At 50.1% G+C, this 55,302-nt stretch overlaps 1 protein-coding gene and 1 long non-coding RNA gene across 4 annotated transcripts; both read left to right on the top strand.

The window, feature by feature from the left end:
* Positions 1 to 6,105: 6,105 nt before the first annotated feature.
* On the top strand, positions 6,106 to 32,785 carry B4GALT5 (beta-1,4-galactosyltransferase 5). Of its 3 annotated transcripts, none has more exons than XM_052684288.1 (9): positions 6,106 to 6,352; positions 22,788 to 22,922; positions 25,620 to 25,733; positions 26,289 to 26,413; positions 27,013 to 27,129; positions 27,901 to 28,088; positions 28,269 to 28,391; positions 28,918 to 29,019; positions 29,880 to 32,785. In XM_052684288.1, exons 1-9 carry the CDS (start codon positions 6,226 to 6,228, stop codon positions 30,025 to 30,027), a joined length of 1,179 nt encoding a protein of 392 aa, XP_052540248.1. In that variant the 5' UTR covers positions 6,106 to 6,225; the 3' UTR covers positions 30,028 to 32,785. The 3 variants fall into 3 exon arrangements, with proteins under 3 accessions (XP_052540248.1, XP_052540247.1, XP_052540249.1); XM_052684287.1 differs by lacking the exon at positions 6,106 to 6,352 and adding an exon at positions 10,341 to 10,551; XM_052684289.1 differs by lacking the exon at positions 6,106 to 6,352 and adding an exon at positions 13,724 to 13,812.
* Positions 32,786 to 47,975: 15,190 nt separating this feature from the next.
* On the top strand, positions 47,976 to 49,699 carry LOC128081077 (uncharacterized). The gene is made up of 3 exons (XR_008206972.1): positions 47,976 to 48,085; positions 48,701 to 49,241; positions 49,341 to 49,699. It is a non-coding gene; the product is annotated as an uncharacterized LOC128081077 (long non-coding RNA).
* Positions 49,700 to 55,302: the final 5,603 nt, after the last annotated feature.

The raw sequence follows: 55,302 nt of genomic DNA, 5'->3' as shown, positions 1-55,302 counted from the left end.
CTTCCAGAAGCTGTTGGTTCTGCAGCACGTTCAATGAATGATGGACAGAAAAGTCCTGTGCTTTTTCCTCCTGATGTTTGTTGTGTGTGGCAGAGCGTCTGAGGCTGCTGCAAGTAACTCCTCCCCAGGTAAGGCAGCTAGGCAGAAAAAGCACAACTCTGAGGAAATGCAAACATCCAGGCATCTTGCCTAAATGAATGGCTGTAGCTCCAAAAGAAGCCACTTTCAGATGCCCTAGTATCCCCTCACCTGGGGAAATATTAAATCAATATTATTGCACTCCTATAGGCAGATCCTGCTTATGTCCACAGCTGAGGCTTTAAAGTATTTGGTAATATCCGAAATGAACCACTCTGAAGGTTGAACTGTGTGCAGAAGCAAGGAGCTTTTCAGACCGCGCTGCCATGACTGATGCTGTGGAAATCCCCAAGGCCACTCAAGAGATACTCTGCCCTCGAAGCCTGTGAGGCAAGAAGGAAAAGGAATTTGAACGTGGCCTTGTGTGAAGGTCACTGCAGCGATAACCCTGGGTGCGTGCTGCAGAAGCAGTGCAGAGAAGACAGCAAGAGAGTTGCAGTGCTGTGCCTAGCAGGTTTGTGCCCTACTGTTGGTGGCAGGCTAGCTTTCTGACTCTGATCCTGGACTGCTGAAACACTTCATTTGCTTTCTGTGTTTGGCAATACCAGTAACTGGGAGCCCTTTCTTCATGCTGGGCTTCTGTGAGGCTGCAAGCAGCACTGGCCATAGAGCCTCATATTTGTGGGACCAGGGCTGTGGGTGCTTGTAGCTTGCAACCATGTATTCGGAGTCTGTTTTGCTGGTGCAAATAATCCCACACTTGAGCCAATTGACACTGGGTGTTACTTTCTGCTCCATGCCAGAGAATTTCTGGTTGCTAAATTTTCAGAAGGATCCAGCAAAGCTTACTCAGAGTGCCTGAGCTGGAAGGAAGTTACACATTTGTTGTTTTAGAAAATGAATGCAAATGTATTTTGCAAGGGATTCTCATTACCATCCATGGTGAAAGCAATTTAAACTCTTTCAGAGTGACATTTCCATGCAAAAAAATATTATATAGTATGTTGCCAAGCTCAAGCACAGCCAAATAAATCACAGGAGGCACCAGTTCTGGGCTCTGTGCTATTGTTCTCCAGATGAAGTATAAATCATGTGCAGCATCAGCAGCAGCAGCTGTTTTTAGCACTAGTAAAGGCCTCTTGAGCTTGACTTCACCTTTTATGCTCTCAGCCATGCTTGCTTCTGCAGAGACTCAAGGATGGGATATTTATAGAACAACAGCAGGAGTCCCCCTGCATACAGGAGCAAAATGAAGCATGAAAGAAAAACATTAGGATTTCTTCAGAATGAAACAAATATATCAAAGGTGCAAATGGTCTTCTTGGGAAAAAAAAACATGGCACAAATGGTGTTGGTGCCAAGGGCAGAGTAATTAAGGCTGGAGGAGATAACCTAGTGGGCGGTGCTAATTGTTCTGACAGATCACTCTGATGGAGCAGATGCTCCTTGACCATGAGTGTAAAACATGCCTCAGCCCCACCAAAGGCAGCATCTGTTCAGCAGCTCTGGAAATGCTGTGCTGAAACATGGGGTTGTGCATACCTACGACAGTGCCCCTGCACTTGGGGAGACACTAGATTCAGTAGAGCTGGGGAAGGTTCTAATTCACAACACTGATTTCTTCTGCAGTTGGAAATCCAATTAAGCTGTTGGCTTCCATGAGTTAATTCTGCATTATGTAATTATGAGCTAATAGAAAGCAATTTTCTCTGAAATGTTTTTTGTTCCTTGTTGTCCTGCCCCTTCTGGAAGACAGTCACATTTCTGCAGGTTGTGAAGTTCTAAAATCTTTTCCACTGGTGGGTTGAGTAGAGGCAGAATTCATCCCACTTTTTTTTTTGCCCACAGTGTTCATTTTCAAATCCAGCCCTGTGTCTGCATAGTCCAAGAGTTTCTTTTCCATACACAAGCTCCCAGGAGCAAGAGGCTGGGTCCTGCCTATTCCTAATCTGAGATGCAGATGTCTGTGCAGTTCCTCCTGGACCAGGAATAAAGCAGTGCACCTCCACAGCATCCATGAACAAGAGTGGCTTGAATGGAGACTCTCCTGGTATCCCAGTCCCAACCTCATGGTGCAATGAATATTCTGAATATTGTTCAGTTTCGAACTTGCAGACAGATTTGGTTGCTTGGCAGTATTTCAGCTCCGCTATAGTCACAGCTTTTTTTGCAAGGAATTCTGTCAAGAGGTATTTTAATATCTGGATGAGTTACACTTGTGGAAAGTTACACAATACTTTTGTGTTTTCTGCTGAAGTTTCCTTTTTTGGGAAATTTTGGAAAGCACCTCCTGGCGTATTCTGCAGCCAAAATATTTAGCTCAAAGGCATTTTACTTGTTTTTGGTAAGCTGGGCATATTGATGGGGTACAGATCATCAGCGTTCTGTGAAGGGCTGACTCAGAGGTAATAGCATTAGTTGAACTTTTGAAAAGTGCAATGACAAGTTGAACATTTTAACCCACTGTTCTGATGACAACAACCTTCCAAATTAACATGGAGCTCTGCAAAATCATTTCTATTGCTGTTGTCTCCTTTTGGGAGGTCCAACACATCTGTTGACTTTGCTTAGAATGGAAGAGTCCTATGGTTAGCACACGCATGAGTGAGTGCTACGATAAGAGCTCTAACAGCGTTATTAGAAAGTTCAGTGGGTGACATAATCCAAGAACTGGGGTAGAGCAATCCTGCTTGTCAGCAGCATCTTGCAGCATTCAGTGGAGTTCCTTCATTTTAATAAACAAATATCTACCTTCAGTTTCCTTTCTGTTACTGCCAACATACTGATGTCAGATAAAACATCAACACATGTGGGTGGCAGTGATCTGACACCTAGCCTAAAAAGCCAGGACCACTTAGGTGTGCTCTTATTACCAAATGAAGTACACTCCCTGTTGTATCTTTTGAAAAACCTGATGCATCAATAATTATGTCAATGATCTGGTGCCCAGCAGATGATAGGTTGCATGAGTATTTATTGTATACTCTGTGACTATGTGAGTATGTGTGTGGAGAAAATATTTACATTCTCAGTGTGCATGCATTCTCTCTGCCGTCCTCCTTCTCACAGCCAGAGATGACACTGATGTCACTGAGTGGATTTGCAGCAAGCCCTGTGTTGCATCTGGAGGAAGCATATTTCTTTTGCCCAGGGCTTGCAGATCTGAGAGCTGCTCAGCTTCCAGCCCATGCAGTATTTGGTCTGCCGGAGTGGCACAGCTCAGGCTCTGCTTCACTCACAAAATATCTGGCAGCAGAAACTCCTGGGAACATCTCAAGCAAATGCAGCACTACTGAGCAGCTGTGTGGCCAGCATGGTTAGGCACTGACTGTACTGACCTTAATAAGTGGAGACATTTTCCTGATCATAGGATTCAGGCTTTCTTCTGTGAAGCCTCCACCATTGGGCTGAAGGTGCAGAAGCTCCAGCAGCAGCAAGTGACAAATCCTCCCAAGTACCAGAGAACTGTGACACCCTTTCTGCAATCTATCCTTGTGCAGAAGCAGCAGAAGAAAATTATTGCCCTGAATCACTTTTTCTTTGCAACAGCTGTCAGCAGCTCATATTAATGGATGTGTTATCAGAGTGGAACAGCACTTTACTGAATATTTCAAACCACAAACTTGAGGCTCAGTGATTGCGTTCCCTATAGGAACATAATGTTGCCACCTCTGCCTGCACCCAGCACAACCTGATGGTGCTTTCTCTAGTTTGCTGATGGTAGAGCACAAGTGGTGCTGCAGGAGGTAGCAGTGGAACAGGAGTCACCTTGTGTCCCCATGCATCCCCATCCCACTACCATCAGCTGCTCCCATATAGACCCCTTCCAACATACAGCTCCTTCCTCTCTGCCTTTGTACTGGACCACCCAATGGAATAATCCAATCTTTAAAAAACCTCCTCCCATTTGGTTTGATTTTGTTGGCAGTGGGGAGAAGGCAGGGAGAATGGCCCTGGCTGGTGTTTGCAACCACTGGGCTAGCATTCAGCAGATAGGGTGAACAAGAGAGGAAGGGCTGGGACAGGAGGAGGGAAAAGAGCTGGGAAGAAGGAGAAATTGTGTGGATTGATAGGGCTGACCTGGGCCCAGGCAGACTGGGAGAAGGCGTGAAGGTCGGGCAGAGCTGCAGGGCTCTGACTTCTTCCCTTCCTGAGCCTCCAGCAGCTGTGCCTGGAGCCTGTCCCTGGTTGGCTCCTCCAGCAGTGTCATTGCTAGTTAAATACAATCACAAGGTTAGGTTATTGACTGTGACAACACCTCACCTTTGTCTATGTCTGCTTCAGACAAATTAAAAAAAAAGCCCAATAAATCTTCCTAGGTTTCCTTTCCTGAGGCATCCTTTTAAGAGCTGGATGAAAGCTGTTGAGAGCACAGCAGATCCAGCCAGCACTTAGCTATGTGGTCCTGCTGCAATACTGTGGGCTCCCAGCAACTAACAGGGCTCAGGACTTAATTTATTTCAGTGAAGGTGGTGATTCTGGAAAACAAGGAGTGCATGTTTCCTTGTTCCCAAAGTTCATATAGCTCCTGCAGCTTCTTCAAGGAAATCTCTGCTTGCCTTCTCAGGCTCCTGTCTCTGGGAGATCACCTGTCTTCAAGATTCTTCTGGGCCTTGTCACATTAAGAAAATTAATGCCTCATCTTTTAAAGAGAGATTTCCATATATTTTTTTTTTCTGCTAATCCAACTAATTTTTATTGTATCTTCTTTTTTTCATCTACTCCCTCCTCTGTGAATTCACGCATCTAACATGAAGGTACTTCTCTCTTATTTGTCTCATGTGGGAACTGTTTTCTTCCTTTGCCTTTTGTACATGTTATTGGAAGGGAGGTGAATCCTTCCCAGTAGGACATAGCCTCACCCACAGAAATCCCCAGTTCCAGCACCTGTCCCTATGCTGCCTGCACAGCCTACAGCCAGGCAATCATGGTCAGGCCTGAAAGTCAGAAGTTGAGATAAGCAGCCCCTATTTCCTGCCAGAAAGAAGCTCATGACCAGGATGTGGAGACAAACGTGGACACAGCTCCTACCCCTCAGCACAGTCTGCTCTGTTCTGTGGGCTGGGTTGGGCCCTGGCAGCTACTTCTCCTGGCTCCCCAGATGGGAATAGAACACTTCTTTCTCCTTTTCTTATTTCCAGGCATCTCTGTGTCTCTTTCCAATTCCTCCTACAAACAGTGGAGGAGCTGCTACAAATATATGCAAAAGTACTTAATTACTTTTGAACAAACCACTCTGCCAACTGCTGCTAACGCTGATTGCTGTGCTGACCATGCTGTCTTTGCCTGCTCTTCCCTTTCCCCCATCTGTGACCAGCCCCTGCCCAGGCTGCAGACTCTGGAGTTGCTGTGTCCCGTGGCACTGTCTGCACAGCACCTGGCACTTGTCCACTCCTGGGCTGGGTGCTCAGCCCTCACTCTCCTGCTGCTGGGTGCCCTGGCTCTATTACTGGGTATTACATGGCCATTGCTGGGTGTTCCAGGGGTATAGGTGTGCATCCAAAGCCAGTGCTGCATTCTGATACCATCAGCAGTATCCCAGGACCATGCCCAGGTGTTCGAAGGCAATCTCAGATTTTCTGGAGCCATTACTGTGCATTGCAGAACAATGCCTGCATATTCTGAGGCCATCCCCGTATCCCTGGACCATGTCTAGGCATCCTCAGTTGTCACATCATCAAGCTATCATCAGTTGTCCCATGGTCATCACTGGTGTTTGGGTGCCATCACTGGCGTTCTGTGTCCCAGAACCCCACTAGGGTGCCCCAAGACCCTGTCTGCCTCAAGGCCAGCTCTGGCATCGAGGCCACCGCTGATCGTCCGAGCATCTTGGTGTCGTGGGGCTCCTACCGACTGTCCTAGGGCCACCTCTGTTTCCCGGGGGAAGCTATTGGCGGGAACCGAGGGAGGGGCGGGCTGCGCACGTCGTCCCTTGCCGAGGAAACCTCCCAGCCGCGTACTCTGCAGAGGGGGCCGGAGTTCGCAGCCGGTCCTCGCTCCGCCCCGCCCCGCCCCGCCCCGCCCCGCGCGGCTGTGGCTCCTTCATGCGGCGGCGCTGGGCGCGGGCGGTGGCTTGGAGCGGCTGCGGTGCAGCCCTTCCCGCCGGGCCTCGGCGCATGTGAGCGGTAGGGCGGCGGCACATCGGCCATGCGGTGGCCCCGCGGCCCCCGCGGTGCCTGGCGGCTACTGCCTCGGCGCTCGCTGTTGGCCGTGCTCTTCCTTTTCTCGCTGTCCTCCTCCTTCCTCTATTTCGTCTATGTGGCGCCGGGCATCGGTAAGTGGTGGAGCCAAGGAGCTTCTCCGTTCGAAATGCTGAGTAATGCGGAACGGCTGCTGCAGCATTCCTCGAGGGCCAGAGCGGGGTGCGGTGCTCTTGGTACCCCACTTTGCGCTGCCCCGGGCTACGCGCCCCCGCTTGCCGCTGGCGTTGGAAAAAGCCCGGATCGGGGGAGGGGTTCCCCCCGGATCGCGTTGGATGTGTGCGTGGGAGCGGGCTCGTTCCTCCGCCGCGGGCACGCGCGGTCGTTCCCGTGACTCACGGGAGGTGCGGGCCGGGGCTGGTTGTCCTGGGCTGGCGGACGGAGCCCGATCCGAACGTGTGCTGATCTCGTTGGAGCTGGGAAGATAGCCCCAAGCCCACCGGTTGCCTCATACTTGGGAAGAGGCAATGTGTTAGACGTCTGAGTGTTCGCGATCAAAACTCTCCGTATTTTTTTTTTTTTTTTTTTTTTTTTTTTTGCAAAACAGAAAGATGAGAGTTATGTATTTTAGAAGGATGGGTACTCGTCGCTGTTTTTCTGTATACAATACTTGAAGGGTGGATGGAACGGCAGCCTACTGAGATGGCCAGCACCGCGCGCCGCTGCCTGCAGGACTGTGCCCGTTCGTGGGGGGCGGGGATACTGATGCCTAGGAAAGCAACTGTTGTGTTTGCACTGTGTATCGCGTTTCTGCGAGAAGCCAAGGCTCACGGTCAGCGTGGCCTTCAAGTCAGCGCTTAGTGACGATTCTTTTGAAAGGGTATTTATTTTAAAAGAAATAAAAATCCTGCAAATGGAATTTTCTCCTTGAAATGTCATTGATATTGCTCGTGCCGTCCTGAGTTCGGACATTACTGGGAGACTCATGCATGTTACTCAATGTGGCTTAAGTGATCGTTATTTAGAGAGCATGTCCCACTGGTGCCCCTGGGTTCTGGGAGCCTTTTGCAGGGCAGAGTGGGGTGCTGTTAGTATGTGAAGTATGTGAGCAGGGATGCTTGTTCTCAGGGTGACCTGACTGGGACTACTGTCCCAGGCCTGAGGCTTGGTGGCCCAGGGCTTTGCTGTCCTTATGCGCTGGCAGCTGTCATGTGGATTGGCTTTAGAGTGGTCAAATGGCTCTCATGCATCTGACTGAGGATGTTATTGTACAGGTGATGTCATGTGCCCCCCCCCCCCCAACCAAGTGCTGCTTGGTGTTTCTGTGGCTGTGCTGCCACAGATGCATCCCATGGTCCTGTGCAGGGCACACAGATATCTGTCCTGAGGGCTGTGGTGTTACATTGTCTCATCCACTTTGTACTGTTCTGGTTGAGCAGTGTTCCTGGAGATGCCATAGAATATAAAATTTGGTGTAAAACCAGCTGTCTTCTCAGAACTTTTCCCTGCTTGGACAACAGCTAGCACATTCACATTCCACCCTGTACTTTCACCATCTGAGATGCTAAGAGATGAAGTAGAGACTTGAAGGTCGTCCATGTGGATGTTAGTGCTGTTCTGTCACCTGACAGGGAGATAGATGAGTCAGAAGGTCTGGCTCTTGTTTGTTCTTTTCCCTGCATCCCCCTCCAACTTTCAGCCAAAAACAGTTTGTGGTAGCCCAGACCAGTGTTCCTGGGGCAGCTGTGCTTATCATCCTGCTGCTTTTGCAGGCAGTCTGATTTTTAGGCCAGTATGATAAAGAGAACTTGAAAGAAAAGCTATTTGTCCTCATAAGATGTGAACAGTGCTGCAGACCTCAATAAATTGAGCAAATGGTATGTGATGGGGGAAGTACCAGACGTGGTATAAGGCCTTAGCCCTGGGATGGCTGTCTGCAGAGAGCCCAGTGCAGGCTGAGATGTGATTAATCCCACTTCTTGGTCATACCTTAGTTTAAAAAAATAGCCCAAATAAATGGGACCTGAAGCTGAGGAAGCTGTGTATGGTTTTGAATCAGTCTTAAGGGTCTTTAATTTGTTCTAAGCTGATGAAAAAAGTGCTCCTACAGCAACCATTGGCTTGTGGAAGAGCAGAAAGAGCTGAGGGCAGTCTGTCCTAGGGCCAGGTGGGAACTAGTGGCTGTGATGGATGTGCAGAGTCTCTCTATGTGAGGACACAGTCACCTTGGTAGAGAGCAGAGGTGTCCGTAACATCTGGTGCAGGCTCTGGATGGGGATGAGTTGGGGGGAAAATGCTGTGGAGTTGCTGAGGTTTGTGTTGGAGTACTTGTGTTCCCAGTGCCAGGAGAAAACTGGGATAGTTGCACTTCTAGGTGCTGTCTCAGCATATTGGTGAGGAGCTTGATGGAGGGAGATGCTTGATGGCTGGAGAAGCAGTAAAAAGGCTCTTGGTGCTCTGTAGGTAAAGCCTGGCTCAGATGCCAGCAGGTGCCACTTCCCCATCGACATTACATGTTGCTGTCCTGTGCCCCAGGCTGAGTGGCAGTGGCCTACGCTTGACTACTTGAGTCTTTGCTGTGCATGATGGAAACATGAGGACGAATTTTGTTTGGAATCATTGAGGGCATGAGTGGGAGAGCTCAGCACCTGTGGGCAGGAGCTACACTTGGCACTTAGTGGGAGCCTAGAGCTTTTGGGACTACTGTTTGTGTGTCTCTGGCTAATTTTGTGCCTGGGGTGTTTCCTCACTTACGTCCCTAAGCAAGGCTTCACCTATGAAGTTGAAATTTTTTGTCACCACAGATTTTTCCAGAGCAATCCAATGTCAGCGTTCAGCATCTCTTCACAAATAACACAAAACAGAACAAAAAATAGAACACAAATAAAATGCTTGACTGTTTCCTTCTTCAAGCTGCACTGCAAGAACTCATGTCCTTGGTTCTGGGCCTACAATGTCCTCTTAGGAAGCCATTGGGCGCTGAGTGGCTTGCACAGAGGCAGCCAGGTCCCCTTTTGCCCCACACTGTTCCTTGGTGTTAACAAGCTTTAGTTTGTGGTGCAAATGGGATTATTATGTGGGTCTGTCTCATTGTGGCTGTTGCGAGCTCTGTGAAGCACCAGTTGTTCTGCTCTTGGCTGAGCTCAGGGCCAGGTAGGGCTGTTCCAGATGCAGTGGCCATGGGGCTGCTACTGTGCCTCTGTCCCGTGAGGACGGGGGCTGCTCCTCATGCTGCAGCCTGTCTGATGTGGAGGGCTGTAAGCTGCATGGGGCTGGGAGCAGGCTTTGATTTAGTTATGAGCAGTTGCACTGAAATAATCTTTGGAATAAGTAAGGCCTCCCTGAGATCTGACAGGGATCAGCCTGCTCGATAACTCTGCCTGCAGCCTAGAGACTGGGCTGGAAGGACGCAGGTGCAAGTGGTGGCTGCCACACAGGCGTTGCCTCTAAAAGCTGCTTCTCCTTAATCGAACTTGGGAGGCTTGTGCTCCTGGAATTCATTCAGAGGGCTGCTGGTGCTTCAAAGAGCTGTGGTAAGATTCTCAGGCTGTCATGGCTTTTCACATTACAGTTGACCCATATGAATCTACTAAAAGTGTCTTTCCTTGTTGGCTTTGTGCTTGTATAACAGGAACCAGGAAAGCAAGGAAATTCTATATTACTACTTCCAGGTGCAAGACTCTTCCAAGATGCTTGTACTTCTCTTTCATCTTGATAACTCTCACATCACCAGTAGGAACTTCTTAAACCATGCCCTTAATACCCTTTGCAGGTAATCACCAGATACCTGGAAAGAGAAAGGTCTGAGGCCTAGTACACGGGTGGCTGCTTCTAATTTTTCCTTCTTCAGAAGTTGGGGCCTCTATTTTAATTTATTAAAATCTTCTTGAAATTGGATCTGTGCAAGTTTTTTCTTTCCCGAATCTGTTTTAGGAAAGTAATGCAGAGAATTTAAGTTGAGTGAAAGTTTGTTACCTTTGTAGGTAAGCTGTAATTGAGTTGGGCTTTACTTCCTCCAAGCTTATTGGGAATTGCTCCAGACCTTTGTACAGGGCACGAGTTTCAATAGCATGTGGCCTGGATTAAATCTGTGATGCGAGAGTAGTTCACATTTCAGTGGTTTGTTTCTGTGAGTGTATGGCAACGGAAAAGACCTGGTCAGCCCTGGGAGCAGAGGTGAAGGCAATTCAGCTGTGTGAGCAGAAGGGGTGGAGCCTGGCTGCACCTCTCTTAGACCTCGTTTCAGAGCTCACTGCCACTGGGGAAAGATTTCTTTCTGGAGATCGCTTGTTGGTGAGGCTTTCCCCTATCAACCTAGAATCTTTTGATACAGGTGAGCAATCTTCTTCCCTTCCTTTATAGCACCTTTTTATCATGCTGTCCTTCTGTCATCACATCTCTGTTGTAACGCCTTTCTCATTGTATTGATGTGTCCAATTGCTATAGTGAGCATGACTCGTGAAAGTCACAAAGCCTTCTAGGTTAATTCCTGTGAATTAATTGTGTCAGAACTTCAGTGATATGCAGTGGATGAACACTTAGAACAAAAGTGTTGCCAGCCTGGATTTCCAGGAAATCTGACCACTGTGGGCTTGGGAAGCCATCTAGTTTCAACAGGCTCCGAGTCACTTCAAGTAGCTTCAGGATGGAGAGGAGACCTCTCGTCCTGCTGTGTTGTACCTTGAGTTGCTGGCTCAGGTGTGCTCTTTAATTGCGTGAATTCTGCCAGCATCCCCTAGGATGTGTTCCCCTGGGGAATGGAGTTGAGGCTGTGGGGAGCTATTTGTCCCTTGCTTGTCAGAGCTGTCCATTTTGGTGCATTTTAATATCCACACAGTGTATGGGGTCTTTGCATGCACTGAACTCATGAGGGCCTCAAGGTGGACCCCATGGCATCAGCTCTGCAGAACCCTGCTGTAGTAGCACTGAGACTGCAAACCCAGGAGAAAAACTCCACAGGGCAAAAGAAACCTTTTCCTCACCAGCTTTGTTTTTAAAGTAGTAGTATTGCAATAGGATGTGTTTACTTTGACAAAAACTGTGCTAGTTTGTTTTTGTGAGGTTTATTTCCATTTTAGCTTTTCTTTGCGTTCAGGTTGTTCTGGCTGTATTTTTGTCTGGCAGCACTGTGAGCATCAGTATATTAGTGTGGTTAATGTGTGTTTTGAGGCTCTCACCTCTCCTTAAAAAGTAAAATCTTGGATATATGTTTTAACAGAGAATGTTAAATTGTGTTTGTTAAATCTAGCACTTTAGCAAGTGGCAGGGTGTATATGAGCTCTTGAGTCATGGCCTGAACCAGTGATTGATCGCCTGAGGCAAGGACTGGGTCAGCCCTGGGAGCGCAGGTGAAGGCAATTCAGCTGTGTGATCAACAGGCTCCACACCTCCTAGACCCCATTTAAGGGCTGACAACCTCTGGGGAAGGATCTTTTTTTCTGGAGATCCCTCCTTTTTAGAGTTTTCCACTGTGAGCCTAGATCCTTGGGTATGGTTAAGCATTTCGTCCTTGATTGTTTCTTTCTCACCATGATAATCTTTCCAACTATAATACCTGTGAAGTACCATCCTAACCGTGCTACTCTTCCAGCTGTACACAGGGTGTTTAGCATTGCTTCAGAGCCACTATTATTTTTAGAGGAAAGGTAGATCCGAAATCTGGAGGGTGCTGTTAAGTGCATGGCAGGAGGATTGGAGAATCCTCCTGGATTAGGAGGGTTAGGGTTAGGGTTAGGGTTAGGGTTATGTCTGGAGACATTCTATCTGCTGCTTGGCTGGGCCCAGGAAGGGTGGGAAATGCACTTGTGGGCTTGGGCACAAGGCAGGAGTGACAGGGAGAGTACAGAGCCCTGTGTTTACTTACAAAAAGAGTTTTCTGGGTCTTTCTGGTGTTGTTTAAACCTATACTGATCAAGTGAGCTGTGGCAGGTTTGTTGTGTTTGTAGTGATTGTGGACTCATTCATCCACTGCATAGTGATCACACTTTGTATGAAGTCAGAGCTGTAGTAATCTTTTGTGGCAGTCCTTGTAAATAGTACTGCAGCTGTATGATAGCCTGGTTTGAGCTCCAACATCAAACCTCAGATACAGAGAAACTGCAAGGGGGTTAGTAGCTGCTTTAACTGTGTTTTGGCTGGAAGCACTTGGCTGAGTGGGGATGCAGCCATGTGGTGCTGGTTTAGGGCTGAATCCCTGCCTGGCAAGGGGAGCGTGCTGCTGTGCTGATGCTGTGCAATGCCTGCAGAGCTGTACTCTCCTCTCTCTCTGTCTTCCTGACCTGAGATGTAAAGGCTGGAGTATTTCTGCATGGAGAGTGTCTCTGCACATTTGTTAACAGGAAAAAAGCAAACATGGTGGAAAAATCCTTTGTGCTGCTGTCATGTTGTGGTGTGGGCGTTGTTCTGCCAGGGCTTGTTTACGTATCTAGGGAGTTATGGCAAGCTTATTGATTGGTTTCTCTTGAAAACTATTAGCAAACAAATAGTCAGAAGGGTCTCTTCAATCCTGGCACAGCACCTGCCTGCCTCCTTTGCGTTGGAGAGGCTGAAGACTGGGCTGCACTGGAACTTTAAATGCTCTGATGTGCTGACAGTGTGCTCCTGCTGAAGGTCTAATGGGTTGCCGTGCAGACACAGTGTCTGCCCTCAGAATTGTGCAGTCCTTGGGTGTAGGGCCTTCTTTCACCAGTGGCTGTGAGTATGCTGCATCTTGCACAAGGATTTGGAATTAGCTACATGGTTGCTGATGTTGGCAAGGTGCCTCTGGGCTCTTAAACAACAGCAACCAAAAAATCAACAAAGCATACAGAATAGACCAGGAAAACAAATACTGCAGTGCAACAGGTAGGCAGGAATTAACTGATTCACTTGACTTCTGAAAGCAGGAAAGCATTGCAGTGCTCCTGCACATGGTGCCTGGGATATCACTGGGGCATTGGGCTTGAGCTGTGTGGTGTCATGCAAACAGCTGGGCATGTTACACCAGGACCCCTTGTCTTGTATCACTGCTGCTGACTTGATGCAGGTGGCAGGGCTCGCAGCTTAGTCAGTGCGAGTTGACAGCCCAGAAAACAAATGAGAAAAAGTATTGGCTGATGCATGAATCGCAGGCAAATAGAAGGGCCATATGCCAGAGCAGGTAAACCCCAAACCGAAGTGTCAGGTCACCTGAGCTATATCCAAGATTTGCTGTGTTTGCTTACTCCATCTGGGACTGCAGCAACCATCTGGAGGGGATTGTGCATGTGAGGTTCCTCTCCCAAACTCCCAGTCTTAAGGAGCTGGGGGAGGGTGTTTGGCTATGGCTCCAGCAGCATGTGTAAAGGCAGTGGCAGCCAACCTGACCAGAGCTCACTGCTGGGGTGGTGTGAAATGCTCCAACACATGCAGCTCTGTCTCTTGTTCTGCAGTCATGTTTTTCCCCTTCAGTGTTTTTCCAACTGGTATCTTGCTGCCAGCATTCATATTAATAATGCATGACTTTTTTTTTTTTTAAAGGTGCTTCCTTCCCAGCATCCCTTTCAGCTGCTGAGTCAGAGAAGATTGTTATAGCAGCAGCCTCTGAAGCAGTGAAATGCCCCTGCAGTGATCAACTGTATGTCATTTATCATGCATTGTTACTCTGCGGGCAGCTCTTTCTTGACTCTGGTTGAAGATACAAATGCCAAAAAGATGATTTCTATTGCACCAGCTGCACCACATGCTCAGGAACAGATTTTCTCTGCTGAGCCTTCCTGTGTAGCATTTGATTAAAGGAGATCTCATATTTGCTTCTGTTTTAGAAATCCTGTGAAGGTTGTGGGTGTTTTTTTTTTTTTTTTTTTTTTTTTTGCATTGCCTGAGAACATGCTTTAGGACTGTGCCTAAAGCCACTATTCTTTTCCTTTATTCATAAATTAAGCCTATATATATTTTTTTTAAATTCTTTGCATTCCTTCAGGATCCTTGCCTGAGCTTTTTAAGGTAATTGTGCAGACAGAAGGCCCATGATGTGTCTGCGTGGGTAAATTCACCATGGCTGTGGGAACATGCTGCTGCTGCATGCAGCCTGGGAGCCACAGATGCAGCAGGGATCTGATGGGCTCAGCAGGGGCTGCTGTTCTGGGGTCAGCCCTGCTGCTGAGTGTGTCCCACATCCCTGTCTGGTACCTGGGATAGGTGGTAGCTGTGCTGATTCCTGTGTTATTTACTTTCTGTTGGCTCAAATAAAAACTTGCTGTGTCCTCAGGAGCAGGTCTCCCCTAGCCCATGCTGTGGTGTTTTGTTTTCTTTTTCCTCCTGTGGTTGAGGTCAATGGTATCTCCTGCCAGGGCAGTGCTTTGATTGTTGTCCTGCAGTCACCTCTCAGGGCTGCTTCCCCTCATTACTTAGGGAGCCTTGCAAAAGAAGCTTATGGATTTCTGTGCCCTGAGTTCATGAGACAGTGCTGGAGCAGCAGGGGTGAACGTTGTGTCCAATGCTTGGTGCTGGTGGGGCTGTGCTCACCGATGGAATGTCACCCGCAGCTAATGAGACAAGCCCTGGGCTTCTTGGCTAATGAGATTTGGGTGGATTATGCTATGTGTTTAATGAAGGGCTAAGCTCATTCCTTATTTGAAATGAATCAAAGCCCTTGAATGTGCTGGTCCGGAGTCCAGCTACTGAGCAAGACCATCATGTGTCTATGGCCCCATGGCTTCTGTTTCAGAAACCCAGTAGCTTGGCAGGCACATATCAGACATCACTGACCAAATATGAAATCAGATAGGAAAAGTTCCCAGTGATAGGGATGCAGGGGCACGGAGATGATAATTGCTCAGTGTTGTGATGAACTTTAGGGAGGGTGTTTTCCTTTTCTCACTTTTAGTTTGAAACTATTTTCCCACATGTGAAGCTTCATGCTTGCAGGCTGCTGGCATGCAGGCTTCTACCTTCTACATGAGCAGCTGATATTTGTTGTGAGCTTGCTGTGTCCTTGTGGCAGATAACATTCTTCAGAGCTTTCACAGGCAGCCCCACCAAACCCAATTGCTCTGAACTGGGAGCTGAAAGTGTTGGAGTCCCCAAGGGCCTGTACTTGCCACCAGGTCCCTGGCAGTAGCACAGTGTTGGATGCAATGCTAGCATCAAGCCTACCATGCAGTATTTATTTCTGTGCAGGCCGGAAAGGATAGAATTATTGATACAAGTGGATAGAGGTGTGTTCAGTGCCTTTTTTTCCATCCTCTGTTAGATAGACTGTGCACTCAGGGTCTCTCCGAACCAGCAGGGGAAGCGGTTCTGGGTGAAAACCTTGCAAGAAAGGGACAGTTAATCTTTTTGTTGTTGTTCCAGGAGGTGTCAGTGCTCTTGGCAGCTTTGTACCTGTGTGTGCAGTCACTGCTGTAAATGTGTGTGCTGCCTTCACTGTGGGAAAAGGTATCCCAACTGTGTTAAGCAAACAATTTACAATACACTGGCTATTCAAATAATCTTCACTGTTATTAAGAAAAATATGTATGTATATTCCAGTAACCTCTCTCTGTCCTGCTGTTCTGCAGAAGTGAGGCAGCTGCAGGTGCATGGCTCCAGCTCTGTAAAGGTGACCATGAGTATGATCTGAGAGGTAGAAAGTAGGCAGCATGGAGGTGAGTTGATGGCTACTATGGAGGAAAGAGATACTGCTTCTGCTTTGAGGTGAATTGACTTGCACTGTTCTCAAATAGCAGATGCCTGTGCTTCTGGTTCTCTTCCAGTGCAAGCACACTGCATATCTTGTGGCTGTAGTTCCATGCAACCTACTTCAGGCTACTTTTGGTGTTTCAAGGCCCTCAGCAGGCTTGCTAGCTAGCTGACAAGTCTCTGCTGATCCCTTTTGGACAACTCTTGGTTTGCTCCCTCACAGCACGGAGGTTGGAAGTGCTGCAGAGGGAGAGCAGGAATATGGTGGGGAGGCTGCCTCAGTCTGTGTGTCTTGTTTGTTTTGCAGCCCTACTTCCTCTATTAACTAATGAGTGTTCCAGATCCCTGGTAAACAGGTGTGTGCGTTGCGGAAACACCTGTTGCTGCTGTGTGACCTTCTTCAAGTTTCTGTGGGGAAAGAGGGATGATAGTTTTGTGTCACTCCCAGTGCTCATCCTCTGTGGTCATTTGGTCTGTGGAGCTGTACTCTGCAATTTCTTGGCAACTAAAGAGTCCCCAGGTGATGAGGGGTGGTCCCAGTGTAGTGCAAGCAGGATGACACTTTGGGATTATGGGAAGCTCATCCACATTCCATCTACAAGAAGGGCTGTAAGGAGGATCCGGGAAACTACAGGCCTGTCAGCCTGACATCAGTGCCAGGGAAAGTCATGGAACAAATCCTCCTGGGAGAGATCACATGGCTCGTGTGTGACATCCACGGGATCAGGCCCAGCCAGCATGGGTTCATGAAAGGCAGGATGTGTTTGACCAACCTCATCTCTTTCTACGACTGGGTGACCAGCCTGGTAGATGAGGGAAAGGCTGTTGATGTAGTCTACCTAGACTTCAGCAAAGCCTTTGACAGGGTCTCTCACAGTATCCTTCTGCGGAAATTGGCTGCCCGTGGCTTGGACAGTTTTACCCGTTGGATAAGGAACTGGCTGGAGGGCCGTGCTCAACGGGTGATGGTCAATGGATTAAGTCCAGCTGGCAACCTGTTTCAAGTGGTGTCCCCCAGGGGTCGGTGCTGGGGCCCATCTTGTTTAATATCTTCATTGATGACTTAGATGAAGGCATTGAGTGCGCCCTGAGTAAGTTTGCAGATGACACCAAGCTGGGGGGTGGTGTTGATCTGCCTGAGGGCAGGGAAGCCCTGCAGAGGGATCTGGATAAGCTGGATTGCTGGGCCGAGGTGAATGGGATGAGGTTTAACAAGGCCAAGTGTCGGGTTCTGCACTTTGGCCACAACAACCCCATGCAGCGCTACAGGCTTGGGGATGAGTGGTTGGATGACTGTGAAGAGGAAAGGGACCTGGGGGTGTTGGTTGGTGCTCGGCTGAACATGAGCCGACAGTGTGCCCAGGTGGCCAAGAGGGCCAACGGCATCCTGGCCTGCATTAGAAACAGGGTGGCCAGCAGGAGCAGGGAGGTGAGCATCCCCTGTACTCAGCTCTGGTGAGGCCGCACCTCGAGTGCTGTGTTCAGTTTTGGGCTCCTCACTACAAGAAAGACACTGAGGCCCTGGAACGTGTCCAGAGAAGGGCAACGAAATGGTGAGGGGTCTGGAGCACAAGTTTTATGAGGAGCGGCTGAGGGAGCTGGGACTGTTTAGTGTGGAGAAGAGGAGGATCAGGGGAGACCTCACTGCACTTCACAACTTCCTGAAGGGGGTTGTGATGAAAAAGGGTCTGTCTCTTCTCCCAGGCAAATAGTAGGACCCAAGGAAATGGCCAGAAGTTGTACCAGAGGAGGTTTAGGTTGGACATGAGGAGAAACTTTTTCTCTCAGAGGGTGGTCAGGCACTGGAATGGCTGCCCAGGGAGGTGGTGGAGTCACCGTCCCTGGCAGTGTTCAAGAGGCGTCTGGATGAGGAGCTACGAGAGATGGTTTAGTAGCTTGTGGTACTAATAGGAATGGGAGGGTGGTTGGACTAGAAGATCTTGCAGGTCATTTCCAACCTTGCGATTCTATGATTCACAGTGTGTGCCCCAGGCTGAGCTTGTATCAGTTCTTTTTCCTGTTGGTATAGAACAGCAAAACCTGATGGATGGGAGTGTGGCAGCTGTAAGCTCCCTGTTCCCTCACAGGCTGAGATTTTACTTGTAGGCAATGTTCCCATTGCCCCTTGCTTGATTCTGAACCAGGTCCCCTTTATCCCTTGCTGAGCTCACTCACTGAACAGCTGTAGAGGAGCTGCTAGGTCACTGCTTGAACTGATGATTGAGCACCTAGTGAAGGGGTGTCGCTGGCACAAGGAAATTGTGCCTGTGCTCCCCATGGGCACAGAAGGGGTGGAGCTACCCTGGGCTTGTGTAAAGCCTAGCCACTGAAGAGAGGACATCTCTTGGACCTAGGCTACTTCTCACGAGGGAGCGCTGCACAGCCAGAGATCTCCTTCACCAATTGGATGAGTTCTGTAGTCTATATATGACTGTTGGTCTATTGCGAATACTTTGCCTTATATATCAAAAAACCTGTGAAGAAGCAATTTTGCTTCTTTATAAGCAGAACAACAGCATAGTTGCTGCTTAACTGAGATTAATATGTAACTTTGTTACAGAGCATTGCTCCCAACACTGAAGGTTAGTATAAACTTGGTTTATGATGCTGGGGCACTTAACTCATATTGCTTCTGGGCTAAGGTTTTGGGGTTTCTCAGGATGCTGTTGGAGCAGCACTGCTGCTGGCAAGTGTGATGTTCCTGGGTGTTAGGGCACTCTAGGGGGCAGTACAGGAGCGGGTGACAAAAGCTGTTCTTTATTAGGAGCATGTGACAGGGCTCACCAAACTGACTCCCGTGTTCTGCACCCTGCTGGTAGCCAGGAAAGCATCACACAGGCCATGCATACGATGGGATGGCTCTGGTGAGCTTTCAGTAATTTAACGGATAGCAGGATGAAATACTTCTAACGAGGTCATTCTCTGGGAGAGAAACAATATCAAACATGTTTGGTATTCCAAGGCTACCTGATTCTTGATAAGGTAACAAATGCCTTCGATTATCAGTGTCCTTAGAAAATCAGGGCCAGCTGTACAGGCTGCCCCACAGTCAACAAGGAGTGGATCCCATGGGGTGTGTGCAGGGAGCAGGCAGTGAACAATGGCCTGGGGCTCTACCAGTAAAGCTGCTCTCTTAATGTCTAGATTAAGAACCTAGGGACTGTTAGAATAATCTGGCTTCCTCATGCTTCACAGTTTTTAAAATTTTTCTTGCCACTTCAAGATGCAAACTCCAAACATTGGGTCAAGCACCACTGCAGTTTCTGATCTTCCCCCTTGCCTGGTGCGTGTGAGGGCTGGTAACCAGCCAGGTTGGGAACACTGCTCTGTAATTACCGGATAGGTACTGCTGCCCTGCTAATTCTTAAGCCGTTTAACTTATCAAGTAACTCCTTACTGTGCTATTTATAGGCAAAGGGGTAAGTTGCAGTGTTGGTGTTAAAATTAAATTATACAAAACTAATCAGAACCTCTTATTCAATTGTTTTGGCACTGTATACTTGGGAATACAGTGCTGCTGCACAGGAAGGCTAGTGGAGCCTTAGGTCTCCTGGTATGTTATCCATGGGATGCTGTGCTGCCTATCTTCCTCATTAATGTGCTTAGAGGTTCTGTCTATCGTAACTACCTTTTCCTTAGAGGCTGAGTGTAAGGTGAGTGTGGTTTGAAAACTGCTTTATGTTGCTGATGAGGCTGTATTGGGATTTGCTGGAGGAGCTTTGTGACAGTGCCCTGGGGCTTTCCAGATCTTCCTTCTCACCTCAAGTGTCTGATGCTGTATGAATCTAGTGCTTTATGTGCTCTCCTGGTGCCAAATGAGCTGTGTGTGTGGTTAGAATTTATTGCTTTGTTGTTCCAGCACTTGCTTCAAGGGCAGGGCCCAGGCTGACCATATGTTTTGTTACATCTGGAAGGAAAGGAACCCCCGAGCAACTCCTCAGTGCTGACTGTGACAGAAAACTGTAAATCTCCATACAGAGACAGATGCACTGCTTCTTCCTCAAAGCCTGGGTGCTCATACCACTACGGAGACACAGTGCTGGTATCCATCTGGTCCCTCTTCCTGGGATCTTGCCGTCCTTGAGCTGGGGACAGTCTGGTCCTTTGGGAACAGGAACAGGGCCTGAGCGGCTCGGACCCAAACTTGTGTTTCCAGCTGGCTTGGGTCATGCTCAGCACTCTCCCAAACAAACTGCTGTGCTAGAAATTGCTCTACTGTCATTTCTTGTATGTGTTATCACAATGAAATTAATTTTCCATGAGGGAGCCAGCTGTTTCTTAATTAGAAGTGTTCTGAAAATACCAGCTAATAAATGAGTAGGGTAAGACTTCAGTGCTTATTTCTGCAATTGGACTTCTCTGATGTTGCTGCCCCAGGGTTGTTGAGTACCAGTTTTCCCCCCCCACCCCTTCTGTATTCTCACTGAGATGTGGGTTGGAGGGTGCAGGTCTCTGGGTGCTGCTGTGACCCTGTCATCCCAGCAGGATTGGCTTGTTCCTTAAAGTAATGAGAATAATGTTACCTCAATCACTTGGGCAAACAGATTTTTGAATATTGCTTGTTTTCTATGTGCATAAATCAGGGTCTTCTGGAAATGCATTGTGGGGGGCGGGGGTGGGGAGAGTTCCTGATGGTGGTTGAGATCCCCTCCTGTCCTTGTGCGGCTTTTTGTGATGTAGCCTGGCTGCAAACACTCTGGATGTGCTCTGAAGTGCTGTGTGCTCAAATTAAATAAAGAGCGAATGCTAGTGTACTTTCCCATGTGGTCTGATGTGATTATATTAGCCATATCTTGCATTGCAGAGAACTGTTTTCTAGCTGAAACCTGGCTCAGCCATGCATGTTGCTCCCAGAGCAGGGGCCATGGTTACAGCCAATGGTGACAATGATGCTGATGGCACTGTGACTCTGGCCTTGGAGGCAGCTGAGTTGTGCGTTATGCAATTACAGTCTGCTCCTACTACAATCAAAAGCAAGGGAAGTGTGGGCCTGTGTGGTTTTGAGTACAGCCCTGGCAGCTGCACTGAGCTGATTTGGGCACTGTGCGGGTATAAAGAGTGAAATGTTACAAATAATGTGTTTTAAATGTGATTTCCTGGGACACAGGAATGAGTGTGTATAATGGCACTGGGTTATAGTGTGGGGTCCATGGCATCAGCTGGGGAAGTGAGGTCCTGGTGGGGTCTTTGGTGCGTGGCTTCCGACCCTCTTAGCAAAGCAGTGAACATCAGAGAGGGCAGTGCTGCCTGGAACAAAGACAGGCTTGTTTTCACTTGAGTTCCCCTGAGGGTGGTAATGGCTGTGACAATCTGTTAAGGATTCCCACTGCAATTTCATGAAAGTCAAAATGAGCAAGTCATGTCATATGGGCTCCTGTGAAGCCATGCTTCATCTCCCCCGTTAGGGAATGGGGAAAACAAGCACTACATTCAGCGCTGGACAAACCCCCCTGTTCCTTAAATTAGGTGGGGATTGGATGCTGATTTGTGTCTCTTCCATTCCTTCGTGCTTCGCCAAATCTGATGTCACTTTATGTAGTGAATAGAAGGCATAATGGAGTAGAAAGCTAAATGACTTGTTCATCATCAGCAAGCTGTTCTTTGCACTGACTCTGGCCCTGTGTGAGCTGTGAAGTGCAAACGTGGTGGGGCCTGGCTGCTGTTATTGCAGCCTGGTGCTGGTACATATCTCCAGCAGCTCCAACTATCCTCTGGCTTGCCTTGAGCAAACAAGGAGAGGCTGTGCCCTGTCTTGTGATTTTTCCTTTAGGGGTTTGGAAAGGGAAGTGGCAAGCCTTGAATCCTTACTGTGATGGCTAAGGTGGAGGTGTGCCTTGCTAGTCCTTGTGCTGCTCTTTACACTCCAGCTCCTGCTCGCTGCTGTGCTGGTGTCACCCATCCCATCCCATGGGCAGGCTGAATTGCTGGGGAATACACTCTGACAAACTTTGAGGCAAATTCATCTTTTTCAATCTTTGCATTTGCATTATGCACTCCTGTGACCTCCATCACTGGCACATTTGAAGGGCAGTGGACAGGCCAGGAGGGGCTGGGAAGAAGCATTAAATGAGCTCTTTTTGCTGCTGGCCCTTTGGTACTATAGTGGTAGTGTGCTGGGGCAGGCTGCAGCAGGCTGATGAAAAAGCACCTAAGCTATAGAGTGAGATGGTGAGATGTTGCGGGGTGACCTCATTGCAGCCTATCAATACCTGAAGGGAACCTACACCCAGGAGGGGAGTAAACTCTTCAGAAGGGCTGACAACAGCAGGACTAGGGGAAATGGATCCAAATTGAAGGAGGGAAGATTGAGGTTGGATGTTAGGGGGAAGTTCTTCACAAGGAGAGTGGTTAGGCCCTGGAACGGGCTGCCCAGGGAGGTTGTGGATGCCCCGTCCTTGGACGTGTTCAAGGCCAGGTTGGACGGGGTCCTGGGCAACCTGATCTAAATGTGTATGTTTGGTGGCCCTGCTAGGCAGGGGGGTTGGAACTACATGATCCTTGAGGTCCCTTCCAACCTGGATGATTCTGTGATTCTGAGATATTTACTTATATGGGAAACACACTGAGTTGGACATGGGCAGAAGGAGGGTTTCATCTGAGGACAGCAGGAGGAGACACGTTTATGTAGCCTGTTTTGAGGCACTAGTTTGGCTCACTTCTGAATTAAATGCCTGTCCTTACACAGCAGAAGACATAATACAACCTCTGACACCAATGGCAACTGGGCTGATGGGTCAGCTCATCAACTGGCTGCAAACGTGTTCTGCCCATGCCATGACTTCCATGGAACCTGGGTCACCCCAGCGTGTGTGGTCTAGAGCTGTGCCAGCAGCAGGGAGCTTCAGGGCAGTAGGAAAGCATTCAAAAGTTTTGTGTTTCACTTTCTTACAACAGGTAATGCTCATGGAAATATGTTTGCTTTTCTTGCAGTGAACACCTACCTCTTCATGATGCAAGCCCAAGGTATCATGATTCGTGAAAACATGAGAACAATAGGAGCTCAGGTGTATGAGCAGGTGGTCCGCAGTGCCTATGCCAAGAGGAACAGCAGTGTGAATGACTCAGGTATTTCTTTAACAATTATTCTAAATAAAACTTCCATTTCAATTGGAAATAAGGTTGAACTCAACTTCTCTTCCTTGAAGGAAATAATTTATGTTAATAAATGCAGGGTGGGAGTTTTGACTATTTTATATATGTGTGTGTATGTGTGTGTATTTTAGTTCAAATGTTTCACTTAAATAAAGGGTAGAAGTAAGTCTTGATACGCCTCAAATGAGTGGATATTGAGCTGCAAGCTTCTTTGCTTTCCAGGCGCATCAGCATGTTAGATTCAATCACTCTGAGGATAAACACTTAAACTCAGACCCTTTAGCAGGAACTAGATGATCTTAAAGGTGCCTTCCAACCCAAACCATTCTATAATCAGGTTTCAGATTTAAAAACAAAACAAACAAAAAGAAAACAAACAAAACTTTTGGGCTTATACAGGCTCACAGAGTCCTGGCATCACACATGGAGGAGCCTGTGCTCATCATCTTCATTCCCCAATACAGGGTGAATGCAGTGAGTTAGCTGGAGAGCTGCCACCAGCTATTGATCAGACTGTGGGTAGAGCACTGGGATCCAAGAGGCAGCGTTGGATCCCAGGCCATTCCCACCCCTAACATACAGTTAATGAAAGGCTTCCAAGTGTTGCTATAAATACAGTGCAGCAACAGAAGTGTACTGTTTGTATATAACGTGGCACGAGGCATTGCTCCGGAGCTGGGGCTAGCAGGTGTGACACTTAGGATGCGTTCCTGGCACCCACATGTCACCCGCAGTCACGTTGCCGCTGGCTCCATGTGCTGAGCTGCAGCATCAGTCTGCAGTGTGTCACTAGAGCTATGGGAGCTTTAAAGGTCAGGATGGCTTCCGGGGTTGTGTTTTCTTCTTATTATTTATAAAATGCTGTGTCCCTCCTGCTCAGTTTGGGGCTGGAAATGTCAGCTGAAGATGCCTGTTGAGGAAGGAGCTTGCTGCAAACTAGAGAGAAGGAGACTGGGTGCTTTGGTGATGTGAACCTCTAACTGGTGGGCTGTCATAGGGTCTGAGCTCTCTGAAGTTGGCCATCAACTCTATGAAGTGGGCAGTGAAATGCTGCTGCCGAAAGAACTGGCTGTGCCCAGACAGCAGCTCTGCAGATGTGGATGGACAACCTCTCTGCTCTAATCTGCTATACACCAGCCTTGTGTGGCTCTCCCCTGGCTGTGAGGTTAGAGCAGGTGGTTGTGGCAGCATCTGTCAGGGCATGTGGCCCTGTGACCACAACTACGGTGCTAACACTGGGTCAGCATCTTCCTCTCTGAGTGTTTTCAGAGCCCTCAGCATGATCTCTGCAGGCATGCTGTGTATATCTGGTGATGTAAATGTTCTTGCTGTGTGAGAGCTGAGGGACTCACGCCGGGCATGCAGGCCACGTGGCAAATAAGCCATCAGAAGGCAGCAGAGGCTTCAGGGCATGAGGAGGCTGGCTCCTTCCTGGTTGCCCCAGCACCCAGTGGGCAGGAAGCTACTAACGTTCTTTGAGCATCCCCAGTGAGGCAATGAAAGGCAGCATCTCTGTATGGAGCTGGCTTGTGGATGTGTGTGCCTTCCAACCCCTGCAGCTTTAATTTCTAGGCAGGTGGCTTAAATGTGGTGTTTGGTACTGAATGGCAAGGTGACAAAGCACAGAGTGGACAGCTGCAAGGACAAAGTCCTTCTACTTTGCCTGCTATATTCATGGTTTGCTGTGTTTTTTGCCCCGTTATTAAAGTGAAGAAGTAATTTATGACTTCTTCAGCATTTTATAGTAGATGCATTAATAAATTTCTGTGCAAGTGAGCCAGGAAGATCCTGTCATGTTTCAGCAACAAACAAAGCACTCCATGCAAGGAACAAGAGCTGAGTTTCACTCTGTCAATGAAATTAAGCATTGAGAGCATGTTGCAGTGGTATGAGCTTAATGGGAATCTGTTTATTAAAATCTAGACAGTATCACTAATATGTAGAGAGGAGAGGGCAGGAGTTGGAGGTGATGAATTCCAGTGTCCCAGTGGGCTTGGGGTATGGGGCTGCCTGGGATAAGGTAGTTGCTGCAGGGATAAAGCCTTGGAAAGGGCTGAGAAAGTGGAGAGGCAGCATCCTCCCATGACAGCTGATGCATTACTACAGAAAGGAAACTTCTCTTGTGCTGGGAACATAAGTTGTGGTAGGCTGGAGCTGCATATACAAAGTTAATGACTGGGTAGACATAGAAAGTGGAATTTCATAACTGTGCAAAGATGTAAAGCAGCTGGAGGTGCCAGCAGTTCAGGGGCTTTCACCAGAAGGTGAAAGGAAGTGGAGGAAGAAATGCTTGAGAAATGGGCTATGGCCTGCTGGGGTGTAGAAGCTCAGCATGAACCCTGTGATCTGCATTTGGCTCCATGCTGGCCCTGTATTCCTGAGCCCTGCAGGATGCAGTAGCTTCTTCTTCACTGCACCCCTTTGCCTTGACCTGTCTGTGATGCCTAAAGGCAACAGTCTAATCAGGAAGCTGACAGTTTCTCTGGCATGGCTTCACCCAAGGCACTGAGGCTGCACCTGTGGCACTGGGTCATTGTGCCAAACCAGGGGCTTGTGCCTCATGAGGACACCCCTGTGACACTAGGAATGTGCTCAAGGTGTTGGGGTTTGCTAACGGTGGACAGGTAAATTGGTGTAGACTTTCTTTTCCTTTTTTCCCCACTTCTCCAGATTATCCTCTTGACTTGAATCACAATGAAACCTTTCTGCAAGCTACAACTTTTCTTCCTGAAGATTTTACGTACTTCCCCAACCACACCTGTCCTGAGAGGCTCCCTTCTATGAGTGAGTACTCTGCATGCCCAGCAGCTCCGTGCCCCTTACCTATCATGGCACAGCACACTATGGCACTCTGCAGCACCCTGGTTCAACTCTGTCCCAACTATCCCACAGTGCTCCAGGGATGAATGATAGCACTGTTCTGAACTGTCCCTTCCTGGGAAATCTTTTTTTTTTTACATGATTGCAGATATTAATTCCTGCTACACTGGAGGCGTGTCTCCCTCCTGAAGCTTGCCTATTGCCTGGTAAACACGAACAAAAGGGGAATTGTGTGCTGCTAGGCAGTTAGGAAGCTGGGCAGCCCTTTTCCAGCTCCCTGACTGCAAAATGAGCACAGGCTGCAGGGTGCAGTATATAGGAGTAATGCTCCTGCATAGGCAATATTAATTGGAAAATTAGCATTTGCAAGGTAGATGTTTCTGGAAAGGGGAAAATGGCTCCTTAGTTGTCCCCAGTGTCTTGGGACAGAAGAAGCCACCTGTGCTTGGTGCTGAGGACATGGCAGGGCCAGGCAGGCACCGCATGGTTCCTGACCCCCTCCTCCTGCCACCTCCCCAGAGGGCCCCATTGATGTAAATATGAGCGAGATTACGATGGAGGACATCCACCAGTTCTTCTCCAAAGACCCTTCCATCAAGCTGGGAGGCCACTGGAAGCCGAGCGACTGCCTGCCTCGCTGGAAGGTGAATGGGCACTGAGGAGCACCTCAGGGCAACGGGGTACTGGGGATGTTGGAATCTACATATCTGATGTGCTGCAGAGTGGTGGGTGTGAGGATTCTTGGGAGGTGGGACTGCAGCAGCTGCAGAAGAAATGCTGCTGCTGATGGCTGTGTTAATGACACGAGTCAGCTTTGGATTTCTGCGAAGGCTGTAAAGAGGCTGCAAGGAATTTGCCCACCTGGTTCCCACTGATGAGCATCCAGCACGTTCCTGTCCTATGTGGGAAGGAGTTTCCCTGGGGAGGAGAGGTGACAGGGAATCTACCCAGAGGGAGTGGCACAGCACAGTGTAGCTGTCCTGCTGCTGCCTCTGTGCTGCTGGGCAGGGGCACAGGGATGGGGGCTGCAGGCCTTGCAGGATCAGCAGAAATTCCCCCAGAAGTGAATACCAGAGCCCTGACATGGGGGTGGGAAGGCATTCAGGCTGCCCAGCCCTACGTGGGAGTCAACTCATTCATACAGGGAAGATCAGTGCTGATGCTGTGCCAGCAGGCATCTCCTTGGTTTGGGGTCTGCAGGGAGCTGCTCTTGGGTTGCAGCATGAGCTTTTTTCCTCCTCAGGTGGCGATCCTGATCCCATTCCGCAATCGCTATGAGCATCTTCCAGTCCTTTTCAGGCACCTTATTCCAATGCTGCAGCGTCAGCGTTTACAGTTTGCGTTTTATGTCGTGGAACAAGTAAGTGGTCATGATGGGCAGCGCTGGTGAGTATGTTCTGGTGTCAGTGCAGCAGCAGCTTGCCAGCACAGTTCTGTTTTGTGTCCTGAGGGAACTCCCTGCTAGATCTGAACTTCTGAACCTCTGGTGTTCATGTTGCAATGTTGAAATTGTCCCATCTTAAAATTGGCAAAGATGTTGTCCCAAAATGACTGCTTTTAATCTAAAAAATAAAGCAGACATTCAAATTTCTTGAAAATACTACACTTGAGGAGTTTGTTATTTTTTTTTTTTTTTTAAGACATCTTTGAAGCAGGCATTTTCAGTTTCCACATTACCTTTGTGTGTCTGTGGCATCTTCTGGGCCTCAAGGATGTGCTCAGCTCTGGTCCATGTGATCTCTGGGAGGCTTCCACCAATGTGGAACATCAGGCTGTAATTTGATGTGCGTATGAACTGTTGCTTGAGCTATACAGCTTCATCTACTCTGTAGACATGCCTTCTTGTTTAGTTGTCCTTGCTCTTCTGGGTAGTAGCCAGTGAAGATTGTTAAATTTTTTTTTTTTTTTCTTCAAGTATCTGACTAGTAATTTTCACATCTTTATTTTTGCTATTGTATATTCCTGGTATGTAAGCTTTGGTTAATCCCACTAATCTGTCTGTTCCAAGTTATCACTTCTTTCTGAGCAGTGGTCTGGGGATCGGACTGCTCTTCAGCTCCCTCAGTCTGTGTGGGAATGCTCTTGCATGGCATGGGACTCCCTTTGAAGGTGCCTCTGTTCTGTTCTCTAGGCTGGTACTCAGCCCTTCAATCGTGCCATGCTCTTCAATGTTGGCTTTCGGGAAGCGATGAAGGACTTGGACTGGGACTGTCTCATTTTCCATGATGTGGACCACATACCTGAAAATGACCGCAACTATTACGGGTGTGGACAGATGCCGAGACACTTTGCTGCCAAACTGGACAAGTACATGTACCTGTAAGCACTGTTCTTCCTCTGCACTGCAGCAATAGATAAGGAGCAGTGTTAGATTTTCTTATCAAAGGCAGGAGTGTAAAGTAAAACATTAAAAGGAGAACGGAGGAGAGTATTCTCATAGCTCTGGCAGGGGCTATGTGGTGGCTGATGCCTTGGTCCTGACCTCTCTCTCCTGCTCAGGCTTCCCTATAATGAGTTCTTCGGTGGGGTGAGCGGTCTGACTGTTGAGCAGTTCTGGAAGATCAATGGTTTCCCCAATGCCTTCTGGGGCTGGGGCGGCGAGGATGACGACTTATGGAACAGGTATGTCTCTGCCTGTGTCCTGCAACCCTGTAATGGGGTAGCAACAGAGCTTTGTGCAACACACTGCTGCCGCCAGCTCTGTGGAGCACAGAAATTCCAAGAACTCAAATTTCTGAGCATGATGCTAGGAGCAGCATCAGACTCATAGCATTGTTGTATCCTTGATGTGTTGTGCTCAACTGAGCTGGGCAGAGCCAGCCTGGCTGACGGTGACTTAGGTCCAGGTGGGTGGCACTGCAGGCTACAGATAGAAAACAAACTGAGGAAGACTGGCTGTGAAATAATGAGCTTTGTTTGCAGTTTTCCATGGTGATGATGTCAAACAATCCGCAGCTGATCTTTGGATACCTTGAGGTGCTGAGATTGGCACAGCATAGGCAGAGGTGGGGGGTTTGCACAATGTATCTGCCTGGTGGAAAGGCAAAGCTGCTGTAGAAGCCATGAGTGCACTGATTGTACATGCTGGCAGTGTTCACAGCACAGCATGTGCAACAGTAGACTTTTTTTCTTCCCCTTTCCAATGCAGAGTGCAGTATGCAGGCTATTCAGTGACTCGACCAGAAGGAGACACAGGGAGATACAAATCAATTCCCCACCATCATCGAGGAGAAGTGCAGTTCCTAGGAAGGCAAGTGATTTTTACTATTACTCTTAAGGAACCTGAGACCTTAGCGAAATTTACAGTATGTACAGGGCTCCTTGCAGCTGTTAAAGGGCAATAACAACTGTAAGCTGTGAAGAAGACGAGAGACAAACTGCTGCTGGGACTGCTCTGACACATTAATGTGAAGGCAAGGGGATCCTAGTGTGCCTGCAGCTCCTCTGAAGGCTACCCTTCCTGCTTTCTGCCATGGTGTTGCCCACCTAAGTAGGGTGACCTTACCACTTTCCCATGGAAACATTTTGTTATGCTGACATTTCCTGATGCTATCAAGTCTTTGAGGCTAGCTTAGGCGCATCCTCCTTTGCTGTGACCCAGAGCCTCCTTCTTCCTCCTGGCCTATCTGTTTCTTAGTACTTTTCCTGCTCCAACTCCCCTTGGCTTCCCCTTGCCCTGAGTGCAGCTAGGTGTCAACATAGCTGTACTGCAAGGTGGAGGCTGGGTCCTATCCTGCCACCAGACTGCTGTTTTTTTTTTTTGTTTGTTTGTTTGTTTTTTAAATCATGTTTCCTCTAAATTTGGTTGAAGCTGCTCTTGTTGCAGTTTCCTTCCCCAAAATACAATTCATCTCCTTTCTCATCACTCAGACTAACACCCTTAGATCTGCTTTTGTGCATGATCCGGTTTCCTAAAAATGGTGAGGACTTCCACCTCAGCCAGGAGCTGGAGCTTTCCCTGAGCCCAGGTAGACTTTGGGCAAGAACTGGAGAACAAACAGCGTCTTTATTAAAGTGTAGAATTTTGTGATGCTGGGAATGCCTGCATGCCAGGAATTCACAGAAGGCGATGTGACGTTGTTTCATGGGCCTCTGCTTCTCTCTGAACAGGTATGCCTTGCTGAGGAAGTCAAAAGAAAGGCAAGCTCTGGATGGCCTCAATAATTTGAACTACTTTCCTAATGTCACATATGACGCCTTGTATAAGAACATCACTGTCAACCTGACACCAGAGCTGGCTCTGGTAACTGAATATTAAGGGGAGAAAATAACTTTGTTCTGCCCTTCAACAAGAGAACATCACACCTGACTTTCTTTTCCAAGGGTTGTTGAGGACAAAATACTTTGTCTAATGAAGGATCACAGTATTTTGGAATATAAGGCTGAAAGTGTGTGCACAGATTGTCCCAGCTGGCCCAACCCTACCCGGTCCTCATGTGCTGAGCTCCACAGGCTTTTTTGTTCCCTGTCATTTGCTTTCTGGGTTTCAGGACAGCTGTTGGAGCCGCTGCTCTCATCTTCACATTCCTCCAGCAATCCTCAGCTCCGGGCTCAAATAGGGCACGTTCTTTCCTCTGGCAAGTGTTGGGAGCAATGCAGTTGGAACTGCCCTGGTGGGAGACCAGACGACTTCTGATACCATTCTTCTATGTTTGTGCTGTGGTGTTTTTTTTTTTTTTTTTTTTTTTTGGTTTTTTTTTTTTTTAAATGACCTGCTTAAAGTATATGCATCAGAATCGCTTCTTAAAGAAGTGTAAATGTAAATATGCTGTGTAAATTGTCCATTTTTATTATCTTCTGAGGTTTGAATCCAAGCTAGAGGTTTACATAAGGTCACTCACTCATCTTAGTCCTGAGTTCTGTACGCACTTGTGTGTGCATTACTGTATGTGTGCAAGTTGTTCCCTACTCCACCAGTGAGAATGCTTGCATGATTTAATCTATGCATATGCATTAATATTTGTGAGACAGAGCCCTCAGCATTAAAAGCAGCAGGTAAGAAATACAACTATGTTGTCACTCCTTACAGAAATCATGGAGGTGGCTCCTTCTGGGAAGAGAAAATAATATTTCTATCATGTTTGTGACATACTGTGCAGATCAGTGTGAAGCTGGATGGGATGGGATCCACCACCTGTTCTGCACAACACAATGGCAGACATGGCTCTGTGCTCCTGGGGGCTCACCTAGTCCCTGCCATCCTCATGTGGCGCAAAAGGGATCTGAGGGTTGTTCTGTGGAAGAGAATTAGGTAAGCCGTGAGTGAACCCAGTGATGTGGTTGCCACTATTGGCTACTTGAAAACACTGGCAGGAGTGCAGCTGGTGGACAGGCTGTCTGCAGACACCGGTACGGGATAGATGAAGGACACGTGAGTTCAGCTTATGCAAGCTTGACGACTAGGAACCTGACAGCTTGGTCTGGTGCCCCATTCAGCCTCTGGAATCCTCTGCCCCCATCCTTGCTCTGCAGCAGGCTGGGCTGTGACTGTCCCATCCCCTTCTTGCCCTGAGTCAGTCTGTAGGTTACACAGCATGTATACAGTCATTTTTACTGGACTTCCCCAACTTAAAGGTAAATATATTGGGGGTTGTGTTTTAAATTATATTTATACAAAGCACTTGTGAGTATTTAATCTCAGAAGTACTTTAACTTACTGCATTGTTTACCTTAGTTTTCCTTCCTGTTCATAGTTTACATTCTTTTCTTGGACATGTGATCCCCACATGCATCTGTTGTGGGAGTGACTGCCCAGAGCATTCCTAACCTGTATCTGGAAAATGAGGGTTAGAAAACAGTTCTGGTGTTGCAGATCTAACTGGCCAGCATGAGAGGACAGCGAGCCTGCCCTTGAAAAGTGCCGATAGTTTGGAACCTTAGGTTTAAATCCTTTGAATTTACGTGTGCTTTAAAGTCACTTCCTAAGGGGATTCAGTGTGGTTATTTATAGGCTGAGGTGAGGATTTGCTTTTTTATGACACATATAGCAATAAAGACTTCCATTTCTGAATCTTGATCTCTAATTCACATGATCCTTTTCAGATGGTAAACCTGTGTTGCCCTAACCCTCTTTTCTTTAATCTTGAGACATTGCTAGGAATTTCTTTGTTTAATGGTGCTTCAAACAAGGAATGTATTTCAACTTGTCTACGTTCACTACTGCAGGAAATCATGCGTGTGTGTGAGTAGGTGTTTAACTACCTTTGTTTGAATCCTCAGCCTTTGAAGTGTATCTGACCTCCATTGCACCTTGTGTTGAACAAAGTGAGATGTTACCTCTGCTCAGAAATGCACTGTACAGTTGGCATAAGAGTCCATTTCACCTTTAGCAACATCCTGTTCATAGTTTTTGTTCTAATTATATTGAATTTCTCCCTTTTTAAAATGTGGAATACCTTAAAATGTGCACTGTTAATCTTATTGGATATGTCAGATACTTTATAGTAAGTGTAACTGTTAAAAACATACTGTCAAGCACATGTGCTGTTATGATGTAGAAATTCTCATATCAAGGAGAACTCGTACATATTACAGCTGAAATCCAATGAAGCTACTTGTTCGCCCTTTCCATGTTATCACAGTCCCATGGAGGGCAGGACATGTTCAATGCTGACTTTATTTTTAATAAGCCATAGGAGTTTAATTTGGAAAAGTATTTATTTTTGATTTGCTGTTTGTAAATTTGTAAAGCTCTGCTTGTCTAGGGAAGGTAACGTGTGAGCAACAGCCACAAGCTGAAGTTGCTCACCAGCGGAAGTGGCTTCAGACTGTAGTGTGTCTTTCCTGTCCTTGCTCTTGAGCTTATTGAGCTTACTGTTACGTTTTTAAGAGGTGCCGGGGGACATTTTTTGCACTGAAGACTAAGTGTTTTAAAACACACACACACACACACACACTTCTCAACAAAGCAATCCTTTATGTTATTACATTTATTTACCCATGTCTTTGTACATTTTTGTATTTGTTAATTTATGAATGATTTTTTTTTCAGTAAAAAAATACATATTCAAGAACAATGCTGGCAGTGGCTTCTTCTGAGTTTTGGGATGTTGGGGTGAGCTCAGGGGTGAGTAGTGCAGGGGGAGGATGGAGTTTCTGGGGTGGTCTTCTGCAGCATGCAGGGTTGTTGCCAGCTGCTGAGGTCTGGATAGGAGTGGAGGCAGCTGCAACCCTGTTCTCTTAGCATTGGAGCTGACAGAGATTGCATTTATGATCAGGCGAAGAGCTTCCTTATGAGCTTTCAACTATCTTCCTCCTGCTCTGCTAGAAAAAAATAGCTGTCAGCCTTGGTTTGTCCCAAGCCTTGCCTTTATTTAGCTCTCAGCCTTTCAGGAAAACTGCCTCCTCCCTGTGGAACTGGGAAGGCCGCTTTGTGGGGGGCTCCTTCTACTACTGGTCACCCTCTGAGGCTGGGGGTGGAGGTGGGGGGTGATCTGTAGCCCTAGCTTGGCTGTGGCAGAAAGGAGAGAGCTTGTGCCTCACTGAACCCTGAAACCGGCTCCTGGCTGCCAGGTGACACCAGCTATGAACATGGCTGGAGGAGTACATTGCCGCAAGTAGAAATTTGGGTGTGGTGCTCAGGGATGTGATAGAGTGGTGGGTTGTTAGGGTAGTACGTTTAGCTTGCAGTTGGATATGCTGATCTCGAAGATAGAAATCTCAGAGTGGTGAGGCCAGGTACGAAAGCTGTTAATACTTTGCTAATGTAAAAGTTGCTAGGTTCTTTTGGGTTGCTCTGCTAATTGTTACAAACAATCCTTGGCTTCACTGCACGCACCTGTCCTATTGATACCAGCTTTTTTCATCATCAGAGACACTGGAAAAAATAAAAACCTAGCAACATCGATTCGATAATTTATTTATTTATTTATTTATTCACAGACCTTCATAAACACTTAGCACAGGTTTACTAGGTTTGCAGAAGTTTTCCAGATTGGCAGGTCCCCAAGCAATCCCGTCGTAGATGATGTTTCCGCGGTCTCTGCTGCCCTCGCGTGGAACTGCGTCCGTTTTGTGTCGCGGGCAGCACGACGCATGCGCGCGGCCACGTGGAAATGCCTTGAGTCTGTTGTCGTCCCTCGGGCGGTTATAGGCCGAATCCGTACCGGAAACGGACCCTATTAGATCCCAGCGGCGCCTGCGCCCGTCGTATGCGTAATGACGACGTAGTGTAAGCGTAGTGCCGTGTTGGGAGGAGCGCATGCGTACTGTTGTGTCTGGACTGCCGCATGCGCAGTGCCATTCCTACGGGTCGGACGTACGTGCAGTGCAGTGTCGGGACAGATGCAAGCGTAGTGTTAAGTGGAGAACGGCGCGTACGTTGAGAGGCGTAGCGTGATGTGGTGATACATGCGTGTCTAGTGCAATTCTAAGGCGCAAGCGCACTGCAGCTTTGGGACCAGCGCATGCGTATTACAGTGCTGGTGCATGCGTATTGTAGATTTCAGAAGGCGCATGCAGTGTTGTGGCGACATCGGCGCATGCGTAGTTCAGTTCCGAGGGTGGCGCATGTGTATAGCAGTATAGGACGAAGCGCACGCGTAGTGCTGTCTCCAGAAGGGTGCATGCGCAGTGCAGCTCCAAGATGAGCGCATGCGTAGTGCACTTCTGACACCGGTGCATGTATAGTAGTGAGCTGAGATCGGCGCATGCGTGGTGCTGTGTCGACAAAAGCGCATGCGTAGCACTGTCGCCAGAATGGCTCATGCATACTTCAATTCTAAGACGGGCTCATGCATATTGTAATTTTGAGACTACCGCATGTGTAGTGTTGTGTTGAGGTCGGCGCATGCTTAGTGCCGTTCCGAGACAGGCGCATGTGTGTAGCAATATCGGACGACACGCATGCGTAGTACTGTCTCCAGATAGGCGCATGCGTTCTTCAGTTATAAGACGGGCGCATGCATAGTGTTGAGTCAAAGGCGGCGCACGCGTAGTGAAGTTCCTAGATGGGCGCTTGAGTAGTGCAGGGTCGGATATCGCGTATGCATATTCACTAGAAGAAATCGGAGCATGTGTTCTGTAACTCCGATACTAGCGCACGCATACTTCTAAGTCGAGATCGGCGCATGCGGAATGTAGTTCCCAGAACCAGCGCACGCGTATTGCAGTTTACAGATGGGCGCATGCGTAGTGTTGAATCACGACTGGGGCATGCGTAATGCTGAATCCAGATCGGCGCATGCGTAGAGTAGAATCGGTATTGGCGCATGTGTAGTGATTAGAAATCAGCGTATGCGTAGTGCAGCTCAGATACCAGTGCATGCGTAGTGGTGTGTCGAGACATGCGCATGCGTATTACTGAGTTGAGATGATGGCGCATGAGTGATGTAGTTCTGTGACCAGCGCATGCGTATTGTACTTTTGAGATAAGCTCATGCGTAGTGGTCTACAGAGATCAACGCATGCGTAGTGCAGGGTCAGAAATTGACGCATGCGCAGTGCTGTCTTAGAGTGGCGCATGCGTGCTACAGTGCTAAGAGTGGCGCATACGTAGTGTAGCTCCGAGACGCGCGCATGCATATTGCAGATTTGAGAGTGCATGCGTATTGTGGTTTTGACACAAGCGCAAGCGTAGTGTTGTGTCGAGATCGGCGCATGCTTTGTGCAGATCCAAGACAAGCGCATGCGTAGTTTTTATTGAGACTGGCACATGCGTGTTGTTGAGTCGAGATCAGTGCGTGCGTAGTATTGAATGGATCACTTGTAGTGCTTAGCATAAACACTTGCTGTTTTTAAGTTGTCGGGCACATGTTTGCTATTATATCACTCTGAAACATCACCACAGTATCACTCCAATGTCACAGCAGTATCAATCCTCAGTATCGCTCCAACGTCACTCCTCAGCGTCACTCTTTGATGTTGAACTCCAGTGATACTCCAACATCACCCTCCAACGTCACTTCCCAACATCATTCCAGTGTCACTCCAATGTCACTCCAGTGTCACCCCCGAAGCATCACCCCAACATCACCCCTATATCATCACATCACCCAAGTGATGCTCCCTGATGTCAACCCCAAGTGATACCCCAACATCACTCACATTGGGTGTCAACCCAGTAACATCACTCCCAACATCACCCCTCAGTGTCACTCTAGCAATGTTAACCCAGCATCATTCCCTGATATCAGCCCCAGTGATACCCCAACATCACCTACCAACATCACCTACCAACATCACCTACCAACATCACCCCCACATCATAGCAGTACTACCTCCCAGCATCTCCCCAACAATGTCACTCTTTCATCTCATTCCCCAGAGATACCTCAATATCACTCAATATTGTCACTGCACAACATTGACACAGTGTCACCCCAGTGTCACTCCAGTGTACCCCCACCAGTGTCACCCCAACAATGTAACCCCAATATCACTCCCTGATGTCACCCCCCAGTGAATCCCCAACATCATCCTAGTGTCCCTGCAATGTAACCCCCCAGCTTCACCCCAACAATGTCACCGCAGGGTCACTCTGTGATATCACCTTCAGCAAAACCGCAACATCACCCCACAGTGTCACTCCCCAACGTCACCCAGTATCACTCCAACATCACCCTCCCCCCCATCATCACACCAATAACATCACCTCCTGTAATGCTGTAACATGATGGAAAACAACAATGATAGTAGAGAAGCAAAGTCCTAGGCTGCAGTAAGTAAGTGAGGACTTGTTCAAATGCAGCAGTCTCAAACACAGAAAAAAAGAACAAAATCTGCTTAACACTGGAAGAAGTCATGCAAGCAGGGACCTCCAGCAAAAGCCCCTCATTTCCACTGCCAACATTACATGAGGCCTGGAGGCGGTGGATCCAGGATCCACCCCTTCTGTCACTCAAGTGAGTTTCATGCACCTGAGCTCCTCTGGTTTGTCCCTATTCAATCATTGTTTCAAGCCACGACTTAGGGTTTCCACTACACTCCCCCCCCCAACAATGTCACTCCAGCATCACTCCCTAATGTCCCCCCTGTGATGTCCCAACATCAACCCCCAGAATCACACCCCAACGTCATCCCAGCATCATCCCAGTGTCAGCTCAGTGTCACCCCCCAGTGTCACTCCAGCTATTTCACCCCAGCATCACTCCCTGATGCCACCCTCCAGTGATAACCCAACACCACCCTCCAACATTACTCCCCGACATCACCCGAGCATCACCCCTATGTCACCCCAGTGTCACTTCCAGAGTCGTGCCAACAGTGTCAACCCCCCAGCATCACACTAAGTCAGCCCAGTGTCTCCATCCAGTATCTCTTTCTGATGTCACGCCCCAGCGATACCCCAACATCACCCCCCAGTGTCAGTCCCCATGGTCAGTCCACAACTTTACCCCAGTGTCATCTCAGGATCACTCCCTGGTGTCACCTCAACTTCAGTTCGCACTATTATCCCTCTAGTGTTACCCCAATGTCCCCCCTCCCAACATCACTCCAACATCATTCTTGCTGTCACCCTCCCACTGTTTCCCTGTCCCTCCCTGCCCCCCAGTCCTCTACTGTACACTCTCCCAACCCCCCCTGCTGGTGCTGGCCCCCAGCAGCAGTGAGGTGCTGCATGAGCAGTTCTGTGTCACCTCCAGTGTCATCTCCACCAGCACCTGTGGAGACAGTCTAGCACCTTGTCCTCCCTGTCTCCCATGTCACCATGAGCCCTCTGTGTCCCCCTGTGTCACCATGTTCCCTCTGTGTCCCTTCTGTATCCCCCCATGTCCCCTCCATGTCTCTGAAACCCTCTGTGAGCTTGTGTCACACCAATGTCTCTTTGTCATTGCCATGTTCTCTCTCAGTGTCCCCTCTGTGTCTCCTCCCCATCATGTCACCTTCACGTCTCCGTATCCTCTCCATATCCCTGCATCCCACCAGTGTTTCCATGTCCTGGGTCTCGCCATGTCCTCATGACCTTGCCATGGTCTCGGCAGGCAGCACAGGGCAGCCCACGTGGCACACCAGTGCCCCCACTGCTGTCCCCACGGTCACCAACGCTGTCTCTGTCACTGTCCCTGCTGTCACCGGTGCTGTTTCTGCCACCTCCTCACAGTTGAAGGCCACTGGGGACATGCCCCTGGGGGGATATGAAGACATCGGGGAACACTGGGGACATTGAGGGGACAGGTGCCCTCACCGAGGTGGCCCTGGCCCTGTGGAACTCTGTCCCTAGGGGGGTGCTGGATGGTGACGATGCCCTGCATCTCTATGGTAATAGGTCTTCCAGGTTTGTGGATGTCTCTGGAGCTGCTCATGGCACACTCCATAGCTCTGAGACCCACCTGGATGTCTCTGAAGTTCATCATGAGGCCCTGAAAGACTTCTGAGGCATACAGGGGGCACTAGGTTCCACATGAGTGAACTAACATGTGGCTGCTTGCCAAGTAAACAAGGTTTGGGACAGCAGCTCCGAGCAGGGCTGTATAAGCATTCAGACACCCATAATCGATTGTTAATCTCCACCTTCCACCTGGTTTTGAACTGGCCAAACAGGCGAGTTACATGGGGAGTGTGTTCTGGAAATGATTAGTATTTTCTCCAAATCTGCTATGACTTCAGAAATCCCACATCATGCTGCAGCAGAAATGGGGTACAGTGGTATGTTAGTGACCACTGATGCAGGGAGCACAGGGGCTGTGTGAAGTACACACGCTGCAGTCTCCCTATTTCTCTGGGGTTCGGGATTGAAACTTGACCCAAAAGGCCATACACTGCCATACAGGCAGGTGCTAGGTTCACCCAATGAGAATGTGTCACGGATTTGACCAGATCAATCTATGTCCGTGACAGGGGCGACAGGCCTCTGCCCTCCCCCCCCCACCCCAGTCCCACAAAAAATGGGAAGGAAGTAAGGGAGGAAAAGAGCAGCGGCAACAATCTATGGAGGAAAACTTATTTTACTATAATATTGGAATACAAAATAACACAATATATATAATTTAATTGAAATTGAGATTAATAAATCAGACAAGATAAGAGAGAGAGAGTTCCCGGGACCGATTCAAACCTGAAAAGCTTGGAACGGCCAGGAAAGCACCTCCAGCATCCACTGCCAGGCAGCAAGAGAGCGCCCCCCCCCACCTGGAAGGGCCAGATCCCATGACTGCTGTAATGTACAGGGATAGGTAGCTGGGATTGGGGCAGTGACACTTTAATACCCCGTACACTACATGATGTTTTGATGTGGAATACTGAAATCCAAAAACAAAAAAACAAAAACAAAAACATAGAACCATGACATTCCACCCCTTATTCTACATCGTTACATCATGCTTAAAATATATGTACATATATACAAACAAACAAACAAAAAATGATTAAAATGCATTACACACACATGGCTATATACATATACATAGAATTAGTAACTGCACTCCCCCAACATCAAGTTTCCTTGTGGTACACATTGGACATCCCCATTCTTCTGCATTACCCACCAAGTGGATCCTGGTCCCTGGGCAAAAACTGTACCACGGAGAGGTTTGCCCTTTCCAGAAGCTGGAAGAACCCAAGCTGCCTTTCCTAACATGTTCTTTACATGTACAACAGGGACTTTATCTCCCTCTATGGTATGTAGGGAACTGGATTGGTTAGGACCATCACGATTGATAGATCCTCTGGTATTGACTAACCAGGTGGCTTCTGCCAAATGCTTTTCCCAGTGCTTAAATGTTCCGCCACCCAGTGCTTTTAGCATCGTTTTTAACAATCCATTGTATCGTTCAATTTTACCAGAGGCTGGTGCATGATAGGGAATATGGTAAATCCACTCGATGCCATGATCTTTGGCCCAAGTATTTACAAGAGAATTTTTGAAATGAGTCCCATTATCTGACTCAATCCTTTCTGGGGTGCCATGTCGCCACAGGACTTGTTTCTCGAGACCCAATATGGTGTTTCGGGCAGTAGCATGGGGTACTGCATATGTTTCAAGCCACCCAGTGATTATTTATTATTTATTATTATTTACAGACAGATATTCATAAGCACTGAGCGCAAGCTTGCTGGCTTTGTCCAAGTTTTGCTCGTTTTCTTCGTCGTCTCCCTTCCCCCCAATTTCTTTTCTGTGTTTCCACGCACTGGAATTTCATTTCGAGGTCCGTGCTGCCCTCGTGTGGCCAAGAAGCGGAACTGCAACGAAGTGTTCTCCGCTCTCTGCGCTGCCCCCGTGTGGCCGAAATGCGGAACTGCAACCAAGTTTTTTCCGTTGTCTCTGCACTGCCCCCGTGTGGCCAATAAGCAGAACTGCAACGAAGTTTTCTCCGCTCTCTGCGCTGCCCCCGTGTGGCCGATATGCGGAACTGCAACCAAGTTTTTTCCGTTGTCTCTGCACTGCCCTCGTGTGGCCAGTATGCGGAACAGCAACGAAGGTTTTTCCGCTCCTTGGGCTGCCCCCGTGTGGCCGATATGCGGAACTGCAACGAAGTTTTTTCCGCGTTCTCTGCTGCCGCCGTGTGGCCGATATGCGGAACTGCAACGAAGTTTTTTTCTGCTCTCTGCGCTGCCCCCGTGCGGCCGATATACGGAACTGCAAAGAAGTTTTCTCCGCGTTCTCTGCACTGCCCCCGTGTGGCCGATATGCGGAACTGCAACGAAGTTTTTTCCGTTGTCTCTGCACTGCCCCCGTGTGGTCAGTATGCGGAACTGCAACGAAGTTTTTTCCGTTGTCTCTGCACTGCCCCCGTGTGGTCAGTATGCGGAACTGCAACGAAGTTTTTTCCGTTGTCTCTGCACTGCCCCCGTGTGGTCAGTATGCGGAACTGCAACGAAGTTTTTTCCGTTGTCTCTGCACTGCCCTCGTGTGGTCAGTATGCGGAACTGCAACGAAGTTTTATCCCGTTGTCTCTGCACTGCCCCCGTGTGGTCAGTATGCGGAACTGCAACGACGTTTTTTTCGTTGTCTCTGCACTGCCCCCGTGTGGCCGATATGCGGAACTGCAACGAAGTTTTATCCCGTTGTCTCTGCACTGCCCCCGTGTGGCCGATATGCGGAACTGCAACCAAGTTTTTTCCGTTGTCTCTGCACTGCCCCCGTGTGGCCGATACGCGGAACTGCAACCAAGTTTTTTCCGCTCTATGTGCTGCCCCCGTGTGGCCGATATACGGAACTGCAAAGAAGTTTTCTCCGCGTTCTCTGCACTGCCCTCGTGTGGCCGATATGCGGAACTGCAACCAAGTTTTTTCCTCTCTCTGCGCTGCCCCTGTGTGGAACTGCGTCCAACTTTTTTCCGCGGTCTCTTATGTCCCCGCGTAACCAATCCGTGCCCAACAACGCGCATGGAAAAGCAGATGTGAATTTTGCACGAAAGAGTCCTGTCTGGACTTGCCTCATGCGCGCCGCAGCGAGGAGAATTGCGCATGCGCTCTGCGGTGAGGAAACTGACGCATGCGCAGTGCGATGTCCAGGAAAGCGCATGGGTACTGCGTGCAGGAAGTCGACGCATGCGGGCTGCACGCAATGACCGACGCATGCGCAGTGCTGTGCCAAGAAGCCGCATACGTTGTTCGGTGCTCGGTGCAGAGCTGGCGCATGCGTACTACCGTTCCGCGGCTGGCGTATGCGCCTCGCGTGGCAGAAACCGGCGCGTATATATAGCGCGTTACAGAGCCCGGATTTGCTCAGATGTATTGCTTTCCCGAGACATGCTCGTGTCGGTGCTGCTGCACACCGGTAACGCGATCGAGAATCTCCGAGCCTCTGCGAGTCGCTCCGAGCCCCTCCGAGCAACTCCAAGCCGCTCCGAGCCCCTCCGAGCCCCTCCGGGCCGCTGCGAATTGCTCCAAGCAGCTCCGAGCCCGTCCGAGCCGCTGCGAGCCCCTCCGAGGAGCTCCGAGCCTCTCAGAGAAGCTCCGAGCAGCTTTCGCGCCGCTCCGAGCGGCTCCGAGTCCTTCCGAGCTGCTCCGAGTCCTTCCGAGTAGCTCCGAGCTGCTGCGAGTCGTTCCGAGCCCCTCGGAAAAACTCCGAGCCGCTCCGAGCCGCTTTCGCGCCGCTCCGAGTCCCTCCGAGGAGCTCCGAGCCGCTGCGAGCAGCTCCGAATCTTTCCGAGCAGCTCCGAGCCGCTCGCTCCGAGTCCTTCCGAGCCGCTCCGAGCCGCTCCGAGTCCTTCCGAGCAGCTCCGAGCCCCTCCAAGTCGTTCCGAGTCCTTCCGAGCAGCTCCGAGCCCCTCCGAGTCGCTCCGAGCAGCGTTGCACTGCTGCTGCGGGGGCTTTTAAACGGCTGGGGGACGGTGCAGGGCTACGGTTCGAAGGGGACGTTTGCTGGTTCAGCGGGAGGCGAGCGAGTTGGATGCCACGAGGCGCTGAGGGGCAGCTGTGAGCCGAACCGGTCCGTTTCCGTTCCCGGGTGGGCTCGGGCATCAAACGGCGGAAATAGACGAGGGGCACCCCGGGCTAGCGGGGGAGAATATATCGCTGAGCTGGCGGCCCGGAATCGGCTGCTTGCCCGTAGCCGTAGTGGTTTTTCGAGACAGCTGCTGTTTTGAAGGTGACGGGCGTATATTCGCTGTTAGCCGGAGGACTAATCACCATAGAGAGCGGCGGATGAGCTGCGCAGAGCGGTTAGATCGGCACTTCCGCATTTCTGGGCGCATGTGTTTTGCCGCGGGTGGACTCGGCGGCAGGCAGCGGCAGTTCCGCGCGTTGGCCACGCGGTGGCAGCAGAGACCACGGCAAGAACTTTCCTGCCGGATCGATGCCGGGATTCGGCGGTAGGCGGCGGCAGTTCGGCGCACTGGGGGCTGCCCGTGGGGCGCGTGGAGTGCTGGGAGGAGCTGATGGCCGTGCGCGGCGGGGTGATGGTGCTCCTGGTGCCCCCAGAATGGGGCTGGTGCCCCAGGCCCGTGGGCAAGTTGTCTGGGAGTGCTTTCTGGAGATGATCTGTCTTTTCTCTCCATCTGCAGCGACTTCAGCAATCCCGTGTCGTGCCACAGCAGAAATGGGGGACTGCAGTACGTCAGCGATCTCTGACTCGAGGAGGGCAGTGGCTGCAGGAAGGACGCTCACTGCAGCCTCCCTGTTTCTGTGGGGTTTGGGATTCGGTGCCAAAAGCAAATGCTTGGCTTTGCTGCACGCATCTCTCTGATTGACACCGGGTTTTTCATCACCTCTGATGATGCTGGATGAAAAAAAAAATAGAATAAAAAGCATGACAACATCAATTTTCCAGTTATTATTTATTATTTATTATTATTTACAGACAGATATTCATAAGCACTGAGCGCAAGCTTGCTGGCTTTGTCCAAGTTTTGCTCGTTTTCTTCGCCGTCTCCCTTCCCCCCAATTTCTTTTCTGTGTTTTCACGCATTGGAATTTCATTTCGAGGTCCGTGCTGCCCTCGTGTGGCCAAGAAGCGGAACTGCAACGAAGTGTTCTCCGCTCTCTGCGCTGCCCCCGTGTGGCCGATATGCGGAACTGCAACGAAGTTTTTTCCGCTGTGTCTGCACTGCCCTCGTGTGGCCGATATGCGGAACTGCAACGAAGTTTTTTCCGTTGTCTCTGCACTGCCACCGTGTGGCCGATATGCGGAACTGCAACGAAGTTTTTTCCGTTGTCTCTGCACTGCCCCCGTGTGGCCGATATGAGGAACTGCAACGACGTTTTTTTCGTTGTCTCTGCACTGCCCCCGTGTGGCCGATATGCGGAACTGCAACGAAGTTTTATCCCGTTGTCTCTGCACTGCCCCCGTGTGGCCGATACGCGGAACTGCAACGAAGTTTTTTCCGTTGTCTCTGCACTGCCCCCGTGTGGCCGATACGCGGAACTGCAACCAAGTTTTTTCCGCTCTATGTGCTGCTCCCGTGTGGCCGATATACGGAACTGCAAAGAAGTTTTCTCCGCGTTCTCTGCACTGCCCTCGTGTGGCCGATATGCGGAACTGCAACCAAGTTTTTTCCTCTCTCTGCGCTGCCCCTGTGTGGAACTGCGTCCAACTTTTTTCCGCGGTCTCTTATGTCCCCGCGTAACCAATCCGTGCCCAACAACGCGCATGGAAAAGCAGATGTGAATTTTGCACGAAAGAGTCCTGTCTGGACTTGCCTCATGCGCGCCGCAGCGAGGAGAATTGCGCATGCGCTCTGCGGTGAGGAAACTGACGCATGTGCAGTGCGATGTCCAGGAAAGCGCATGGGTACTGCGTGCAGGAAGTCGACGCATGCGGGCTGCACGCAATGACCGACGCATGCGCAGTGCTGTGCCAAGAAGCCGCATACGTTGTTCGGTGCTCGGTGCAGAGCTGGCGCATGCGTACTACCGTTCCGCGGCTGGCGTACGCGCCTCGCGTGGCAGAAACCGGCGCGTATATATAGCGCGTTACAGAGCCCGGATTTGCTCAGATGTATTGCTTTCCCGAGACATGCTCGTGTCGGTGCTGCTGCACACCGGTAACGCGATCGAGAATCTCCGAGCCTCTGCGAGTCGCTCCGAGCCCCTCCGAGCAACTCCAAGCCGCTCCGAGCCCCTCCGAGCCGCTGCGAATTGCTCCAAGCAGCTCCGAGCCCGTCCGAGCCGCTGCGAGCCCCTCCGAGGAGCTCCGAGCCTCTCGGAGAAGCTCCGAGCAGCTTTCGCGCCGTTCCGAGCGGCTCCGAGTCCTTCCGAGCTGCTCCGAGTCCTTCCGAGTAGCTCCGAGCTGCTGCGAGTCTTTCCGAGCCCCTCGGAAAAGCTCCGAGCCGCTCCGAGCCGCTTTCGCGCCGCTCCGAGTCCCTCCGAGGAGCTCCGAGCCGCTGCGAGTCGTTCCGAGAACCTCGGAGAAGCTCCGCGCTGCTTTCGTGCCGCTCCGAGTCCTTCCAAGCAGCTCCGAGCCCCTCCAAGTCGTTCCGAGCCCTTCCGAGCAGATCCGAGCCGCTCGCTCCGAGCCGCTTTCGTGCCGCTCTGAGCCGCTTTCGTGCCGTTCCGAGCCGCTCCGAGTCTTTCCGAGCAGCTCCGAGCCGCTCGCTCCGAGTCCTTCCGAGCCGCTCCGAGTCCTTCCGAGCAGCTCCGAGCCGCTCCGAGTCGCTCCGAGCAGCGTTGCACTGCTGCTGCGGGGGCTTTTAAACGGCTGGGGGACGGTGCAGGGCTACGGTTCGAAGGGGACGTTTGCTGGTTCAGCGGGAGGCGAGCGAGTTGGATGCCACGAGGCGCTGAGGGGCAGCTGTGAGCCGAACCGGTCCGTTTCCGTTCCCGGGTGGGCTCGGGCATCAAACGGCGGAAATAGACGAGGGGCATCCTGGATTAGCGGGGGAGAATATATCGCTGAGCCGGCGGCCCGGAATCGGCTGCTTGCCCGTAGCCGTAGTGGTTTTTCGAGACAGCTGCTGTTTTGAAGGTGACGGGCGTATATTCGCTGTTAGCCGGAGGACTAATCACCATAGAGAGCGGCGGATGAGCTGCGCAGAGCGGTTAGATCGGCACTTCCGCATTTCTGGGCGCATGTGTTTTGCCGCGGGTGGACTCGGCGGCAGGCAGCGGCAGTTCCGCGCGTTGGCCACGCGGTGGCAGCAGAGACCACGGCAAGAACTTTCCTGCCGGATCGATGCCGGGATTCGGCGGTAGGCGGCGGCAGTTCCGCGCATTGGGGGCTGCCCGTGGGGCGCGTGGAGTGCTGGGAGGAGCTGATGGCCGTGCGCGGTGGGGTGATGGTGCCCTCGGCGCACGGCTGTGACAGCGGGGTGGGGGTCGGTGCCCCCAAAATGGGGTGGTGGGCGAGTTGTACGGGGAGTGCATGTGAAGCAGTGCTGGAGCAGCTTGTGAAGGGTGCAGCCCTGTGAGCACAGGTGGAAGCAAGGCAGCCGTGGGAGCAGATGTGGGACCTGTGGGTCGCTTATGCGGCGCTTGTGGGGCACTGATGTGTCACTTTTGGGGCCCAGGCTGCTGTCAGTCATTTGTGGGTCCCTGCTGCCCCGCTTGTGGGGGTACTTATGGGTCAATTCCTGGTCCCTTTGCCAGTTAACGGTCCCAGGCTGCTGTGGGGCACTTCTGGGGCCGTGTGTCTCACTTGTGGGTCCATGCTGTGCCACTTGTGAGTCACTTGTGGGGCACTAGGGGGCACTTGTGGGTGACAGGACACTCGTGGGGCACTTATGGGACGCTGATGGGTCAATTATGGGGGACTTATGGGGCACTTGTGGTTCAGTTGTTTGTCCCTTGCGAGGCACTTGTGGGTCCCTGTGGGTCACTTGTGGGTCACAGGCTGCTGTGGGTCATTTGTGGGTCCCTGCGGTGCCACCTGTGGGGCCCTTGTGGCTCCCAGGTCACTGAGGGGCTTTCTGGGTCCCTCTCTGTTTCTGTGGGGTTTGGATTGCTGTTGGAGCCCAAAGGCCACACGCTGCCATACAGGCAGGTGCCAGGGTCACCCCCTGAGGACACCAAACCCTCCAATGATGTCACAGCGGCCTTTAATTGCTGTGTGAGGAGATGACGTGCGTTTCTCCCTGGGGAGCCGTAAGCTGAGCCTGGCAGCTGGGCAGCCAGCACTCGCTCCATTGACGCCGCTCATCTCAGCCCTTGTGCTGCACGTGCAGCTTCTCAGCACCTCGCTGTATCAGCACTGAAATCTGTGCTCCCCTATTTATTACAAATGTCAGCAATTGCCATGGAGGACAGACTGGAAGCAAAGTACGTGGACCGTCCTCGCTCGTCCGTGGATAAACCTCCCCTTGCCACACAGGCAGACCCAATTGGCTGCCGGTCATGACTTTTTTTTTTTTTACTTCATTTTTTCCTTCCTGCTTTTAGGGGAACTTTGAGATCACAGCCGGAAGCAGTGATGGAGCACCTGGTGAGGGGTGCAGCCCTGCCTGCACAGGTGGAAGCAATGCAGCCGTGGGGCAGATGGGGCTGAGCCTGGCTCCACCCCTCCCTCATATCATCTTAAGGGCTGGCAGCCCCACAGGCAGGGTTTCTTCCTGGAGATGCCTCCTGTGGGTTGCTGGGTGAGCTCTGGTTCGTGGGAAGAGGTCAGCAATTCTTTCTTGATGGCTGTTGGGGTTTTGGTCTCTGCCTTTCTGTGGGGATTGTCAGCTGGTTTACGGTAGCTCTGTCAGCTCTGCCTCTGCTTCTGATGCCTTCCACTTGTTCTCTGAGGGCAGTCAAGGGGTTCTCTGCCTTTCTCTGAACTGCTAACGGAGGGACTGATGGACGTTCCTTTCTTTTGCTCTCATCTGTTTTGGGAATGCTTCAGTCAGCCCTAAGGTGACGCTGGTTGGGTGACTGAGCGTTGGGACTCCAGAAATGCCTGGAGCTGATGCTCTGTTCTGTAAAGGGATTCTGTGTTCTGCAGAGTTCCTCTGCAACTCTTTCTAAGCTCAACACCTTCTTGTGACGTCTCTGTTCCCTCTTTCGTGATTCTCATTGTGGGATCTCCAACCTGGGCCTCCAAACTCACTCCGTCTGCTCCCACGTTGCCGCAGCCCATTTTATGACACGTTCCCTCTGTGTCCTCGTGTCCTCCCTGCGTCCTCTGCCCGTGTCCCCTCTGCGCCTCCTGTGCCACGCATTCATTCCACCCATGCTGAGTGTTGTTTGAGGGCACGCATTTCAATTCCGTTCCGCGTCTCGTTGGATCTCCTTCTGTTTTGCGGCTCAATGGGGTCGAAGGGTTTCTGGGGCTCCTCTGGTTGGTGGTTGCAGCGCTGTGCAATCTGTGGGGCGGACGCTGGAACGGCAGGAACCCCTTGTTTACACGTTGCTTGTATGCGGGTGGGTTTTGGGCTGGCTGTGGGCAGCTCCCTTGGAGATGCAATGGGGGTTGGTCCCCAGGGCTCGCCCTGCTCCCTGCCCTTTGTCCTTGCAGCCCCATGAGCTCCGTGGCTGGCGATAGAGCGAGGTGCGTGGTTGTGGCTGGGAGCTGAGCTGCAGGAAACCCCCGGGCCCCAGCGGCCGTTTGCTTCATCCTCACCCAGCGCCGTCCGCTCTGCGCTGCTCGAGAATACTGAGCACAAGGATTCAGTTCCTGGTTGGCCTGGTTCTCTCCCAGATCTCCCTTAGGAATTGGTTGGCAGCAAAGGTGTCAGGGCTCGGCTCTGCGAGCGCCTTGTGGCCGACCCCCCCAGGCTCTCAGGGCTCTTTCAGTCGTGCTGGCAGATGTGGCTTTGTATTGATAGGAAACAAAGGGCCGTCCTCTGCTGGAGCGCTGTGTCTGGATCACCGCAGATATCTCCATCCCGGCCATCAGGGGATGCTGTCAGTTTCCCAGTCTGGACGCCACCCAACCTCCCAGCCCTCTTCCTTCCATCCCTGCCCCCCTGCAGCCGTGGCACCCAGCAGTGCGATGCAGCAATTCCTCTGGTGTGCTGAATGCTGGGGCCGGCACTGAGAGGCTCTGTGGCCGACGTGGATCTTCCTGGTTGGACTGCTTGGTGAGTTTCCCTGGTGCTGTTGAGCACGCAGGCTTCCCCGCCTGCCCTGATTGCTCACCAGGCCATCGATGTCCTTTGTGTCGTCGTGCCTCACTGCTTCAGGTATCATGCCATAGACTCCTTAGAGTCGGAAGGGACTGTTTGTGATGATCTAGTCTGACTTCCCACAAGGAACAGGGACATCCACAGCTCGATCGGGCTGCCCAGGGCCTGATCCCGCCTCACCTTGGAAGGGACAGGGCATCCACCGCCTCTCTGTGCAGCCTGTTCCACTGCCCAGAATCACAGAATGTCCCGGGTTGGAAGGGACCTCGAGGCCCACGAGTCTCCAGCCCCCCGCCAACGCAGGGCCACCAACCTCCCTGTTTCACAGCAGCCCAGGCTGCCCAGGGCCCCATCCAACCTGGCCTTGAACACCTCCAGGGATGGACGGGGCATCACAGCCTCTCTGGGCAGCTGTTCCAGCACCTCACCGCTCTCACAGCACAGAACTTCCCCCTGACATCCAACCTCAATCTCCCCTCCATCAATTTAAAACCATTTCCCTTTGTCCCTTGCTGTAAAAAGACATTTTCCTTACATCTAACCTAAGTTTTCCCTTCTTCTTTCCTTTAGCTCCCTTTAGGTATCGAAAGGCTGTTACCAGGTCACCTCCGAGCCTTCGCTTCTCCAGGTTGAACAGCCCAGCTCTCTCAGCCTGTCTTTGGAGGAGAGCTGTTTGATCCCTTGGTTCTGTTTTTTTTTGTGGCCATCCTCTGATATGATCCAACAGGTCCATGTCTCTTCTGCACTGAGGACTCTACATTCCGACACAATCTCTAGATGTGGGATTGTGCAGAATATGGACTCAGATAAGGGAAGCCTCTTGACTTCACAGGTCCTACAGAAGCTGATGAGAACTTTAGAAATAAAGTGGGAGCTCCATACTCTGTGGCACCCTCCTTCTTCAGGGAAAGTAGAATGAATCAATCAGATGCTGAAGAAGCACTTGTCAAAATTGGTTTCAGAGACCAAATTACCATGGACAAAGTGTTTGCCTGTAGCCCTTGTCAGAACACGAACCACTCACAGAAAAGGCTTAGGAGTATCAGCACACGAAGTGCTGTTTGGGTGGCCGTACTTGGGAATGGTGAGATGCCCGCTCTTGAAACCAAGGGTAAGTTTCTCCAGAACTGTGTACTCGGGTTGTCTGCTGCTCTGTTATTCCTTAAGGGATGTGGGCTGTTGGCTCAAACTCCACCTCTGGAATTTCCAGTGCACTCATCCCGTGTTGGAGACTGGTCCTAATACGCGCCTGGCAGAAATCAAGGCTTCAGCCTGAGTGGGAAGGACTATTTCAGGTACTGCAGTGGATGTCGCCTACCTTGACTTCAGCAATGTTTTGTTACAGTCTCCCACGTCATCCTGGTAATGAAGCTGAGAAAGTGTGGGATAGAGGAGTGGATGATGAGGTGGGCTGAGAACAGGTTTACTGGCTGAGCTCAGTGGTGGTGATCGGTGGCGCAGAGTGCGGCTGGAGAGCTGTGAGCGGCGGTGCTCCCGGGGGTTGGTGCTGGGTCTGGTTGTGAAAGGTAGATTGTGTTTGTGCTGTAGAAGCTTTGAGTATTTTCTGTATGTAGTGCTGGCTTTACTGAACTTGCAGCCCTCTTGTGGAAGAGCTGTTTGCCTTCCACTAAGAAAGTTGCAGAGCAGAGTAGAAAGTTAAAGATTCGGGGTGTTCTGATTGGGGTGGAATTGAGCCAGGCACAAAATAAGGCAAATATGCAGGGTGGAGAGAGAGAGGGAGCTCGGCACAGGACAGAACAAATGTGCACACTCTTGGAAATATGGCCCTCGTATCTCCATAGAGAAGTACAAAACATACCAAAAAGAGCAGGTTGGTAATGGACCTTATATGGAACTACATCATAGCAACAGCGTCGGGGAGATTGTGAGCCTAGAGCTCAACCAGTGAGTGCCAGGAGAGCATTGCCTGCGTCGGGTTCAGAGTACAGAACAGAATGAATTTCTCTGACCGATGTGCATTTTTTCCCTTATTAACAGGGAGCGTGTGCCTGTTATTGCAATAACGAATAAACTTTGCTGCTATCACTAAGATCCTTGCCTAAGCTGAAACTGGTGACTTTGAGTGTTTCTCTCAAGGTCTTGTTCAATATCTTTGTCAATGACCTTGATGAGGGGATATGTTCACCCTTAGCAAGTGCACTGATGAGACAAAGCTGGGAGAGAAGTGGTTGGCACGCTGAAAGGCTGTGCTGCCATTCAGCAAGATCTGGACAGGATGGAGAGCTGGGCAGAAACAAACCAGGTGAGGTGGAACAAAAGCAAGTGTAGAGTCTTGCACCTGGGAAGGAATAACTGCAAATATCAGTAAGCTTAGGATGTGACCGGCTGGAGAGGAGCTCTGCAGAGAAGGACCTGGGGGTGCTGGTGGACGACAGATTGGCCGTGAGCCAGCAGTGTGCCCTGCTGGCCAAGAAGACCAATGGCATCCTGGGGCGCTTTAAAAGGAGCGCGGCCAGCTGAGCAAGGGAGGTGATTTTCCCACTCTGCTCTGGCCTGGTCAGGCCTCACCTGCAGTACTGCATGCAGTTCTGGGCTCCCTTCCTGGTACAGAAATGACAAGGATCTCCTGGAGAGAGTCCAACAGAAGGCCAGGAAGATGATAAAGGGCCTGGAGCATCTCCTCGGTATGGAAAGGCTGGGGGACCTGGGTCTGTTCAGCCTTGAGGAAAGAAGACTGAGAGCAGATCTGATTAATGCTTACGTATTTGTTAAGTGTGAGAGTCCAAAGGACACGGCCAACCTCTTGTCAGCGATCTGTGGGGACAGGAGAAGGGGAAATGGCCACAAACTGGAGCACAGGAAGTTCTGCATCAAAATGCAAAGGATCTTCTTCACGGCGAGGATGATGGAGCGCTGGAACAGGCTGCCCAGGGAGGCTGTGGCTTCTCCTTGTCTGGAGATATTCCAGACCTGTCTGGACACCCACCTGCGCGGCCCGCTGTAGGGAGCCCGTTTTGCAGGGAGCTTGGACTCAATGATCACTGGGGGTCCCCTGCAACCCCAATTCTGTGGTTCTGTAATTTTAATCTTTGCTTCTTGCAGCGATGCAGTGTTTCAGAAGGGAGAAAAGCACGGCAGGCATCAACTGGATTTCTGTGGTTGGTAAAGCTGTGCTGAGAAGTGGGCTGACACTTGGACTTGGAAATGTGTCTGCAGACTCTGCACCCAGAGGAATGACTTTTCCCTGCAGGTTGGGCTTGTCTAAGGTAGGTCATTGCTAGGTGAGCTTCTGCTTTAAAACATCAAGTTGTATAAATGAGGAAATCTTAAAATCAAGATTGCCAATTCTTTTTTACCTAGGTGATTTTTTCACAAGGAAAGATTTGAAATGCTGTTTGCTAATGGAAGATGGAGAGAGGAAAATCAAGTCCAAGGCACGCTGTGCACAGCCAGCACATAGCATCTGCACCGCTCTCTCCCTGCACAAAGGAGGAGCAACTCAGCAAGCTTGGCCTGAGCCAGGAAGGCAGCATACAAACATCTGGACCAACCCCAACGGAGCTCCTTCTGCAGGTTGGTTGTCTTCCGCTGTGTGTCTGCCATCCTGTTGCTCTGGGGTAGATTTGTTCATGTTCAGCTCATGGAGTTGAGGTCTGAGTTTAAGTCTGTGGGCATCGTCCAGGAATTGGGGTAGGGTACGAGGCAAGGAAAACTGGGGTAAGAGGATGAGGCTTAGGACCAGGAACCTCTTCCATCACTATTAGCTCTTGCTGTTCTTTTTTTGCGTAGGAATCCATGTGGGTTTTTTAATGAAGAACAAATTTGTGCAGCTTGTGAGTGAATTCATTCACGCATGTTAATTGTTGTTCTTCTCTACGTGGAGCTGCAATTGCAATGGATGCTTGTGGTCTGATGTGCAGCCCCCTCTGATGTGCTCAGATGAGCCAAGTTTGCAATGCCTGGCTCTCGGTTGGTGAGTTGTGCCCAAGGTCAGAGAGGTGACTCTTGTCAGCTTTGAGATGCATCTTCCAGTTGCACGCTGTGTTCTTCCTGTTGCGTTGAGCTCTTGAGCTCCAGCCCTAAGTGAGGATGCAAGCGCTACCGCAGAAGGGATGGTTGAGATTGGAAATGCAGTGCAAAGGGCTGGAGCCAGCAGGAGCAGGGAAGTGATCATCCCCTGTACTCAGCTCTGGTGAGCCCTCACCTTGAGTGCTGTGTTCAGTTCTGGGTCCCTCACTACATGAAAGACATTGGAACCCTGAAATGTGTCCAGGGAAGAGCCGTGAAGCTGTGAGGAGTGTAGAGCACAAGTGTTATGGGGAGGCAGCTGAGGGAATGGGGATTATTTAGTCTGGGGAAGAGGAGGCTCAGGGCAGACCTTATCCCTCTCTACAGTTAGCTGAAGAGAGGTCATGTGGAGGTAGGGCTCATCCTCTTCTCCCATGTAAGCAGCGATAGGACTGGGGGGAACGGCCTCAAGTTGCACGAGGGGAGATTGAGGCTGGATGTTAAGAAACACTTCTCCACAGGAGTGGTCCGACGCTGGAACGGGCTGCCCAGGTTGGTGATAGAGTTACTGTCCCTGCAGGTGTTCAAGAAACATTAGATGTTGTCCTGAGGGACATAAGGGGCTTAGTGGGAAATGGTGGTGGCAGGTGGACAGTTGGACTGGATGATCTTAGAGATCTTTTCCAACCTTGCTAATTTTATGATTCCATGAAAGGCATCTGCTGGTGAGAGCTTTGGTGGGTGAGCATCAGGCTGCTGGACAGTAGGCAGCTGTTGTCTGTGCAGACAGCCACATCCACGGAGAGTGGAGTCTTTTTAACCTTAACCTTGTCTTTCGTGTCTCATGTGCAGTAAGGCATGTTGTTATAAAGCACCATCGTAGGGGCAACCTTGGTTTGTGCAGCCACCAGAGCTCTCCCCCATGCTTCTCCCTGTGATGTGTGGCCGTATCGAAGGCCTCGCAGAAGCCTGGGTAGGTGAAGTCAGTTGCTCTTCCTTTCCCCCCCCCCGATGCTGGAAATAACAGGGAATGGGATTGGGGGACATCCCAGCAGTGGGTTCCTACCTCAGCAGGACTGAATGGCCGTTCTGGTGCATGGATTTTGAGTGAATCTGACACCAGTTAGAGAATGAGGGGCCTGTTGACAAAAAGAATGTGCCAAGTTTTGCAGTGTAAGGTGTAAGGGGAGAGGTTTAGCAAGGATTTTTTTAGATGAAAATAGTTAATCCCATATTTCCTTTTCATTGTTCTTTCTTTCATCTAGTTCTTGAAAAGTTACCTTTGGATTCTACATTACCATTTATTACTGAAGAGAATACACGTGCACCCCATGCTTTTCATCTGTGCAAAGAATCTTGTAAACGTCTGTGTGTGTGTTTCTTCTTGGCGCTGAGATGAAGCTGTGTGGAACATAGGCTTGGATGTCTTTTCAATCAGATGCAGGGACGTGTAATGCTCATCTTAGATGTCGTGCTGACAAGAAGAGCAGAGAGGTAAATTTTACAACGTTGCATGCTATTTTTTTTTATTTTTTATTTTTTTTAAATTTTAATTTTTAATTTTTTTCCAGTCATAACCATGGAACCATAGAAGCGTTACCCAGACAGAAGGAGCCTTTGTCACCTGGACTTCCTACCAATGACACAGGCAGTGGAAGTCAGCATCCCAAGCATCCATGAAACCCCTGCACAGGACTGGTGAGAGTTACCCTGGTGCCGTCCTTTGGCAATCTCAGGCCTCTCTGTAAGCTCCCAAGCCGTGTCGTAACTCCTCCCGTGGTGCTGACTCAGCTCTCCCAGTCTCTTGTGGGGGAGAGCTGGAGTTGAACTCCTTCCTGCTTCCTGCCTCTGTCCTCCCTGCTTTGCCCATGGCCCAGTGAGCCTCCATCCTTGTTAGGTGTCTTGAATTACTGAGTTGCTTAAGGATTGGGTGGACCAATGAAATTCTTAGCGATGTCTCTAAATACACATGTGCACAAAAGCACACTCTAATGCAGTGGTGTGGGGTGTGCTGAAGCATGCCCTCTCAGGTCAGTCTAAGCATCTATAGAGTAGACCTGTCTAGCAAAACAGGGAATGGACAGTTAAACCCATTCTGTTGGGAAATACTCTCTCCTTCTAAGTACCTTTAGAACGTGAGTTTCTTCAATTAATTACTCAACTCATTTGCTTTTCCTGAATGATCCTAAGTTCTTTTCTCAGGTGACATCTGCACTCTGCTCAGTCCAAGGAGAAATCCCTGCCCGCAGATGCAATGACACAGCGTGGCTCCCAACCTCATTTTTCATTGCTTACTCTTATGGCAGCTGCCATCCATGTCCACCCTGCGTATTCTTAGAGCTCTTCTGGAGTCCATGGGGCAGACTTATGGTTGAACTAAAGGGAATTTTTTCATATTGCTCTAGCTCCAGATGATTATCCCTAGTATCATTACATTAAAAAAAAAAGGCGTTTGAAGTAGTGCAATATATATTCTGTGCCTCAGAATGTGGCACGTGTGGCATGAGAGAGTTGTGAGGCCACGAGGACTGCTCAGACAGCATGAGAACTGTAAGAGCAGAGAGCTATAGGTGATGCAGCGCTATTGGTGCCACCCGCAGGAAGCGGTAGCTGGAACAAAATATGGCCAGAAGAGTGATCAGATTGCGTTTGGTAAGGAACTATTTCATTAGTTGTAGAACTTTGACAAAATGTATATTCAGGATGATGATCAGCATGCCAGGTGCTGGGACCGTGCCGAAAGAGAAATGGTCTGAAAACGTCGGTGCAATTTGCAATATATCCCCTTCCACAAAGCCCTCAGATCCAGGGACGGCCTGAGGCCAGTCGTACGAGGCTGCACAGGAGCAAGCGCTGGGTCCTGCGCTGTGGTCATGACAACCGCGTGGCAGCTTGTGCAGGATTGGGCTGAGGTAGAATTCCAGCGGCCCACTGATTCTAGAATGTTGGGTGTTGGAATCTTCTGGTCCTGTGACATGGTCTTGCCTCCCCACCCTGTCGTCATGGCGGAGCAGCCTGGTGGCCCTTAGTGATGTCACAAGAGGCTGGAATGAGGGGAGGAGCAGTGCGTGCTGCGTCCCTTCATTGGAGCGCTTGAGCTCTGCGTGAGTAGCTCGCTTGTTGCCCTTGTGCAGCGACTGAGTGCTTTCATTTTCACCCCGTCTTGTGCAGCATCTTGTAGGTAAGCTGAAGACAGAGGCGTG

Source organism: Tympanuchus pallidicinctus, unplaced genomic scaffold (genome assembly GCF_026119805.1).
Source record: "Tympanuchus pallidicinctus isolate F22 unplaced genomic scaffold, pur_lepc_1.0 scaffold20, whole genome shotgun sequence".
In the NCBI taxonomy this organism is placed as follows: Eukaryota; Metazoa; Chordata; class Aves; order Galliformes; family Phasianidae; genus Tympanuchus; species Tympanuchus pallidicinctus.
This window is presented reverse-complemented; position numbering and strand designations above follow the sequence as displayed.

Bases quoted from the DNA above. Each gene is read 5' to 3' on its own strand.
- B4GALT5 (XM_052684287.1), top strand. From the start codon at position 10,356: ATGGCAACGGAAAAGACCTGGTCAGCCCTGGGAGCAGAGGTGAAGGCA. The intron at 26,414-27,012 runs GTGAATGGGCAC...TTTCCTCCTCAG, and splicing joins ACTGCCTGCCTCGCTGGAAG to GTGGCGATCCTGATCCCATT. The intron at 27,130-27,900 runs GTAAGTGGTCAT...TCTGTTCTCTAG, and splicing joins CGTTTTATGTCGTGGAACAA to GCTGGTACTCAGCCCTTCAA.